At 33.7% G+C, this 72,089-nt stretch overlaps 3 protein-coding genes and 2 pseudogenes across 3 annotated transcripts in view; 1 reads left to right on the forward strand and 4 right to left on the reverse strand.

The window, feature by feature from the left end:
* Nucleotides 1–2,690, forward strand: part of LOC112001819 (PR5-like receptor kinase) — a 2,799-nt gene extending 109 nt beyond the window's left edge. Inside the window, exons 1-3 of the mRNA XM_024033996.2 lie at nucleotides 1–33; nucleotides 926–985; nucleotides 1,564–2,690. The exon at nucleotides 1–33 is cut by the window's left edge and continues 109 nt beyond it. Of these exons, the coding sequence (XP_023889764.2) occupies nucleotides 1–33; nucleotides 926–985; nucleotides 1,564–2,690 (1,220 nt within the window). The remainder of the gene's footprint in view (nucleotides 34–925; nucleotides 986–1,563) is intronic.
* Nucleotides 2,691–10,288: 7,598 nt separating this feature from the next.
* On the reverse strand, nucleotides 10,289–11,920 carry LOC112001821 (LEAF RUST 10 DISEASE-RESISTANCE LOCUS RECEPTOR-LIKE PROTEIN KINASE-like 2.4; annotated as a pseudogene).
* A 3,681-nt stretch (nucleotides 11,921–15,601) lies between these two features.
* LOC112001820 (rust resistance kinase Lr10-like) lies at nucleotides 15,602–17,192 on the reverse strand (annotated as a pseudogene).
* A 27,267-nt stretch (nucleotides 17,193–44,459) lies between these two features.
* LOC136070075 (uncharacterized) lies at nucleotides 44,460–45,149 on the reverse strand. The gene is made up of 2 exons (XM_065779443.1): nucleotides 44,687–45,149; nucleotides 44,460–44,566 (listed from the first exon to the last, which is right to left on the reverse strand). The coding sequence occupies exons 1-2, from the start codon at nucleotides 45,147–45,149 to the stop codon at nucleotides 44,460–44,462; spliced, it is 570 nt and encodes a 189-aa protein (XP_065635515.1).
* Nucleotides 45,150–56,661: 11,512 nt separating this feature from the next.
* On the reverse strand, nucleotides 56,662–60,749 carry LOC136070080 (uncharacterized). Its single transcript, XM_065779448.1, has 8 exons — nucleotides 60,554–60,749; nucleotides 60,230–60,421; nucleotides 59,436–60,118; nucleotides 58,753–59,048; nucleotides 58,602–58,663; nucleotides 58,172–58,544; nucleotides 57,307–57,973; nucleotides 56,662–57,240 (listed from the first exon to the last, which is right to left on the reverse strand). Exons 1-8 carry the CDS (start codon nucleotides 60,747–60,749, stop codon nucleotides 56,662–56,664), a joined length of 3,048 nt encoding a protein of 1,015 aa, XP_065635520.1.
* Between the last annotated feature and the right edge of the window lie 11,340 nt (nucleotides 60,750–72,089).

A 72,089-nucleotide genomic window follows, 5' to 3' on the forward strand; every position in this document is an offset into this window, starting at 1 on the left:
AGTTTGAAAGAGATAAATGGAGAGTTGGGAATGGTAAAATTGGTCAAGGATTCGCAATTTTGGTTAATCAAGTCATTAGAAAGTAAAGGGTCCTTGATACGCGTAGATTGTTTGGTGTTAGTGTAAGAGATATTTATAACTTCATATTGTCCTCTACTCAACCCCAGTTGGATCGTTGGAGGTATTTCGTCACATTTTATAGGCAATAAAAAGGAAAATGGTTGAGAGCTGTTGGTAAATGGAAAGCCAATGATACCGAATTTTCCACATTGAAAGGGGGAACAATTTGGGAGTGTTTTGTTTACTCCTTCAGCTGAGTGAAGCAGAAAGAGGTGTGAGAGAAGAAAGAAAACAAACAGAGAGACACAAGCCATCGCAAAAAAACTAAAACAAAGTGTATTTTTTTTTTTTTTTTTGGCTTATATATTTTGTTTTAGATTTTAGATCTATAAATTTTTTTATGATCACTAAATGAGGAAAATACTAGAGCTACAAGTTTTTTTATTTTATTTTATTTTATTTTATAAATTACTGATGTGATAAGTGGTTACTAATAAGTAAAAAAATAATGTGAGTGGTGTGCTCATATGTGAGCCAATAAGAATTTGCTATCAAAACGATTTGTAAAAATGTTATAAAAAGGTTTGTGAGTATAACATTACTTTTAAAAGAACAAATGATATTGTTTAAGGGAAACAAAATGCAATTTTATAGAACAAAATTGCTAAAATTAGTACACATATATATAACAATATTTTTAAAAAAAAAAAATTTAGGGGGGGCAAAAGGTGGTTCCGTCCCTGATTGTAGACGGATCTTCCTTGTTCATTTTTAAATACTATTGGGATAATAATAATAATAATAGAAACAATTCGGCTCCGTTAATTTAACATTAAATTTATTATTATTATTATTCAACTAACAGTGATGTTCTTTGGTGCTTTAGATACAAGCAGGCGTCAGAGATTGAAAGCTATGGTTATAGGTACGTAACATACTTCTTTAATCAAATTGTATACTAATATACACATGTTTGCTTGGATCGCCTATCCTATATAGAACTCAAATGATTCCGTATGGAAGTGATCTAATTTGTCTTCAACACATAAACTGTGACCCCTTTTTAGCCCCTTCACATGCTATGTCTAATAATAGTAATTATCAAATCTTTAGAGAATTGTATATTCATGCAATGATATAAGGTTCTGCTATCAGTTTTTTATAGTTCAATACGATGTACTTGTATCAGTTATATGGATGGAATCCATTAGTACAATAGCTACATTTTTCATAGTTTATGATTTTCCATCAAGGCTCCCTATCTCCTGTCAATGAAAACCTAACTCCTTTATTATACTTAAGGAACTAGATGCCAAATCATCGTTAGCATTTGCTTCTTCATTGTTAGTCTTTTGTCACCACAAAGAAAATGCATTTTTATTGAGGGGATCAAGACATTGTAAAATGCAATTTTATTGAGGCTCAAGACATTATCAATAAGTAGTTCGAGTTACTCTTATGTCACCACATAACTTCATAATCTCTATTTTTTTTTTATTACAGTTACAATCGCTTTATCTACTGGAATTGGAGCTCTGATGGTTATAGTCTGTTACTTCTGGAGAAAGTTCTCATCAATTAAAAGTATTAATTTTTGGAGGAAGAAAACTCCAACTCATAAGAGCGTCGAGGCCTTTCTAAGGAATCATGAACCTCTTGTTATTAGAAGATACAATTATTCAGATATAAAGTCAATGACCAAGTCCTTTAACAATAAATTAGGCCAAGGGGGCTATGGTTGTGTCTATAAGGGGAAGTTACAAGATGGTTGTTTTGTGGCAGTGAAGGTTTTGGAAGAATCGAAAGCTAATGGAGAGGAATTCATTAACGAGGTTGCAAGTATTAGTAGGACTTCCCATGTTAACATTGTCACTCTTAAGGGCTTTTGCTCTGAGGGATCTAAAAGAGCTCTTATCTATGAGTTTATGCCCAATGGATCTCTTGAGAAGTTCATATATAAAGGAAATCCTTCAAATTCTAATCATCAACTCGGGTGGGAAACATTATACAACATTGCAATTGGCATTGCACGAGGCTTAGAGTACTTGCATAGAGGTTGCAACACACGAATTTTGCATTTTGACATAAAGCCTCACAACATTTTATTAGATGAGAACTTCTGCCCAAAAATTTCTGATTTTGGCCTTGCAAAAATATGTCCTAGAGAAAAGAGTATTATATCAATGGTTGGTGCAAGGGGGACCACAGGATATATAGCTCCGGAAGTTTTCAGTAGAACCTTTGGAGAGATCTCTCACAAATCAGATGTCTATAGCTATGGAATGATGGTCTTAGAAATGGTGGGAGGCCAAAGGAATGTTGATGTTAGTGTTGATTTTTCAAGTGAAATATATTTTCCACATTGGATTTACAAGCATCTTGAACTAAATGAAGAGTTAGGACTGCTAGGACTTTTAAAGGAAGGAGATGAAGACAGTGCAAGGAAGATGATAATAGTGAGTTTGTGGTGCATACAAACTAACCCCTCAAACCGACCATCAATGAGTAAAGTGTTGGAAATGTTGGAAGGGAGTCTAAACTCCTTGCAAATCCCCCCCAAACCTTTCTTGTTTTCTCCACCAAGAAGATCACCGATGGAGTCTTCAACCGTAGTGGTGTCAATACAATAGGACTCTTTGTCCTAGATAGAACACACCTTTTCTTTTAGGGAAACATTGAATCTAAGAGGTATTGAACTTTGTGAAGTGTATTTATTTTTAGCTTGTCAATGAACATCTTTTCATTATTGCTCAAAATATTTGATGAAACCTTTATGGCATTCGCAATGAAATCAGTAATGCTGACAGTCTAGTACTTTAGTCAACGCAAATAGTATCATAGGCAAACTATTAAGTTTTAGATTGGAGGATACATTTTATATCTTTTTTTTCCCTTTTCGTCGTGGAAAGTTGTGGACCTTATTTCTCTTCAGCGTTAGCTATTTCAAATTTTTATTCCTCAAACTGCATAAAATGTGAAAAGTTGTGGACCTTGTCATAAAATATTCTATCCCGCATAGTCTAAATTCCTCAATAGAATTTTGTCCAAAAAAAAAAAAAATCCTCAATAGAATGCATCGGTAACTGACAGGGATGGTTTTTAGACAAGTATCTAACTGTTCAAACCGATGGGTGGAAGTACCTCAACTGATGACCTGTCTGAGAATACCCCATTCGGCAACCGTCCGCCTCATGAGAGATCCGTCAGGCAACCTTCGTGAGTCTAGATATCTTTCGGCCCATTTTGTGCTCCTTTTTACCAAAATTTTTACCAAAACTTTTGAATCTCTCTCTCTCTCTCTCTAGAAACCATGATTGACTCTCACCTAGGCTTAGCACTATTGCCATTGACATCGCTCACTGGCACTGCCACCAGTGGTGGTTACATCCTTTCTCCATCCTCCTTGTGTTTCCGTCTACGGATCTACCTCATTTCTTTGTTTCTCTTACCTCGTTCGAGACTCCATCTTTAAATCAACTTTAAAATTTCAGACAATTAATTTTTAGATCTCCCCTCTATTTAAATTTTAACAAAGTTAGTTAATGCAACATCTAAAAAAAAAAAAGTTAATGCAACAAATACAAAGTTAAAAAGTTATTATAGAAGCTGTAAAAGTTTGAAAATTAAATTAATTTTAACTATTAATTCTGTTAAAATTTGAATAGAGAGTAAATCTGATGATGAAATTATAACTTGATTTTGAAATTAGATCCAGGTTGTCTCAATTTGAGTCATGCTTTTTTTCATGAGTAATGTTAGGGACATATAAATGTCATAACTTTTGTCACAATTTGCCACATGATAAGTTGTGGCAAAAGTTGTCATTTTTCATGGGCAATTAATTATTAAATGTACCCATTGCGCATTATTTCACACATCTTCGCATTTCTTAAATAAGGTTGCGTTTGTTTCGGCTAAAAATGGATTTGAGAAAACAATTTACACCCTACCGTGTGTTTAGTTGCGCATGAAAAATTTAGTCAAACTGAAAACCATTTCATTAACCATAAAATTCAGCCCCCACAACTGGAAAATGAATTATACATGTGTTTTACCTTCAAATCATTTCTAGACTCAAACTCCCAAAGAGAGAGAGAAAGAGCAGGAAGAGAGAGCAGAGCAAGTGAGCTAGAAGCACACACAACCCCAGATCCCACCGCCGCTCCCAACCCCAAATCACACTAGTCTCGTCGCACCCAGCACCGACAAGATCACACCCATGACCCACCCATGCCTGATCTCTCTCTTTCTCGATCTACCTCTCCCTTTCCCTCAATTGTCGATCACTCTCTCTTTCGCCCTCTCTCAGTTTGACCAAAATTTTGAGTTTAAAGAATGTTTTGTTTTGATTTTTGTTTCTTTTAAAATGACTGAGAAAATATGAGAAACTAGTAGAAAAATAGAATTTTTAGAATGCAACCAAACACCTGAAAACATTTTCTAAAACAATTTTCATAATGCAGCTACACATTTAAAAATATTTTCCTTTCTCAAAAATATTTTCACCTGAAAATATTTTACACTTGGAAAATATTTTATATATTGCCAAACGTAGCCTACGCCACAAAAATTTACAAGAGATTTTTGGCATTTAGCTTAATTTTGCAAACAATTTTGTTAGTTGACAGGTTTTGCAAACATATTAGCTAAGTAGCATCTCAAATCTTTGAGACTCGAGATCAATGTAAGACTCGAGTTCCTTCAAAGAAAATCAAAAGAAAAAAAAAAAGCTTACGATCAATACAACTTATTCTTTCTAGATTTGATACTTCTTCCTCTCTTTAGATCAAACCCAAATCCAGATTTGTAGATCTGACCATGTGGTTTTTGTGGAGGCCGAAGCTGCTTCTCTCTTTCTTCTTTTTCTTCTGTGCTTTTGTGCAAGCCGTATGATTTATGTGGAACTTGAGTCTTAAGGACTCAAGTTCCCTCATTAAACTCAAGTCTGTGTTACTCATAATGCTATTTACCAAATATATTTGGTTTTCTTGTCAACTAATGAAATTGTTAATAAAATCAGGCTAAATGCCAAAAATCCCCGAGATTTCCACAACAAACTTTTGAGTGAACTTTGGTTTTGACTCGAGTCAAGGAGTATAGTGAGTCTTCCACTGTGCGTCAATGGAGAAGATAAGTGGGAAATTTCCCATAGTGGGGTCACTGGCTGTGGAACGAAAGGGATTTACTTATGCACAGACTGTGTTTCAAATGGGTACCCTATTAATAAGAGAAACTACATATTATATAGCGAAGGAAGAATAGAGAATAACAGATTCTTGTTTGTGAATTGTGAAACTTGTTTTTGCTAGTGAATCGGGGGAATTTTTGGGATGGCTTATGTCACTCTGTTTGTTTTCTTTCTTCTCACACACCTCTTGCTGCTTCACTCAGCTGAAGGGGTAGATAGAACATACCCAGATTGTTCGCCCTCTAATTGTGGAAAATTCGGTATTATCAGCTTTCGATTCACTAATATCTCACACCGATTGTGCGGTGTACTGCCAGTAAATTGTGATGAAACACCTCCGACGATCCGACTGCCACTGGAGCTGCGGAGTGGGAAATCCAAAGAAGTTTTAAACATCTCAAAAACAAACTCCATACAATCCATACGTGTCAAGGACTTTTCGCTTTTGGAATACTTGAATACCAACAAATGCCAATACCTAACCAATTTTACTCTTCCCAATACTCCATTTCTCTTTTTTGAACTCACCACACCCAATCTGACCCTATTTAAATGCAATCACACTCCTAATACTACTTCACCTAGAAATTATATATATGAGCTGCGGCGACTATAATATCTACTATAGTTCTCCGCGTTTAGCTTCTTAATGTTCAATCATTCAGCTCCCGGTAGCACACAGAAAAGGAAGAAGTTAATTTGACTGCTGAGTACGACCTTGAAGTATATGTATCTGATGCTTGTAGTAGTTGTTATAGTAGAGGAGGTATATGTGAACTTGACAACAAGCGAAAATTTCATTGCGCCATTACAGAGAAAGGTATGAACTTCGGAATAACGCAAAAAATATTTGGTCCTACAGTTACATACATATACTGAAAATGCTTATGGAGTTCTTTCCATATAGATTTCTTTACATTCTTATGTTATGGTAAATTCTAATAAAAGTGCTATATCATACTAGTTCTAACAATTTCAGCCTGTTTTCTTGTCTCAGGTCTTCCTTATCAAATTTCCAAGTCAACTACTAGGGATGGCCTATAACTGCAAGGGTAGTTGATAACTACCCTGTTAATCAGATAAACTACATATTATATTATATATAAGGAAGGAAGAAGAAAATGAGTTATACAAACAGGAATTTTTTTTTTTTTCATTTAGCATTTTTTAGCAACAATTTTGTTAGTTAGCGTGTTTTTGAAACATTTTAGCAAACTAACATCTCTAGTTTTTTGAAATCGATTTCAATTGCCGAAATCGGGTCTTACACACTCAATTTTGATGCTCTGGAAGGCTGATGTGGAAATTTTTATACATGTAGAACTCAAGTCTCACACACTTGATTTAGTTTTACTGATTTAAGGAACAAACTCAAGATGTTAGTTTGCTAAAATGTTTCAAAAACATGCTAACTAACAAAATTGTTGCTAAAATGATGCTAAATGAAATAAGGAAAAGAAGAAGAGGAAGAAGAAGAAGAGACCCACCCCGTGAAGTCACTTGCAAAACCAAACCCACCCACAACAAAACCAAATCCACCCCTCTGTTGTCATCTCTACCTGCAAAACCAAACCCACCTACAAAAAAAATCTTTCTTTATTCTTTTCCATGTTTTTGCATGTTCTCTAAATCCAAAGCCTAAATTAAGTGTATTGGACCTGAGATCCACATGTACAAAAAATCCATATTAGCCTTTGGCAGAACATAAATCGAGTGTATTAGACTCAATTTCCTTAGTTGAAATCAAGTCTAACAAATTCGAGATGTTAGTGTGCTAAAATGTTTCAAAAACATGCTACCTAACGAAATTGTTGCTCAAATAATGCTAAATGGAAAAAAAAAAAAAAAAAATCCCAAAACACGTTGTTTTAGTTTGTTGGTGGATTGGGAATTTTGGGATGACTTCTGTCTCTCTGTTTCTTTCTTTTTGTTCTGTCACTCGTTGTGCTACTTTACTCAGCTGAAGGAAACAGAGAACACCCATATTGTTTCCCCTTTCAATGTGGGAAATTCGGTAACATTGGATTTCCATTCACCAATATCCCACCCCCTTTTGAGGTATATTGCTAGTAAAGTGTGACGAAACACCTCTGACGATCAAATTGCCATTGGGTGTGGGGAGTGGGAAACCATTTGAAGTTATAAACATCTCTTACACTAACACCACACAATCCACACGTATCAGGGACCTTTTGCTTTGGGAATACTTGAACACCAGTAAATGCGAATACTTAATCAATTTTACTGTTCCCAATTCTCCATATTATTGGATGGATGGAGAGTAGAATTGAGTTGGTCAAATGAAAACTTTTGCTTAAAAATTTCTGATTTTTGCTTTGCAAGGACATGTCCTAGAGAAAAGAGTATTATATTTATGGTTGTGTAAGAGGGACTACAAGATATATAGCTCTTGAAGTATTTTGTAGAAGTTTTTGTAGGATCTCTTTCAAATTATTGAAAGTTCAAATTAGTAATTTAGCTTAAAATGTAATACTTGAGGAAAGTTGCTTCCAATTGAGATTAAAAAAAAATGTTGTGGAAACGCTTAAAAGCATGATATTTGCCATGACTATTCTTATAATATTTGGTACATATGGGACATCCAAAAGTTTAGGGGAAAAATTTGTCAATTATCTTTAAACATATAGGAGGAAAGTGTTTTTATTTTTTAAAAGAAATTTTTTTTTGGATCATTATCGTAACTAGCTTGTAACTTATGCATATGCATGGATGCATTTAAAAATAAAAACATTTTTGTTATAAAAATATAAAATAATTAGTTGAATTATTAGAAAAAAAAAAAAAGTAAATGTAATAAGTTGCATGTTAAAATTCTTGTCTAAATTTAATATTACTTATGATAATTTTTCAAAATTTAATATCCACATTCATAATATAAGTGTTAATAATGACCAATTTCAAACTTGTACTACTATAATATAATTTACAAAAGAAAAAAATATCATGGACATATTGTTACGAATTTACACAATTTGTGTGTGTTTTTGCCAAAGCAAATGTAGCAGTATGAACAAAAACAACTTAAGCTCGTCTCACATTTTCCTGTTGCTCCTCGCTACCTCCGGTTACCTATAGTAAAGAAATTGCATACAAAAACAGCTTAGATTTTGTATACAAAACCACTATTATTATAGAAAAAAAAAAAAAAAAAAAAAAAAAAGAACAATAACTAGTAAATAAGACCTTTACTTTAGAGAAACCTTAATTACTTATTATGAAGCAAGAGCATGTGATTTAATATATGGGTAAGCCTAATCTATGGACCATTTATTTTAATAAGCCCATCACCTAAATAACTAGCCCAAAGAAAGTATAACCCAACAATGAGTCCATAGTCTCGAACGTTAGTGCTTAAATATCTGATGGCAATGTTTACTATATTCACTCCATAACCCCAACTTAACACGTCTCCCCAAAAAAAATTACAGCTTATATATGTATACTTTTTTTTTTTTTTTGGAGGGTGTATATATGTATAAAGTTGAATAAATAATTGTGTCTAATTAAGAGTATAGAATTGGGTTAAATGTTATTGGTCATGTTTCATCTCTCTAATAAATAAATAAAGAACGAGCAAGAATATGGATATGTACATATCTAGATGTTTGATTCGTCTATTCAGCACACAAGTTTTAAAAGGATACTGGTTATTTAGAGGCATGATCTTGAATCAGATTTCAATAGTGACAACGAGAATGGATCCAGTAAAGCGAGTCTAGATTTCGGAAATAACTGTAGAAAAGCCATATCCTGTGATGGTCCAATAGAGGAATTGAATGCTTCTTACAGGAAAACAAGGTTCATGCATTTTGGAGCAATATTGTTACTATTAAAATCCCATCAGTTATATTGTATATACGTTGACATTACATCCACTACCCATGTTCCAAATAATAAATTTGGATATCTATTAAAAAACAAAATAATGCACTTGTCACTGAAATATTCTTTTTCAAAATATGGAAAACTACTTATTTTTATAGAACTTTTAAAAAAAAAAAAAAATTGATCCAACCAATATACTCTACTGAAGGATTCAACAAATTCTGATTATGTCCAAACTTTTTTTTTTTTTTTTTGAGAATGGATTATGTCCAAACTTGAAAATTATAATTCCCATCATTTTAAATTTTCTACAAATATTATAGTCAAGAAGTAAGAAAATTTATAAATGACGGGATTTTAAATAATGAGGATGTAAATCCCATCATTTGTGTATTCAAAAAAATTTTCATCCAAACACAGGGTTAATGGTATTTCCAATTTATAGTCAAGAAGTAAGGAAATTTATAAATGACAGGATTTTAAATAATGAGGATGTAAATCCCATCATTTGTGTATTTAACAAAATTTTCATCCAAACACAGGGTTAATGGTATTTCCAATTGAATAGGTATTTCCAATTAATTCAATGGAACCTTTCAAAAAAAAAAAAATCAATGGAAGAATTTAAACTATAAGCAATATTGATTAAATATTTTATGATAAGGTCCAAAATTATGGTTTCTAAAATAAAATTTTTTCCCAATATGTAGCACTTTCATTTTAGTTTTGAATTATAGTATACTCAAGTTTTAGTATGGGTAATTTTGTGCGTTGGGACTAGCTTATAAGCTAATATTTTGCTTTTTGGCTTTTATGCGTTTTTTAAAATCTCACTTTTTCTTACTTTTTTAAAGTACAAGTATAATTTAGCACGTTTATAACAAAAAAATTTCAACAAAAAGCTAAATAAGTTATTTCCAAACAAACAAAAATCAAAATTCTCAAATATACTACTGGACTTTTGGCATTACTAATTCATTGTGAGGCCATAAAATCAGGTTTCATCATATATTTTAATGAACAAAGAAAAGATGTTCATTGCCAAGCTATAAATAAATACAATTCACAAAGTTCATTACCTTTTAGACTCAAAGATTCCCTTGAAAGAAGGGATGTATTTTAGTACATATAGTCATATTGAATTGACACCATTACAATGGAAGAAGCTATTGGTGATCTTAGGGGAGAAGACAACTAAGGTTTGGAGGGGATTTGCAAAGAGTCAAGACTTCCTTCCAACATTTCCACTACACTACTCATTGATGGTCGGTTCGATGTGTCAGTTTGTATGCACCATAAACTCACTATTATCATCTTCCTCGCATTGTCTTCATCTCCTTCATTTAAAAGGCCTAGCAGGCCTAATTCTTCATTTAGTTCAAGACGCTTGTAAATCCAATGTGGAAAATATATCTCCCTAGTAAAATCAACACTAGCATCAATATTCTTTCGGCCTCCTGTCATTTCTAAAACCATCATTCTCTAGCTATAGACATTTGACTTGTGAGAGATTCCTCCAAAATTTCTACAAAATACTTCGGGAGCAATATATCCAGTAGTCCCTCTTGCACCAACCATTGATATCATACTCTTTTCTCTGGGGCATATCTTTGCATGGCCAAAATCAGAAATTTTTGGACAGAATTTCTCATCCAAAAGAATGTTTTGAGGCTTTATGTCAAAATGCAAAATTTGTGTGTTGCAACCTCTATGCAAGTACTCTAAGCCTCGTGCAATGCCAATAGCAATCTTGTATAATGTTTCCCACCCAATTGATGATTAGAACTTGAAGGATTTCCTTTATATATGAACTTCTCAAGAGATCCATTAGGCATAAACTCATAGATAAGAGCTCTTTTAGATCCCTCAAAGCAAAAGCCCTTTAGAGTGACAATGTTAACATGGGAGGTCCTACTAATGCTTGCAACCTCGTTAATGAATTCCTCTCCATTACCTTTTGATGAATTATTCAAAACCTTCACAGCCACAAAACTGCCGTCTTGTAACTTCCCCTTATAAACACTACCATAGCCTCCTTGGCCTAATTTATCATTAAAGGACTTGGTCATTATCTTTATATCTGAATAATTGTATCTTCTAATAGTAAGAGGTCCATGATTCCTTAGAAACGCCTTGACTCTCTGATGAGTTACATTTTCCTTCTTCCAAAAATTAATACTTTTAATTGACGAGAGCTTTCTCCAGGAGCAGTAGATTATAACAATCAAAACTCCAGTTCCAGCAAAAGAAGTGGCTGTAATAAAAGAATAGAGGTTATGAAGTAATATGGTGACACGACAATAACTCAAACTACATGTTGATAATGTCTTGAAGCTCTATTGCATTTTCTTGTGGTGACACAAGAATAATGACTTGGCATCCAGTATTATAAGCAGAATAAAGGATATATGTTTTGATGGATGGGAGATAGGGAGCCTTGGAGGAAAATCATGAACTATGAAAAATTAGCTATTGTACCGATGGATTTGATACAAACAAGTACATGGTATTGAATTATAAAAGATGGAGCAAATGGAGCCATTACCAAAACTGATAACAAAACCTAATACCATTGCATGAATAATACTCTAAAAGATTTGATAATTAAACACACGGTGAGAAGGGGTTAAAAAGGGGTCACAGTTTAAGAGTTGAAGACATACTAGATCACTTCCACATGGAATCATTTCAGTTCTATAGAATAGGCTGTCCAAGAAAGCATGTAAAAATAATAAAAAAATGATTTGATTAAAGAAGTATGTTACCTATCCCCATCACTTTCACCCTCTTACACCCGGTATCAGAATCTGCAAAGAACATTGCCATTGGTTGAATAATTTAAAAAAAAAAGTAATTTATGCAACATATTGACAGAGCAAAAATTGGTATTCTTTGAAATCTCAACAGTATTTAACAAAGAGCAATGAACTTCAGTCTACATTTATCTGATATAGATTTTATAACAAGAAAGTTCAATCTATTTCTAATTTCCTAAAAGAAGGAGCCAATCTGAGTCTACTAAATCTAGGGCTGCAGAAGAGTGGTATGTGGATTGTGGCATGGAACAGAATAGCAGCAAGTCATATACATATATTAAGAATAATTAATGCATAGAAACCAACGAAATTTATAGGAATTTTTGCTAATTTGAAAATTCCCTTGTCAACACCTTTTTCCAAATTGGCACAATGAAAAATCCCTCTACTATAACAATAGGAACATTCATCAAACACATAAACTCTGCTATAAAACTCTCTGTTTTATTGTTTCATAGTAACATGATATTAGGGTGAGAGATCATTTCAAAATTGTACTGTCTCCCACTGCTCTTTAGTTGGATCTTTGGAGGTTTTTTAAAAGTTCTATTTTTTATAACTATGCAAAATGCACAAACTACTTTCTGGGTGTGAGCTATTTCAGAATAGGAAGCCCACCAGTAACAAAGTTAATTGTATTTCTAATACACTAATTCTGAATGTAAAGGATTTACTATAACATAAGAATGTAAAGAAATTTATATGCAAAGAACTCTACATGCATTTTAAATATATGTGTAGATCCAAACCTTTTTGGGTTATTCCGATGTCTATATCTTTCTCTGTAATGTTACAATGAAATTTTCCCTTGTTGCCAATAAGTTTACATAGACCTCCTCTACTATAACAACTGCTACAAGCATTAGATACATGGACTTCAAGCTCGAACTCAGCAGTTATAATTAGTTCATCTTTATGTGAATGCTCTTGTACTGGGAGCTGAATAGTTGAACATCCAGAAGGAAAACTCTGAGAAGCCTTGTTTGAATGAGTATGGTAGATTTTATGATTTCCGCATCTCATTTTTTAAAATTTCTAGGGGAAGTAAAACGAAGAGTGCGATTGCATTTAAATAGGGTCCGAATGGGTGTGATGAGTTTAAAAGACATAAATGGAGAATTGGGAAGAGTAAAATTGGTATATAAGTATTCCATTTGTTGGTATTCAAGTATTCCCAAAGCGAAAGGTCCTTAACAGTATAATTTGTGGTGTTATGTGAGAGATGTAATAACTTCTATGGTTTCTCCCCGCCCCAGTGGCAGTGGATCGTCGGAGTTGTTTCGTCACAATTAACTGCAGTAAACCACACTGGGTGTGAATTTTGGGAATGGAAAGCCAATGTACTAAATTTCCACATTGAAGGGGACAATTTGGGTGTATGCTCTTTTCTCTTCAGCTGAGGAAGCAGAACGAAGTGTGACAGAAGAAAGAAAGCAAAGAGAGAACAGAAGCATCCCAAAACTCCCGATTCGCTAGCAGAAATCGAATATTACAATTCAAAAACAACAATCTAGCTATTACTCAAACAAAGTGTTTGGATAGCTTCTTTTCTTCTTCCTCCACTATATGTAGTTGCCCTAACAAGCCTGTACTTGACTTGGAAACTAAAAAAAAGGAAGACTTGTGAAACCAGGTTGGAACCATTAGAGCAAGGTAGGGTAGGCCAAAATGCCACAATAGCACTTTTTATCGAAATATATATCAATCTACTACTGTTTCGAAAATATATAAAGGTTTATCATTTTTTGAGTACTCGAGTTTCCCAAACTCGAGTTTTTCATGGTATTCGAGTTCCATGAACTAGAGTTCCATCAAAAATTTTCCAACAATTTTTTCAAATATCAACTCGAGTTACACGACAAACTCGAATTTTAAAAATATGGCAGAGAACCTTATATATTTTCAAAACAATAGTAAATTGATATGTATATATTTTGATAAACAGTAGTATTTGGCTATTTTGGCCAAATGGGGTATAGCCGTCTGAAACATAGTATGTGCATTGGGAAATCCCTTCCTTCCACAGCCATAGACCCCACTAGCGAATTTCCCACTCATCTTCTTCATTAACGCGCAGTGAAAAGACTCACTGTACTCATTTTCTTATTTCATTTTCAAAAGTTCAGAGGTGTCAAAAGTTTGTTTCGGTCCCGCATTATTTGAATCGTGTGATTCGGTACAATTAATTGCCCATGAAAAACGGGGGCCTGAACCAAAATGGAGCTTAAGCCGAACCTAAATACGACCGGCTCACATGCTATCCTCCTCCACGGAAACGCCTAGGGACCCAGCAACGTCCTTTAACTTCATATCATACGGGATAACGGGAAGCCCATATTCACATCCCCAATTCTATTGTTATTAACTTATTCCTCTTCTGCTCGTACATTAAACTCCCAAGATCCATATAAATCTCTCATAACAGCTAGTCCTGGTGAGTTGCCTCGTTAACATTCTTTGGAGTTTAAACATTTTAGAACTTGATTTTTCATTAAATAATTTAGAGAATATTTAGAACTTGATTTTTATAAACGTGGTTTTACATTTCTGAAGTCTAACTTATACTAGTCAATCTAAGAAAAATATATATATATATATATTTTAAATAGATGACAAATGCAGTAAGAATCTCTAACTCCTAGCCATGAAATTCACAATTGTTCATTCTTCTTTAGAAAAAAGTATTTATATCTCTAATTCACCGAATGCAGAAAAATAATAATGTAAGTTTTTTTCTTGGAAAATAAAGAAGACTTTGATTTAATTATCTATTTATAGGTCTCTTCTAAAAAAAAATATCTATTTATAGGAACATATCTTTTTTAGATAAAGATAGAAACATATATATATATATATATATAATCATATCTTGAATATGTTATAAGAATAATAAGAGGAGGAAAAAATGTTACACCGATCATTTATTTAAACTTATCCTTTTTTTTTTTTTTTTTGGGAGAAGCAACTTATCCATTTTTAGGAGAATATACCTGAAACATTTTGATTAATTAGCTATTTATGGTATAAAAGTAATAAAAAGATTAAAAAAATTGATGCATTTGTCATTTATATAAATGTAGTACAATTTTTTTAATTATATTATTCAGGAAAAAAAAAAAAAAAGCTTCAATTACGGAGTATGGAATTTGTTGAGTACTATAGTAGTATCATGGTTAAACATTTTCTTCTTTCTTGTGTGTTACACGGGTTAACAGCAAGGTCATTGTGAAAGGCCATAAAGTCGGATCTCATCAAATATTTTAAGCAACAAAGAAAAGATATTCCTTGACAAGCTAAACATAATACAGTTCACAAAGTTCATCACCTCCTAGAGTCAATGTTTTCCTTAAAGGAAGAGGTTTATTTTAGTGCGTAAAGTAATATTGTATTGATATTATTACATTAGAAGAGCCTATTGGTGATCTTTTGGTGGAGAAGACAAGCAAGGTTTGGGAGGGATTTGCAAAGAGACACACTCANTTTTTTTTTTTTTTGCCAGCTTTTGTTGACTTTGTGGGACAAAAATTACTGTGCATGAACAGTGCACACTGTTCACGCACTGTTCATGCACTGTTTACTCATTAAAAAATATTAAAAATGGGTCCCACGGTACTATTTACACATTTAAAAATTATTTTGCTACAGTGTTTTCAGCAACAATCAGTTTTTAGCAACTTTCAGCAACAATAAGTTATATCCAAACAGACTCTAAAACTATCATTTCATAGCTATAAACATCTCACTTGTAAGAGATCTTTCCAAAATTTCTACAAAATACTTTGGGAGCTAATACCCTGTAGTTCCTCTTGCACCCACTATTGATATAATACTCTTTTCTTTGGGGCATATCTTTGCAAAGCCAAAATAAGAAATTTTTGAGCAAAAATTCTCATCCAAATTAAAGAATGTTGTGAGGCTTTATGTCAAAATGCAAAATTTGTGTGTTGCAACCTCTATGCAAGTACTCGAAGCCTCGTGCAATGCCAATTACAATCTTGTATAATTTTTCCCACCCCAATTGGTGATTCGAATTTGAAGGATTTCCTTTATATATGATCTTTTCAAGAGATCCATTAGGCATAAGCTCATAGATAAGAGCTCTTTTAGAACCCTTAATGTAAAAGCTCTTAAGAGTGACAATGATGACATGGAAGGTCCTACTAATACTTGCAACCTCATTAATGAATTCCTCTCCATTACGTTTTGATTCTTTCAAAACCTTCACTGCCACAAAACATCTGTCTTGTAACTTCCCCTTATAAACACTACCATAGGCCCCTTGCCTAATTTATCATTAAAGGACTTGTTCATTGTCTTTATATTTGAATAATTGTATCTTATAATAACAAGAGGTCCACGATTCCTTAGAAAGGCCTCAACAATCTAATGAGTTTGAGTTTCCTTCTTCCAAAATTAGTATTTTTAATTGACAAGAAATTTCTCCTGAAGCAACAGGTTATAAACATTAGAACTCTAATTCCTATAGATAAAGTAGCTGTAATAAAAGAACAAAGATTATGGAATTATGTGGTGACAGTAACTCAAACTACATATTGATAATGTCTTGAACCTCAATAAAATTGCATTTTCTTGTGGTGACTCGAGAGTAACGATGAAGAAGCACATGCTATGGATCAATTGGCATTCAGTACCTTAAAAAGAACGAAGGAGTTAGTTTCTAATTGATAGGAGATAGGGAGCCCTGAAGGAAAATGATGAACCATGAAACTTTTAGTTTTTGTACAAATGTATTCCGTACATACAAGTAGTCAGTATATCGTATTGAATGATACAAAAATGGAGCAAGTGGAGGCTTTATCAAAAATGATAGCCGAACCTTATATATCACTGCAGTTTATGCGTTGAAGACTCTAGATCAATTCCATATGGAATTATTTGAGTTCTATAGGTTATATTGTCCAACAAAACATGTGGATATTAGTATCAACATAAAAAATTTTGATTGGGAGATCTACTTGTTGAAGTTATGTATGGGGTTTGGGAGATCTATTTGTTGAGCTGTATGCCCTTTTAGTTGATGGTTTTTTGTATTTGAGGTTAGGTGGGTTGGGGTTTATGTGTGTCTAGGGTTTCTTTGGGGTTGCTTTATCAACCTAGTGTTTGCAACTTGGCTGCTTGTTTCTTTGAGTTGTTTTGAGCTGTATTTGTTCCACTTTTGCTTATTCATAAAAATAAATAAATAAAAATGATTAGATAAGCATGTTACCTTTCACCATCACTTTCAATCTCTGACTCCATGTATCAAAAGCTGTAAAGGACATTACTATTAGTTGAATAAGAAGAAAAAAAATTGAATGTCCAAAATGGTAGTATTTTTCTTTTATAGAAATATCAACAGTATATCGATTATAACAAGAAAGTTAAAGGATTACTGCATGAGAAGTGCTACTATATTTACAAAATTTTTACAACAAATTATAAGTAGTAAGTTGTTATAATTAGTTTTAATTTAAACCCACAGTTTTTTTTACCTACCAATAATAGTCAATAACAACATGCAACTTATGATTCCTTGTAAGAATATTGTAGAAATTAACATTTCTCTTATAGCATATATAAATCAGAATCGCAGCAAGTCATAAACATGCATTATGGATAATTAATGCATTGAAACAACTAAATTTATAAGCATTTTTGCAAATGCACATGTGTGTTCCCTTGTCAATACCTTTCTCCATATTGGCAAAATGAAAATTCCTCTATTATGACAACTGTAACAATCATCAAACACATAATTTCAATTACACTGCAATTTATTGTTTCTCCCATTTGCATGTAACAATCATCAAACACATAATTTCAATTACACTGCAATTTATTGTTTCTCCCATTTGCATTTAAGGGGAAGCTGAATGATTGAACATTGGGGTGTAAGATAGTAAATTTTCAGGTGGATAAGACGGATGGTTTCAAATCTGTACTGCCTTCCACTCCTCTCCAGTTGGATCTTTGGATATATGTTGAAATTTCTTTTTTCAAAAACTATGCAAGATGCACAAACAACTTTGAGGGTGTGAACTAAGAATGGGAAGCATACCAGTAACAAAGTTATTTCTATTCCTCAATGTGAAAAACAAAACAAACGTTTTTGTGCAACTTATTTTCTTCTTCCTTCCTTATATATAATATAATATGTAGTTTCTCAGATTAACAGGGTACTTGACTTGGAAATTTGATAAGGAAGACCTGGAAAACAGGCTGAAATTGTTAGAGAAAAGTGAAACATATTGTCGGTGCATTGGAAAATCCCTTTGGTTCCACAGCCAGAGACCCCACAGAGGTGAATTTGCCACTCATCTTCACCATTGACTCCAAGTGGAAAGACTCTTTAAAACCTCAGAGCACTCAAAAAACGTTGTGGGCTTCTTTAGGAATCGTGAAGGTGTGTGGAGCCGTGTGCAACGGGTACAACATTACTTGCCCATGAAAAAAAAGGGCCGAAAGGACATGCCTGAATCAAATTGAGGCAACCCGGACTTGATTTTGATCAGCCCAGCCCGCATGACATCGTCCTTGTCCACGGACAGATGTATCAAATTCTATCTATATATATAATTTAAGACCAAAACTAAGAGAAAATTCTATAAAATTTCAAATTAGATTTTAATTATGGGCTAATTTTGTGTCATGTGTCTACTTAAGTTTTTTAATTTTTGTGTCAAGTGAGTTAATGAGTACAAACTAGTGAAAATACTAATTAAGAGTATAATATTAACGAACTATAAAAAAAAATAATAAAAAAACCAATTATATATCTACTCAATAAAAATTACTACACATTCTATCTTATTAAAAATTAATAAAATCAATGTGAAATAGCACATCCAAATTTTTTTTTTTTTAATGATAAATAATTATTTCAATAGTTACAAATTGTTGAAACTTATCTCAAAATGCCCTTTATCAACAGTTAAGTGCCTGGTGATAAAAGAGTAAAACTTTTTTCAACGGTTGTATAGGCCGTAGAAAAATATTCTCAACACGGTTTTTAATAACGGTTCTCTACATTCACTCCAACTGTTGAAAATACATTTTTCGTCGGTTTTAGTACTTTTTTCAATGGTTTCAACCGTTGAAAATAACAAAATTTCTTGTAGTTTAGACACAAGTATTTATTCAACTTTATACATAGATAAGCTATAATTTTTTTTTTTGAGATAATTTATAACCTATGGCGTCAAAACTCTTTACCAGTTGAGCTAATTAAAACTCATTTTTTGTGAGATAATTTATAACCTATGGTGTCAAAACTCTTTACCAGTTGAGCTAACTAAAACTTCATTTTTTTGTGAGAAATAAGTTATAGTTTTAATTGGATTGGATTTCTATTAGCCCAATATTTTAGGGCCATTATTGGGGGTGGAGAAAAGAATTAAAACCCATCTATATTTTTTTTCTTTTAAAATCATCAATTACCATTCTATAATTTAATCACCTTTTTGTTGGAGGATGACATAAGTACCGGGTGCTTAATAATATTAATGTTGGTGCAAACACAATAATAATGGAAATAAGATAATACTATTTTTGACTGAGGCGTGACACTCGCTTTCTTTAAGGAGATTTAAGCTCTTGGTTAGCTAATTTTTGTAACCAATACATATCAGCCCATTAATCACCACAATTAAAAATAAAATAAAAGAGTCTCTCTCATTTTCAATGTGGGATTAAACATTTCACTAACTTCTTATCTTCCATATTAACTCACATATCTTTATATTTATATTGTCATATTAATCCATTTTAATTATATAATATTAAAATGCTCTAACAATAATAATCTCAAAATTACACTAATTTCCAGGTCAATTGTAAACTTTTGGTGATCAAGATTCAAACTTAACCTGACACGCTAAAAATATGGACGGGATGACAATTTGTCAACCATTAAGATCTTAGGATATGATGACTATCCGGCGTGCAACACAAAAATCCATTACCGTAGAAAGTAAGTAGTATTATTTAATGGATCATGTTAATAGGTACCCTTAGAACATTTTATTATTATTATTATTATTATTTTAGAATACTAAGTATTTTAACACACACACACGAGAAGAGGAGAGAAAGTCTTAAAAAAACTAACAATGATATATATCCAAAAGGGCTTTAGAACATTTATTAATGGATCATTTTAGAAATTTTTTAATACAACTTTCATGGAAAATATAAAAAATTGTAAAAAAAATAATTTGTTATATACTTAAGTCTTTTGTCGGTGCGAGCCACACTAAAGGAGGAAAAGACTATCGTGCAAAAAAATCTGAAACACAATGATTTAACCACATTTCCAAAGATTATGAGAAGCAAACAGCCTCTCTTTTTAACCCATACACCCAATAATTAAGAACACGAAAAAGAAAAAAAAAGTCTTTGGTTAAGACTAATTAACCAGCCTCAATTGTAGACTTAATTTTCCTAGGAAAGACCTTCTTTTCATTGAGAGATTCCTAGGAAAGACTTCTAAGTACCCATTTGAATACTGATTATAGCGTCTACATCTGCGTTTTTTCTTTTTTTTTTAGAAGCGTGTTTTTGTCTTTTCGGTGGGTCCCGTGCACTGTTTACAAGACCCACAAACCTCTTTTTTTACCAAAACTTTTATTAAAAATGGATTTCACAACACTATTCACACATTTAAAAATTATTTTGATATAATATTTTTAGTTTTCAGTAAAATAAGCGATATCTAAACACACCATAAATGTCCAGAAAGTGCATCCACACTTATCATTGATTCACATTCAATATTAGTCCACACAAAAGTGCTCTAGCAATGCTGTTACTCCTACAGTGTCAATGTTTTCCACTTTGTGTAAATGACAAATGCATTAAATATTTTTCTTCTTATTACTTTTATACCATATACATAGTTTTCATTAAACAAAGTGGTTAAGGTATATTTTCCTAAAAGTTGATAAGTTTACATAAATAATCAACGCAACAATTTTTTTTCTCTGATTATTCTTAATTTTCTTATAAATAGATCAATATGTATTTTTTAATAAAAGCCTTCTTTATTTTTTAAGAACAAAACTTTTTTTTAATCATTATTTTGCATTAGGAGAATTACATATATAAATACCATTTTTTTAAGACAAACGAACAATTGTGGATTTTACGGATACGAGTTAGAGATTCTTATTGTATTTTTCATTTTTGAAACTAATATATATTTTAAATATTTTTCTAATATTGACTTGTATATATATATATATATTAACTTATAAAGTGACATTTATTATTATTTAAATTTAATTAATTTTTTTTATAAGTTTCATAACATTCTTGTTACCATTAACATTATTTGAAGCTACTTTCTTGTTAATTTTCAAATTGCTTTATCCATTTATAAATTAGATTCTCAAAATAAAACACAAATTTTTGTTTTGCTACAAAATAAGACCACTAAAATAAATAAATAAATGCCTCATCTCACACACGAAGCACGTGTGATGAGGCTAGTTATTATTATTAGTTTGGCCCTCTCTCTCTCTGAGTACCAGAGTTCTTCAGCAGAATTTAAATGGCAGTCAAGCTTAAAGCTTGTGGACTTCTCATTTCATCCAACAAAGTAGTTCTTCTTCATTTTCCTTTTCTCACCCCCAAATCTGAGTCTTTTCCAGTCTCATTTGACCCAAATATATGAAATTTTCCTCAAATCTCATTTCATTTTACTACAAATATAAGATTTTTATCTCATTGGTTTCCAGTTTTGTTTCTTCTTCTTCAATTACAAGAACCAGTTTAGCTACTCCGGTTTTCAATTTTGCTAATTGAACCGGAGGTTTCCAATTTTTCTTTCATTTTCTTTAATTTTTGATTTTTGAAGCAATCAAGCCGAATTAATGTCTAGTTCCTGGTTGAACCAACTGGTTCGATTCGATTTTTAAAACCATAGGTATATACATGTATGGGCAAGACTATAGGTTCCAGTCTCATTTCACCCAAATATATGAAATTTTTCTCAAATCTCTTTTCATTTTACTACAAATATAAAATTTTTATCTCATTGGCTTCCAGTTTTGTTTCTTCTTTTTCAATTACAAGAACCAATTTAGCTATTCTGGTTTTCAATTTTGCTAATTGAACCGGAGGTTTCTGATTTTTCTTTCATTTTCTTTAATTTTTATTTTTTATTTTTGAAGCAATTAGGCCAAATTAATGTCTAGTTCCCAGTTGAACCGGCCGTTTCGATTCGATTTTTAAACCATAGGTGTACACATGTATGGACAAGATTTAAATACAGTACTTAGGTGTTATTCCTTAGGTTCCCCTCTGAAAATTCAGTCATGTGGATTTTTTCTCATAGGATGGAAGTGTATTTTTCACTTAAATACCCACATGACTGAATTCTATATTTATTTGGATTTTTTATGCAATTTTTACTAATTTAATATATTTATTTATATTTTAAATAATTATTAAATTAATTATGATACCATCACAGTTCAATCTCGGTTTGACCTCAGTCCGATCTCAAAATCGTTAAACATTTCTCTTTTACGGTTTATTGAATAATCCAAGTCTAAAAATCTTAATAGTGTATACAAATTGACTCCTTAAACTGACCATCAATGATAAAAGGAAAGAAGGTTTAACAATAATACTATTATAATCGATAAATTCCATACTACTTTAGTTAAGTCCTTTTCTTTTTGCTGGACGTTGTAATTAAAAATACAACTTCTCCGGTCTATCTTTTGATTACTTTTTTCAAAAAATTTTAAAAAGCATCTTCTTCAATATATATATATATATATATGCATAAAAAAATCATTTAATAATTTTAAAAAGCATCTTCTTCAATATATATATATATATATGCATAAAAAAATCATTTAAATATAACAAAATGAGTAATTAAAAAAAAAAAAAGAGTTTTATGAAAAGTGGATCGTTTTCTAAAAACGTTTTCCGTCAAAATAAATGGAGGATTAGTTTACTTATATCCATCAAAAGTTATCATATGCTCATCTTCATGAACATTTGTATTTGATAATAGTATGTAATAAATTTTCATGCAACATGTTTTTTTGCATGATTGATTTTGCAAACTTTCAATTACGAAGTACTAGTAAAACAGATAATGCTGAAAAAGATTGGAAAAAAAAAAAAAAAAGCATTGTTGTATTTTCTAAATGATATTTAAGAATCCCAAAGTTATATTGTCATCTTAGAGCTATAAGTATATATAAGAATTTTTTTTTATATTTTTATTTTAAGGATGGGGTGGTAAATTATCAATTCTCTAAAAAACCTAAATTATTGAGATATGGTAAATTTAATAATTTAACCACGTAATTTTAATATTCTCCCTTATATGTGGGCTCTAACTACCTTTTAATAGGAGAGCCCAACAAATAAGATTTTTAAAAATGGGAGGTAGAGTGGAGAAAATAAAAATTGAATTCAGAACTTCTTGCTCTAATATCATATTAAACTAGTATGTAACTCCGTGCTACCACACAGGACTAGTTAATTATAATGATGCTATTGGCTAATTTTTTTTTTCTTTTTTTGAGTTTATCACATGGATGATAGAATTAAATCAAACAATGAAAAATATATATTGCATTTTATTATTTAAGTAATGTTATTGGTTTTTTTTTTTTTTGGGGTTTATCATACATAGGATAGCATTAGATAAAACAATGAATAAAAAAAAGAGAATATTGCATTTTATTATTTAAGTGATGCTACAGTGAAGAAAAAATAGAATATTGCATTTTATTATTTAAAATATATAAAGGGACATTAAAAAATAAAAATTGATCATTGAGCTTGGAATCTTCTTGGAGGCGCCAATGAAGCGCTAATGTGTGAGAGTGTGAAGTAAGGAAGAGTGGGATTGAACATTGTGTTTGAACCCGGCCTTGCTCTGAGAAATCCATAAGGAGGAGGAGAGGGTAGTGTGTTGATCTAGTTGGTAGAGGTTGAGAGAGGAGGAGACATGGGATGACGATATGGAATTAGGAGGAGATGATGTTTTACTTTTATAGTCTTTCTCGTTGAACTCCTTGGTTCTGGTTGTGGAATTAGAAGAGCTTCAGACTCTATTGAGATCACCCATAAAAGTGTGCAGGCCGGTGAGATGTTCTTGTTTAGGCCAATGAGTATTATCATTGTGGTTTTCTTGGCTTCCGTGTTAAATGTTAATGTATCATTTATTTGGGTACAAAAATTAGAAAATTTAGATAAGATACATGACACAAAATTGGAGTCCAATTTATAATCTCCATAAAAGTGTTCAGGTAAGATGTTCTTACTTAGGTTAGTGAGCATTATCATTGTGGTTTTCTTGGCTTCCATGTTAAATGTTAATGCATCATTTACTTGAGCACAAAAATTAGAAAATTTAGATAAGATACATGACACAAAATTGAAGTCAAATTTATAATCTAATTAGATTTTTTTTTTTTTTTTTGAGTTTTGGTTAGGATAAGTGGCGCAAAATTGAGAATCCAATTGAAATCTAATTGGATTTTTTCTCTACTTCACCTACTATTATATATATAGATATAGATTATCGATTTTCTTAAAAGCTTGTTAAATTACTAATTCACCTAAAAGTTTAAACTATTGAGATATCGTAAATTTAATTATTTAACCACATAATTCTAACATGGGAAAGTGTTGTAATGGGATATTAGTCTTGTATTTTTGCTGAAGCCAAACAATCCAACAAAAAAATTAAAATTTTTCCAAAACTTACCGAAATCAACATTTGGTAGACATGCTTGTGTTTGAAATTTAATATAGATTGAGAGTTTAATTTGTTACATGCTTAAAATGAAATTTACCACAAAAAAAACATTTGCTAATTGGTCTAGTAGTTATATAGACAAGATATTTTTTCTCTCAATTTCAATTTTTATTGTAAAGTTTTGCTCTTGTATCTACCAAAGTTTTTTTTGTCATTCATGTCTTTAAAGATTTCATTTCCATTGAAATTTTTTTAAATTCACTTTGGAAAAAACTTTAGTAATTTATATTGAAAGTGAAAATTTTCAAGATTTCATTAGGAGATGGTATAATATGAAATTTTTTAATGACTAAAATATTAATTTCATATTATGAAAGATTAACCATTGAGCATAAATTGATAGGATCCTAAAGTTTTTTTTTTTTTTTTTTTTTTTTGGGGGTATATATCTAACATTATTGTACAATACAACTTTTTATACTCATTTGAGTTAGAAAATTAGAAGTTTTCCTACAAAATTATTAATAAGTAAACATTTTTTTTAAAAGTAAAATTTGATAATTTTGTCTGCAGTATGATATAAGGATAGGCGTGTTCGTGGACAAGGATGACATAGTATTTGGGCTGGTTAATATTGGGTTCAGGTTAGTTAGCTCCATTTTGCTTCAGGGGCGGCAGGGGCAAATAATTGTGCCAAATGAAAACGATTTGGTCAAGATTTAAAGCAGCAGCAAAGATTTCCATAACAAAGTATTGAGTGTTCTGAGGTTTGGCTCAAGAGTCAAGAAGTCAAGTGAGTTTTTCCACTGCGCGTCAATGGAGAAGATAAGTGGCAAATTCCCCTTCATGGTCTCTGGCTGTGGAACGAAGGGATTTTCCAATGCACATACTAAGAGCATTCACAGCAGTGGAGCTATAATGCTATAATGCTAAAATTTAGCTTCAAAATCACAAAAAAGAGCTTACAGCAGTGGAGCCATACTTATAAATTATAGATGAATTGCTACAGTGCACATCTATAAATAGATGTGCACTGTAGCACACAGCTAAAAAAAATTATTTTTTTATTATCTTCTCTCTCTTCTCACATTAATAAAACATTTCCTTCTCTCTCTCTCTGTCTCTCCGGCTTCTCCTTTCTTCTTTCTTCCTCAAAATTTTTTTTTTCCCTCTGGTATGCTCAGGCCAAAATCCAGTCGGTGGAGCTTGAAGAGCTCATCGCCGGCTTCTCCTTTCTTCTTTCTTCCCCTGCCCAGCGCCGAAAACGCCGACCCAAGCCCCCCACCCAGCGCCGGCCAAGCCCCTGCCCAGCGCCGACCCAACGCCAACCCAAGCCTCTACCCAGCGCCGACCCAACGCCGCCCCAAGCCTCTACCCAGCGCTGACAACGCCGACCCAAGCCCCTACCAACGCCAGCCCAAGCCCATTCCCAATGCCGACCCAACGCCAGCCCAAGCCCCTGCCCACGCCGTCGATCCAACGGCTATGGAAGTGGAATGATGTTTGATTTTTTTTTTCTATAGGTTTGATGGCTGTAGTGGTGGGATGATGTTTGATTTTTTTTTTCTTTTGTGGGTTTGATGGCTGTGGTGGTGGAATGATGTTTGATTTTTTTTTTCTTCTGCGAGTTTGATGGCTGTGGTGGTGGCGATGGTGGTTGTTGTGGCTATGGTTTGGTGGTACGGTGTTTGATTTTTTTTTTCCTGTGGGCTTGGTGGCTGTGGTGGTGGATTGGTGACTATGATGGTTGATTGGTTTTTTATTTTGTTTGTGGGTTTGGTTGTGTCTGTGGTGGTGGTGGTGGTGGTGGTGGTGGCTGTGGCTGATTGTAGAGGTGGCCGGTTGTGGTCGGTGCTGGGAAGTTTATTGGGTTGTAGGATATATTACTTTATTGTAGGGTATATTATTTTATTGTGATGTTTATATTATTTTATTGTGTTGGTAGTTAAAATAGATCCACTGCTGCAGCAAGTGTATAGTTATAATAGATAAAGTAACTTTTGGTGGAGCTAAAAAGCTAAATTTTTAGCTTCACTGCTGTGAATGCTCTAATATACTATGTTTCATAATAATTTTAACCTGTTTTCACAGGTCTTCCTTATCCAATATCCAAGTTAACTACCTATTAATATATTTTTCTTTATTATGAAAATAAGTGAGAAAAGAAAGTTATACTATTAAAATTATGGTTCTCAAACCCAAACCAGATCCAATTAACCATGAACTCCTCGTACTTCCAGTTCTTTTAATCCTAAGAACCTCTCTATGTGAAAAAAGCATGGAACCGCTTGAACCATAACAGACCATATGATTCTGAGAACTGTGGCCGGTTTTAGTGGTTCGCACGATTCCATTTTTTTTACCATATTTTGGCCAGAAAACAGATCTCAGCCCATAAAGAATTTCAATATAAAAAATGAAATAAAAAATTTGCGAGAGAGAGAAAAAGAAAACATAGAGCCAAGTTACCAACATCTCTGTTACTTTTCCAGTAGTATATTTTTCTGATCATCTCCACCTCCCATTTTCTTCTTCTTCTTCTTGGCAACACTTCGCCTAGAAGGCAGTAGCTAGAAACTCATCTCCTCATAACTTGTATAGCTATTGATGAAGTGCAAATTCGTTAGTCTAATTGAGTGCGTCCAGATGGAGCCAAGGTGTCGTCACTGTGATAGGAATAGTAGAACAACTTCCTTAGAATGGTCACCGGTGTGGTGCCTGCCACAACGTCTCTGATGCCAAAGTCAGTATAAAGAAACTCTTTTGAAAAGTATAATGCAATGTAACAGAGCAAGAAATATTTCTAAGCGTGTCTATATACCTTGTGTTGGCAATGTGAGGGCTTTATATATGTTGCCTTGGATTCTAGCCATTGTGGTTGATATTGTGGTGTTAATGCATTTCTTGGTAACGCCTCCTGCTTAGTAATGGGGCTTTAATACGCTCCCAACGGTTTGTACAACTAGTTTTGTAACTGTCTAAGGCATTATTGGTAGTATTGAATGGTCCTGCTACCCTCGTCGATGACGTGGGCACTTGTTTGGGCTCGTCTGTCTTATTGAGTTCGTCTGTAGTTGATTTCGTCAGTCTCATCAGCTGCCCCAGGATTTTGTGGTCGTCGTGACATGTCATGACGACCATAGAAGATGAAAGGTTTTTGGATTGCAAGCAACTCTTGGGTTTTCGCACCATATTAAATGTGTAGTGGCAGCACTCCATAGGTTGTGGCCACGTGGCACATTCCGGTTTGGTGGAGCTAATGCTCCAATTTGTGGGACTATTGGGTTTCCTACTGGTTTCCAGTTGTTTTGAGCCTGGATTTAAAACTTCTCCCCTTCTCATTTTTTCCTTTCACTTTTCTCAAAAAACTTCCAATCATTGTTTTCTTTGCTAACTCTTGCTCTGCAACTCTTCTCTGAGCTGGTGTGCTGTGCGATGGTGCTATTCATCTCCTTTTTTTTTAGGTAAGTTTTTCTTCTTCCTTTCTGCTTCTTTTTTCATTTTCGGTGTAGGCATAAACTATGGTAAATCTCTGATTTTTTTTTTTTTTTTGGGATTTTTTGGGCGTTTAGCTTGTATCTCTTCCTTTTGTGCTTTGTCTGGTTTTCCATGGTTAGTAGCTCTGAAGTTAGGATAGCTTGCCCCTCAATTTCCTTCCTTTTCGTGCGTTTGGGGGGGGTCTTTAGGTGTTTTTCCAAACCTAAAGGACTTTGTTTTTTAGGGCAATAGTTTGGGTGTGGCATTAGCTGAGTTGTTGCCTCTACTACATCAATCAATTGATTGGTTTGAGGGTCTGGTGAGAGAGAGAGAGAGAGAGAGGCGATGTCTGAAGTTAGGTCTAGTGAACTCGAGACTGGGTTATCGTCTAACGGCGGCCCAGTGGAGGGAGATACAGCCGTCTTTACCCCTCAAGTGGTTAGGGCTTTTTACGCCCTCGAGGAGGTGTGTGGGCTAGATGCTGACACCGTGGGTAGATTTAAAGATAAGTTTCAATTTCTGGAGTGGGTTTGTGTTCATCAGCCCAATGACGAGGATAGGGCTTGCCACTTCTTCCCTAGTGCGGTATGCTTCTATGAGGCTGCCTTCACTTGTGGACTTAGGTTCCCTGTCCATCTGTTCATGATGGAGCTTTTAGATCACTTTGGCATTGCTCCTAGGCAACTTATGCCCAATTCATGGAGGATAGTGGTCAATTGTATGGAAATATGGTTGGCCGCTAACGGGGACATGATTAAGGTAGGTGAACTTATCTATTTATATCGTTTGAAAGAGTCTAAAGAGTACGGATATTATAAGTTAGTACCTTGGGAGAGGAGAACTAGGATTGTCACGGGTTTACCTTTATCCTTCAGGTACTGGAAATCAAGATTTTTCTTTGTGTCCAAGGACAATTTTGAGACTCCCTTCAGTAGGGATTGGGGTGATGTCTCGAGGTTGCTTCGTCGATGGGGAACCCTGAACTTAGGTGCGTCAGTATTTCTCCCCGTCATTTTTAGTTTTGTTGTATTTGTTGTTATCGTCACTGACTGCTTTACTTCTTGTTTCTCGCAGTTAAGAGATGGCCTGAGCTCAAAAGCAAGCATAAGGAGCGTGTTGAGTAGGCGATAGAATACACCAAGATGATTGAAAGTTGGGACAATCTGGTAGACCCGCGAACCCTTGCCTTCTGCAATCTCGGTCCTGACCCGTCTTCCTACATCTTGTGCAACATCGACATTGAAGGAAAAAAGAGTAAGTGTTTGGTTCGTCAGTAGTGACTTTCTTGCATACACTTGGATTTTTTTTTTTTAATATAAGTGTTTCCTTTTTGCAAAAATGATGACAAAATTTAACAAAGATATGTATGCGAAGATGAGGTCCAAGAAAAACGAGCCGTTGTCAAACATTGGGAAGAAGGCGGTGCGTGTCATAAGGAAGGGTCCTTTCATCACTCCTGCTGCCTCCATCAACCCCATCGTTTCTATTGTTGAGACGATGAGGACGGCCTTTCCTACAACCTCAGTTAAAGAGATTGATACTCCCGCCTCTAAAAGGCCGCGGTTGTCTGATAAAGAAAAGGAGAAGGTTGATTCTCGCTCATCTACCATCTGGGATGACGAGAGATTTGCGGTGGACAGGGCTCATGGGGTCGTGACTGTCGAGGATTTGAAGGTCTTTTCTGGTGTGCCCTTCAGCAACGTTGCGACTTGCCATGTCCATAAACTTGTTCAGGTAAAATGTTTGTGCAACTTTTAGTCTCTTTTTCTTTCTCCTTCTACTGACGATTTGAATTTCATTTCAGGTGTTGGGGGAGAGTCTCCATATTACCTCTGAGTACCTCACTCAAGAGGCCAAGGTGGCGTCTCTCACATCTAGAATGATGGCTTTGGAGGTAGAGAATTCTACGCTGAAGAAGAATCTTATTGACTCAATGGGAGAGGCCACCACCCCGAAGGAAAAAGTGAAGACCTTGAGTGATGACCTCAAAGTTGAGCGACAATTGACATTGGAGAAGGACGAGCAACTTCTGGGTGCCGAGGAGAAGCTCAAAACTATTGCTGCTAGGTCTGTTGAAGCTTTCTAAACGATTAATGAGTATAACACAGTCCTATTTAGCTGGTACTTCAAGGGCTTTGAGCTTCTGAGGAGGTACCTCGTCAAGCATCCTTCTGGAGTGGACTAGGAGAAACTGGACTTGGAAGAGGTTGACCACGAGATGGCTGCTGACGAGGCTGCCCAATCTGATGGAAATAAGTATGTACGCAGCGAAAAATTAACGGATCTACTTCATTCTCAATCTATAACATGCACTATGTAAATTTCAGAATTCAAGTATAAGAGAGCGTACCTTGAAGCGGTGAATTTCAAAACAAAAATCGAAGCACTTAGGAATACTTTTAATCTTCACTCTAATTCCACTTGATGCCCAAGATGTATGGTCTCTCAATCAGTTTTCAAGGAGAGAATAAAGGGTGTTCAACACTCACATAAAGACCATTTCATTCCTTATGAGAACTCTCATGAAAAGACTTAATGAAAAGTCTCATGAAAAAGCCTTAATGAAATTCTGTATGTTTCTCTCCATATATACAACTGATTATTTAATTGGGCTAGCCTTTTGGGCCATTCCAATTGGGCTCTAGTATGTGGCTTGGAGTGGAACCAAAAGGGACTAATAAGACACTAGCTCCAATGGGTCTTGAGCTTTTCTGTCAACTCTTGACAAGTCCAAAGTTACCATTAACTATATTTAATATCATTATATAAATATAGTTGCACTCTAGGCCTTATTTATAAATTATATCCCAAGGCTTTATTATATATGCAACTCCTTCATTAAAATATTCGTAGTAATACAAAGTCATGAATGTTGACTGTCACTTTGTAGATTACTATATCTTAATCCTTGAGTACCCGGTTTAATCATTTATGTTATTCAATATATATTTATGAAATCCAATTCCATAAACATATACTTTAGTAATTCCTTACTAAAGTGGTTAGACCCAACACTCTGAATAACCAAACCCATTAAACTTATCTCAAGGGAATATTTTGTATCTCCGTTAAGAGACTATGAATTCCGTCTTGAGAATATATGTTCCATCAATATTAAATGCGGTTGCCCAACATACTAAGATTTTGACCATTACTTATAGATCTCACTCCTGATATATCAAAGCAACCTACATCTCATGATTAGATCTATTATTCTCTCAAGATTTAGAGTTGATGTAAATAGAAGTCGTGAGATTTAATATTCATTTGACAGTCATTAGGAGAATAATAAATCTCATAGCGATCCAGTTCAATATGTTTTAACTCTTAAAACATATCAACATATCAACTAGAAGTTTTCACTTCCATGATCAAGACAAATCATCTTAGTTGATATGTTATAGTCTTCGTAGATGAAATGCCTAATTTCATCACCAACTACGAACTAAAATTTTGAGTTTACAAAGAACTTGTGACTTACATCTTCTATGACTTTTCACATAAATCATATACTATGCATCTTATGGACTAAGATAATGTCTCATTAGTTCATAAATAGATAGTCTCATATAATTAAACAACTTAATTATTCACGACATACAAACCAATTGGATTTTAGGGCATAAACCCCAACAATCTCCCACTTGCCCTCAAAGACAATTTACCATGTATCCGACACTTATCTCCCTTTAGAGTAACTCATAGTCACTCTAAGGCAAGATTTGGAAACAAGTTTCAGTCAGATTTATTACATAAATTATCTTTTTCTACTACTACTTCTCACGTACTCATATCTCTCTAATGAGATGATACTTACGCTTAATGTGTATCTTCACCACCTAGGATGAACACATATTTTGAAGTCCAACTTCATGAATCACAATCAAAATACAAGTCAGTATTTGTACATCCAGTAACTATCAAATCCTCACTTTGGTGGATAGCATATAATCCCTCATTCTCCTAAGATATTTGAGTATATGCTTTACTCCCACTAAATTAAGTAATCTTTGATTCAATTGATATTTGCTTACCATGCCCACCGCAAAATAGATATTTAGCCTAGTATATAGCGTAGCATAAAGACTTCCTATAAATTTGATCTAAGGAACTGTCTTAGTATGCTCTTCCTTTTATATGTCTTAGGACTATAGTCCTATGTAAAGGAACTTCAAACTTAAAAGGAAAGAATCCTTTCTTAAAGTATTTCATGCTATGCTTGGCTAGAATCTAATCTATTTAAACAGTTTGAGATAGACCCAACATCCTAATTTCTGAATTTTAACAAAGTTATAATTCTTTGGATGTAGCTAGTCTTTCCCAAGTACTTTATATCAAACTGGACTAGACAACCAAAAATTCTATTGATGACAACAATTCTACATTATTCTAAATTATTAGAATGTCATCAACATACATTGAGAGATTTATTATTCTATATAGCTCTACACACTTAAGGCTTTTAAATACTTGATCAAAATCAAATAATTTGATTGCTTGATCAAAGATGATATTTATGACCTAGATGCTTGCATTAGTCCATAAATGGACTTTAAACAACTTGCATGCTAATCACCACTGGTTCTTTGCTATGAACAAGTCTAGGCGTTGACACCCCATTTTGCAACCCGCATTTAACCTCACATGGAGGACAAAATGGTACTTTCACTTTAAAAATATGCATCTTGATTCTAGCCATTAGACTCATTTTACCAAAATGATCTTGATGTTGTAACGATCAAATTGACTGGTCATAAGCCCTAATCGGACCATTAGATTGAAAGTTATCATCAAATCAAGTTTTAATGGCTAAGATGTACTATCACAAATTGAGTTCGACTATATGTGATTATGAACAATTGATTTCAATTGGTTATAGGTGTAATCAATTTGAGATCAATGATATGTCATAATTTAATTGGTTAGGACTACATTTTATGGTGAGGTTGCCTACACCTAATTAATTAGATAGTTAAACATTAATTATTCAATGAGTAATTTGTGTAATTATCTTTTAATTAGAGTAAATTGGGAACCAATTAATTCTGAAATGGGAGTGATTGGAGCCATTTAATGTTAATTGGGAGCTAATTTGGGACCTATTAATGTTAATTGTGTTGAAACCATTTTCTAACAAATGACCTCTGCTCACCATTTTATCAATATCTCTCAAAATATTTTGAATCTGTCCAGAAACTAGACATCCGGGGCTTCAATTTGAGCACAAGAACGAGACAATTCCGATCAGAATTGGGTCAGATATGATTTTTCGAAGTTAGCTCTACAAGCTGTTACAGCAACTACGGGAAAACCGAATTTTGGCTTGCTCCCCACTCCCACCAATCTCTCCATTTAATGCACCAGATTTTCCCCAAGGCTAAAATGAGGTCTAGGTTCATAATCCTTGTCAACCCTCATTAAATGGCCTTCCATTCATATTCCCTCCACTACCACTATATAAACCCTCCCCCTCCTTCATTCCAAGACACCAATAAAAAACCCCCTCTCTTCTCCTCTCTTGAGTTCTAGTGAAGTTGAGTAGTCTTGTCATATCTTGGTCTTTCTAAGACTCAAGCTATTGAGTGAGACTCACTCTCCCTCTCCTAGCTCTTCTTTTCCTCCACCCTTAGGATCTCCCTCAAAAGTCTCCTCCTCCACCATATGGATCTTGCATGAAGGTATAACCTCTTTCCCTAATTGTTTTTTGTGTTACCATGATAAGGGTTTAAGATTAAAGCATGATAGTAATCATTTGAATATGTTTGAATGTTCTTAATTGTTCTTATATGTTCTTCACATGTTCTTGGTTGTTCATCACATGTTCATGCATAAACACTAGTTTTAATCTTAAATCTACATCAAAAATATGAAAAACATGTTTCTTTCATAATTCTTTCAAGTCCTTGAATCTAGGATATCACCATACACACACATTCACTAGAATTTATTTGTCAATCCAAATGAAGTGCTTAATAAATTGAATTAGGGTTTATCACATGCACACACTTTAAATTCAACATGCAAATTGATTGATAACATATTGGATGATGTGATATGAATGTTGGCCACCATAGTCTAGAAGACCGGTTTCACCGGGCAAGGTGGGTGCCTAACACCTTCCCACCTTGTAACATAGCCTCCGAACTTAGATCAAGGGTTAGTAGATCAAGTGCTTATCCTTGTAATTTTCAATTTCTAGATTGTAACTAGGAAACAAAGCCATGTACTTTATCTTAGATTGTATCTAGGACCAAAGCCGTGTAATTTCCTATGTTCAATGTAAATTCAATTTCAAATTAATAAAATGACGAATTTTTCAATTATGGTTTTCTTATTTATTCCAAAAATTAAATAAGTGGCGACTCCATTGTAAAACCCTTAATCTAAAGGGGAAAATATAACTGGTCGAACCTCCATTTTGAAAGGCAATAACACGACTCCACCCATTCACGTGGGTTTGGCCCCCAACATTCAATTAAAACGGGCCGGGGGCGCGGTCTCTCACAATTGGACATACATATCTTATTGCTCTATGTCTACTTGTTTGCATGTCTGAATAAACATTTAGTAGTTAAATGTTCATTGTAGTCATTTCTTAATGACTATTCTTTGTTTGATCCAGTTGCTCATGTAGATTATATCTTGTTTACTTGATCGGAATGTACTTGGTCCTTTATACTTGCCTTGAATTCCATTTTCTTAATCTTAATAAGTTTACTTGTTTTTGTGCAAGTGTTTCAGATTTTAGGTATATATGTTTCAAGTTCTTCACAGTTTTTAGATTTAGGTGTGAGTGAGTTTTGTCTTTATTCCCAAACTCACGTTTAAATCTAAAGCCTGTCCTAGAGGTTTTATTACGGAATAGCCAAATGAGGAGATTGTAAAGTTATGATTTTCAATTTTATGTATGGGCAATTACTACTGTGTCAAATTTGATTGTATTTTATTCAATCATTTACCTAGTTTGTTTGTAGGATTAAATGTAATAGGTATAGAGTTCTATTTGGTGAAGAATTGTGAAGAACAGGGGATTTCCAACTTGCTTGTGATTGTTGCAACCCACGAAAGGCCACATGAGGAGCACATGATGAAAGTTCAAATGATTACTGTGTCAGAGGTACTTCATGACTGGCTTGCGAAATTCACTAACAATTGGAAATCATGTGTGTTACCTTTATTTCTTTACTCTCAATATAAAAACCCATATTACCCACATAATTGTAAGGGGAGTTTCAGATAGAAACTTTAGAAATCCGTTAGAGAATTAGAGATTTTCATTCATCAATCATGTACACATTTGTCTTTGTTTTCTTCACTCTCTTCCCTCTCAATTTCCATATCCTATGAGAGGAACTTAGCCCATATACAATCCACACCCATTCTAAGTGTAGAGAGTTGATTTGGAGCATTTGGAAAGCATTGGTATCATGCCAATCTTTGATAGGAGCAATTGATGTTAATTGTGGGAATTGGGAAGCTAGCAAAGACAAAATTCAGAGAAGTCCGTTGGTAGCTGTAGCTTGAAGGGCTTAAGTACAGTGGGTAGCTTAGGCTTGGAGGGTCTATTTGTATTCATGTTCTCCAACTAATTTGCTAGTGGATCATTTCGGCTTGTCAGGCTGCAGAGAGGTTTTTCCACTAGGTTCTCTAGTTTTCCTCTTCAATAACACTCCGAGTGTTCTCTTGTGTTTGCTCCCTTCTTCCCTTACAATTTGCGTTTTTACTTAATTGTTAAATTATGTTTATCAGTGCATTAGTTGGTAGTCTTGATTGATTACATGTTTATCTCTCTTATTCCGCGTTGTTTAGAGTAGATTAAAACTAATCAAGCTATAATTTAAAATTTGGAGTTCTTAACTCATTCTAGTATTTATATTAGTGAGCTTTCAGATCCCTTTGTCTTTACCATTGTTAAAGCTTTGTGTGCTTTGCATGTTTCGTGTTTCTTTTGTGCATCAAATATTTCTTGTCTTTTTGCATTGTGGTTCTACTTCTTTTGTGTGTCTTTAATGCTTAAAATCACAAAAATGAAAAGTCTAAAACCTTATCCAAGATATGGTTAATCACATATAGCTTGTATTTAGCTTAGTACCTTTGTACTTATGGCATAGTGCATTGTCAAGTTATGACTAGCTTTGCACATTTGTGAGTTGTTTGAAATTATATGTTGCGTAGCTTTTGATAATTTTACACCACTTAATAATTATCTATTGGATGTGTAGTTTGACAAATCTACTATTAGATTACATTGGCTCTTTTTATGTGTGGATAATTTGACAATTATAACAATGGATGAGCAAAAATTTGAACAGTGGACGTCTTCATTGGAAATACCAGGAGGTGCAAGTTAAGCCAAAAGGCTCTTGCCTATATTATCTCCTTAGACCCTCCAAGATTCAAAATTTCAAGATAATTAAAGATCAATAATTATTTCATTTATGCCAAAAGTCTTGTAGCTTAATTGTCACTTCTCGATCTTTTTCAAGAACACATCTAGAGCTCAAATCACCTCACCCCTAATTTTCAAATTATTAAAAAAAAAAAAAAAAAAAAAACTATCTTATTTATAAATGTTGAAATTTTAAAATTATAAATGAAATATGAATTTATGGATCGAATTGTAAATAACCAGTGTACTTGTCCTANCCCCCCCCCCCCCCCCCCCCACCAACAAAAACCTCCAAGATGATGATGTTATGATGATTTTATATATCCTTAAAATCTTCAAAATGATTGTATACCCTTTTAACCTTCAAAATGATCAAAAACCCTAAAACCTTTAAATAATCCAAATATCCCCTTAAAATACCCAAAATGACATAATACCCTCAAAACCTTCAAAATGCTCCTGAAACCTTCAAGATAAATACCCTTAAAACCACAAAATTGATAAAATGTCCATTGTAATCCTCTAAAATAAGACCTAGTAAACCTATAAAATCATTAAAAAAAAAAAAAAAAAGAAGTAAAACCCCTATAAAGTCTTCCAAATAACCAAAATAATTTTAAACCAAACACAATAACTAAAGTAACCTACAAAATGATCAAAATAATCTTGAAGTCTCGAAATGACTAAAATACCATCAAAATCTCTAAAATTACTTAAATGCCCTACAACCTCCCAAAATTATTCCAAAAAAGTAAAAACCCTTGAAGACCATTGAACAACGAAAATTCCTCATGAACTTTCAAAATAATCATGTTATTCCTCAAAACTTTAAGAGTCGCCTTCAAACTTTTAAAAGTAGCACAAAATCAAATTTTAAGCGCCCTTTTATAAGTTTCAAGCGTTTGTAATTTTGCATGTGAATGCGTGAGTTTATTTGATAGTTTTTACTAATTCTTTTAGCATTTCTTTGTTGTTGCACTCTTATTTTGGTTGTTAATATTAGTTTAATTCTCAATCATTTTATTTTGATTGTGTTTTTTTAGATTGATTTTAGATTTCTGTATTATTATTTTGAAGTAATGAATTAAAACTTATTATCTAGTATTTACATAAAAATATAGAAAATTTTTGTAAATTTCAGTACCAGCAAAAGTACCACACCCAAAAATATTCAAAAGGGCCACAGTAACATTTTGTAGCCTACTGTTACTGCTTGATTAAAGACTCTAATAGTTGGTTAAGTGAACATATAGCCAATATTTAGAAGACCGTGAAATTAAATGTGAGAGAGATAACCTTAAACCATTGTAGTTCTCTTTGCATCTGCAAAGCTGCACCTGCGATGTCATTAAGTGAAGTAGAAGGTGCTAACATCCCGGCCATATGTAATAAGTTATTGTCGTAGAAGTCATCTCTAGTATCTGCCGAAGCGATTTTAATGTCAAGACCATAGATATGGCTAAAGATTTTGGCATCACGATATTGGACAGCAACCGAGAAAATGTTTTTTGATTTTTCATCATTGCTCCACACAAGTTGTGGATCCGCTTTCACCATTTCAAAACAAACTCAAAATTGCCTTCCTTGGTTGCACGGACGATGGCATCACCAACGCGACCATCCTTCCTTTGTTGAGTATCTGAAATCGATATCGTGTCTCTCATGCGACACAGGAGTTCGTGGGACAGGAAGTGGGCTAACTTCATTTCATATAGATGCTTGATACCTTGGATTAATAATCAAAACATTGACAACTTAACTATATTATATATTATAAGACAAAACCAAAAAAAGAAAAAAAAAAAGAAAAAGAGAATCTCTTTTTGCTCGTAATTATCTAAGCTAAAGATTAAAGTACTCCAATTTAAGGTGAGCTTGGGATTAATATCTACAAGTCTCATTTACTTCGTCTCCTTCATTTACTTAGCAAAAAGAAAAGAATTTCAGATCCCATCGACTTAGTTTAATAGTGTTAAGAAGTGAGTAAGCACCTGTGCATATAATAAGTAACAAAATTACCTAATAAGTTAAAGAGTATTATTTTGAGGTGAACTTTAAGACTAACACCTATTAATCCTATCCACTTGTATTCTTCATTTTCATTAGGTGAAAATAAGCCAGTGAAAATATATATATATATATATATTTTAATTGGAGGGAATGTAATATTAAAGAACCAATTGGGGAGTGAATTTGATGTTAATATTTTATTTTTATTTTTTATTTTTTTGATACAGATGTTAATATTTTTAAAGTGGAAGGAAATGTAAATTTAAAGGAACCAATTGGAGGGAATGCAATGTGAGATTTTCAAATATAAAATTAAATTCAGGTAGAAATATGGAATTTGAAACAATTTTTAATTTTTTTTTTAATTTTTTGAGAAACCAATTTGAAACAAATTTTAAGTTTCGATTATGACGGGAATGTAACTTTGAAAAAAAAAAGTTATTTAAGCTAATATGTTTGTTCCCACTATAAAACAATTTTTTAATATAAAAAAAAAAAAAAAATCCAAGCCAGAAACAATTAAAAATTAGTTATATTATTTTTAGTTGATGTCAGTCTATGAATTTTGAATTGTCAAACACACAGAAGAAATTAAATTAATGTGCAAAACTTAGATATAATTTTTTAGGTTTAGTGCATTAGGGTGATCTAATTAAATTTAATCACATAGTTATTAACAAATAAATTTAAGTACATTAGGGTGTTACTATTTTCAATATATATATATATATAACTCAATACAATTATATGTTTGAATTTAATTATGTAATCTAATTATTGTACTTAAGGATTTATAAAAATATTGAGTTCTAAAGTAGAATACCCATGAGAGTTTGGAGATTTGAAACAAGTCGGCTCAACGAAGATAGCCCTGCAATGTAAACACCTTGTTAAATTGTGAATTTGGAAATTATTGTCATAAAAAGAACAAATGAGGTAAGCATTATATATGTAAAACCCTAAATTTTAATTCTAATTTAAAATTAAATACTAAAATTTAAATTTTATTATTTTCCATTCTATAATTTCACATTGTTATGAAATGCTTTCATTACAGCTTTCTATGACGAAAGAGAATCATGGAGTAGTAATTATTGAAAAAAAAAAAAAAAACATTACCACAAAATTTGTTTGTCAATGTTAGCATTCACATTGGTCTCCCTAAAATAGGATAAGAGATCAATTTAGAGAATGAACCCCCCACCTCCCCCCAAAAAAACTCTGGCATTGGCTTCCCTACACATCACCTAAATAAATATTTTGTTAGCATTTACACCAGCTTATGGAAAAATTACTGGTTATTTTAGAATAAAAAATTATTTTTACTATTTTGGCTAACTATTTTTCAAAGCACCCACATCTGATTTTCTATTATACACTTTATTTCATTGAAATATCATTTTTCTTAATTTTTTAAATTCTCCCTCTTTACACACGAAATCCACCATCCACTTTGTCTCTCTTCACCCTTGGAAAACACCCAAAAAAAAAAAAAAATTCATTTTGCATAAGCTACAGTTACTTTTATATTTGCCCAAACACACTATAGCAAAATCATATTTTGCATAACTATTTCATTATATGATGAGGTTGATTTTTGGACTTTATTGACTATATGTTGAACTTTATGTTATTTTACATGAACTCGTACGAAGGCAATGCTTCTCTAGATTTAGGAAAGCATTGTTTATTCTCAAACTCTTATATTATTATTTATTTGTGTCTTATAACTAGAAGAAAAAAATTTTGTGTTTTGCACGATTTTAAAAACGGGAATGATCAAAGAACCAAAAAAAAGTACCAATTCTCGGTTTTTGACTAGTTTTGGAGGTTTTGATTGGACTGAAATAGTTTGATTCTCAGTTGAACTTGCTGGTTCGGTCAGTCTAGTCTTGTTTTTAAAACTATAGTATGGTATTTTGAAACGTGGGTTGAATTAAAAAAAAAATAAAAAATTATATTTTAAGAAAATAAAGTATAAAATAAGGATTATGACGTGGATGTTTTGAAAATTTGTTAGCAAAAACAAGAAAATAAATTCTTATCTAAAACTTGGAGAAAAATTGAGAGACACAAGATAAATGCTCTTTTACAACCCAAATCTTGAGAATAGGAGCTTTGGACAGTGACATACCTGATGTACTAATTTCTTCATCATTGCTTCGGTTTCCCGCTAGTTTTTCAATGTTCAAATGAATTTCATCGACGAGACCAACCGATTGAATATTAATACCTTCAAAGGAAGAAAAAAAAAAAAAAAACAAAAAACAAACAAACGCACAAAATTATATAATTCAAGCTTCACTATATCCTATGATAAATTGATATTTTCAAAAAAAGAAATAATTACAATTTGGCTTTATTTTAGGAGTAGTGTTTAAATGTTTATTATATACAAGCTAGTTTATACATTTTTACACATCCAAAAACCGCACACCCTTGGTGCGATGGTCACTCTACAAGTATAAGTGCTTGTGGGGTGTGAGGGACAAGGGCCGAGGTATAAGTCTCCAAAAAGGAGCTTTACATACATATACACTTAGATTAGGCTAAAGTAGAAATTCTATCGTGTATCAAAGAAAAGAAAAAAAGAAAAAAAAGTAGGATATAAAATCACAACTTCCAAATTATGAGATGTGTTTAAAACTATAAAATAGTTTGTGTACAACAAATTAACTATTATTCTTCTAAAAGAAAAAAAAAAAAAAAAAAACTTAACTCTTATCCTAAATTACTAAACTGCAACGTTCAAAAGGCAACACATATAGAATCAAGATAGCTACGAATTATATTAGTATGATTTCTTCAAAAAATTGATTGGCATAGTTTAAATATTGGAAATTTGGAATCCAAAGTAATACAGTAAAAAATATTAAAATCTATAAGCAAGGGACAAGTTATAGTTGTGTGGTTTTTCAAAAAAAGAAAAAAGAAAGAAAAGAAGTTATAGCTGTGGTAGGAACGTCCCGTTAGCAATTCTGGGGTGCTACCCAATTTATGTTTTATGTTTTATTTGTTTTTTTGATAATTGAATAGTTTGAAGGAAAGTTTAAATCTGGAATGTCTTTTTGGAAATATAAAATGGTATAGAAATCTTTTAAATTCAGTTAAAATTATTAGTCCAAAGACTCCCCCTCCCTCCATTTATATTCAAAGTAGTCATGCATATATCTAGCTTTTCGCTGAAAGTTTTATACTGAAAATACGGTAGATAAAAGCTAAAATTTAAATAAAGTAAATTGATTCATTTTTTTGCTAAAAGTATTATAGCAAAAAGTACAATGGGACATTAGGACCCACAATAAACAATAAGAAAAGAAAAGAGACTTGGTTTTTTGAGCAAAACTCATAAAATGAGACCTACAAAAAGTTAATTGGAGCTGACTTTTTGACCAAAACTTTGTAATAGAATGTGTAAAATGTGAAAAGCTTGGGATTTTGTGGGACTCACTTGGAGCCAATAAATAGTAAATAAGTTTTAGCAAAAAGCCAGTAAAAGTGGGTGCCAACATATCCTTATCCTTTTGTAGCACATTTCATATATAAGTTACCAAAACTATATTTTTTGATAAACACAATATGAATAAGCTATTGAAATAAGTAAATCTCTTCTTATAAAAAATAATAATAATAAGTAAATCTCAAACGGACATATTAACATAACTTTTTTTATTTTATTTTTTAAATAATCAACTTTTTAAGCAATATACGTATCCAAAAAAAAAAAAAAAAAACTTTTTTAAGTAATATAATTAGGTGGTTAAGATATAAACAAGTGAATTAATAATAAATCTTAGTTATATTTTGTATGTACTGACTCACATTTTCTGTCACTTTCTTTTTCATGTATAAACATGTTCTTTTTTTTCTTTTTTTTACATTGATTTAAGTTGGGTCTTACTCGTTATGCTTATGCAATTTGATTTTGAATTAATGTTAGTGTTACATGTCATAAAATATAAAATACTATTTTGGACACACTATAAGCACATTAAAAGTATGAAATTCGTTCATAAATTTAAAAAAAAAAAAAAAAAAAAAAAAAAGAGGTATAGAAACTCTTTTACCAACATTATAGAGATTTTCCCCTAAAAAAAAAGTTATAAGAGGTTTAAAAATTCCTTTTTTAATTAAAATTCTACTATAAAAATTTTCTATATATCTAAAGAAAACATATTTTAAATATTTTGATCATTTATCATAATTTTTTGTATTAATAATAAAAATTAGGTATTGTTCTTGTGCTATGTGACTTGACCTAAGTATTATCTATTGTAAGACATTCTTTTTCAATGTATTGCACTATAAACATTAAAATTATTAAGTTAGTTTGTTATTTATTAAATTCTGCTTAAATTTTTCAAGAAATGTAATATACAATTCTAAATAAAATTCAATTACTAAAACTATCAAGAATTTTAAAGAAGTTCACTATTTATTATAAATTATAATCTACACTAATTATTGGTTATGATAAAAGCATAATTTACGCAATTTATTATTTAAATAATTTAGATAAATTATATTTTAAACTCTATAATTCTATTATCTATTTAATGTTTTAATTTTAAATATTTTATTAAAATATTTTCTTTTAGTTTTCATATAAGTTTGGATTAACCAGTACATTGTATATAGATACTATGATAATGAAAATGAAGTCATTTCACTTGTCTTTTTTAATTGCAACGATTTTCTAAGAATTCTAACAAATATAAAATAAGATTCACATGCCAAAAGCATTTTAGCTCATTTGGTTAGTATTTTGGTATTTTCAAAACATCTAAGATTCAAATTTCCTCTCCTTGTTGTAACTATCGAACTATCCCCAAAAATTTCACATTACATATTAATTAAATAAATTAATATCATTCCTAAAAATTTAAATTAGGATTTCTATTTCAAAATAGATACACACAATTATTGACTATAGAAATAATTTCTTAAAAAAATCCTCTTAATTTTTCTAATTCTTGCATGTTTTTCCATAAGCATGTCAAAATTCATTCTTTGAAATGCTTATTTTCACTTATAATGCTATCAAAGAGATCAACAATTTATTAACGTAAAATCTTACTTTTTTTTATTTCGAATAATGTTTAAGACTGTTAATACTACTTGATTTTTTGGAATTTTTACTTGGTATTTCGGCTTATGAATGACATGGATAATCTAAAATATATTCATGTTTCAATTGATAAAACCATTTTCATTTCATCAAAATGGTAGTGTAGTACCACTACATGTGTTACCTAATGCAGAATTAATAATGTTGGGTGTTACAACCTATTAGATATGTTGTTTAACATTCAAGAGTTTTGTAGCTCAATTGGCATCTCTTTATATATATATATATATATTTTCCTTCTTATTTGATAGTTACAACTTATAACAAAGATGGGGGTTTGAACTCCTAGTGTATTTTGGTGCCAAGAAACCCACTAATTAAGCTATAAGACTCTTGAAAGCACATTTTTAATTTTAAAAAAATAGATGCATCTAAAGTTCAAATCACCATTTCCCCTAGTGTAACTATCGCATTATAAAAAGGGGAAAATATTTGGGATTTGTAAAGTTAGATATAAAGAATGAAAAGATATGATATTCCAAGTTTCAATCAATTATTAGATGATTCAAAGTTCAAACACTTTTACCAAAAAAAAAATTCAAACACACCCCCTCTCTCCCCTTCCCTCTCAAATGGGCCTCTTGTAATGCCCAGAGCATTGCACCATCTCTCCTCTTCTCCTCTATTTTAGGCTAGACTGGATGTACAGACGGAAGAGATGTGCTTGGCCCTCAAGGGACCCCTTTATTTTATATTTAAATAAGGGGAAATCATCACATAATTCATCCATTTATATAACTGAAAAGCAAGAGTGATGAAGAGTAAAGGGTACTAACTGGAGTAGATCCATCGTTTCCAAAATACAAGCCGATATCTACTTAGGAACAATCTGGCATACAAGCCAATCCGAAGGAAGGAGATTCACCATTTTGGGCTTTAGCAACAGCCAAACATGGACAACGCTGGACTAAATCCAAAGCAATATCTATTGTGTTGTACCATGTGGACAGAGAAATAAACCAATAAAACAGAATTATATTGCGAAAATTTCAAATCATATGAAATAACACCCAATGGATATTCAAGGTGAAGAGTTAATTCTTACCCAAAGCATTGTTATATATAGCCACGCAAAGAAGTGAGGCCCCGGTCTTGCCATTATCTGCCTCTAGAGTTTCCAACGGAGTTTGCGAATAGAGATAACGACCCAATTTTAAATGACAATTGTAAAGAGCCATAAAAACTGGAATAGTTCCCCTTATATTTGTAATACTGATAAAGTCCTTGTTCTTTCTAAGCAAAAATTCTGCTATACTGTAGTTTCCAATATAAGCTGCCCGAGCTAGAGCCGTGAATCCTTCAGAATCTTTTATTTTTAAATTTTCTTCAGACATTAAGTTCACCAACTCCTCCACTATATGCACATGTCCAGCTACAACAGCAACGTGAAGAGCCGTCCTGTCATCTGCGAATTTTGCACTTATTGCATGCGGGTGGAAATTAAGCAACTCCTTTACGGCATTCCAATCACCACTTTGCAAAGCTTTGTATAACTTCTCCTTGTACATCTCAACGCCATCATTAATGTTTCCGTTATTGTTACTTTCTCTTGCCAAGCTTTATTTTATTATTTATTTATTATTTCAGAAAATTTTATTTTATTTTTATTTTCAGAGAATGAAATCAAACGAAACCATTCTGACATCTACATGTCAAAAATCAGTTAATATTTTTTATTGATTCTGAATTTCAATATTAATTAAATACCTAGAAAGAGACATTGGATTTAGTACAGACAAGAGCCATAACATGTCAAAGCAAGTGCAATATGAGCCTAAACTTGAGGGAAAAATCTATAAGGGATTAACACAATAACTCAAATTAAGTTCCTTTGAAACAAAAAGTAAAAGTTCATACTTGCTTAGAAAATATAGATCGCCAATTTATTTCTGATGTCTATTATATATTTATATGCTTAGTTTGAAAACTATTATTTAAGACTAGGCCAAATGTCAAGAATGAACTGATTGGTCAATGCTTAGCAAGCTCAGTAGCAAGCTCAGTCAAGCAGCAAATAGACAGTACAGCAATCATTGATTGATGTAGTTGTTTTGTGCAAAGTTCTTCATGGTAACATGCTCTAATAGAAATGGTAGTAGCTCAGTACAAAACCTTGGATAGGTCATTGATTGATGTAGCTCAGTACAAAAAGAGTTGTCCAACTAGGTTGGATCAATCCAACCTTTGATCCAATCAGTGGGTTCTACTATAGGTAGGTAGGTACTTCAGGATCAGGTAATATTTCTTATACTCGTAAACTCAATATTTGTTAGTGGATTATTTAAAGAATGGTGACCTAAATATCACTCATTGGGATTTTTCCTGTGAAGGTTTTCCTCATCGTAACCATATTGCCTATGTCAAATTTATTTTCCACTGAACTTAACTCTAGACTAGCAATGTAGTTGTACCTTCAATTGGGCATTGCATGTAATTGGACTAATTAATCAACATGAAATAGGAACACCCAAGAAGACTGGAAATATCTTGTTTGTTTGTTGTTGTTTTTTTTTTTTTTTCCTTACCTAGAGAAGAACACGTTAATTAAGTTTGGAAGAACTTTCCCATCCACATCCCTTACCAACATATCTTATTCATACAAATATTTTCATTATCATCACTAGTAAGAAGTTCTAGTGAAATACTATAGTAAATGGGAAGTCTACAAGATCTCAATGATTCAACGGAGAATATCAATAATCAAACTTTTTTTTTCCTGTTTTAGGACCTATGAACTTAAAGAAATGTTATCAACAAAGAGATCAAGGTAATAAAAAAGAATGATAAATGGAGGTAACAACTTCACTGTATAGAAGAAAGGCTATTTATGTATAAGATGAAGAAGAGTGAAAAAAGAGAGGTAGAGAGATACAAACCAAGAACGGTACACCCAGCGTTGGGTATTAATTAGGATGAGATATTTGCCTTAATTTCTTGTTTGGAAATTATACCACCAATAATTACTAGAATAGCATAGAATAAATATATAGATATCAAATATATGATAAATTTGCCTTTTGAATGCTTATCCGGCTGAAGAAGTGTTTTTTCACTTTGTTGCCACAGGTTGTACTCTCAAAAGGAATTAAGAGTTCACATATATTTACAACTAGAAAGAGAAGGGCATTGTTCTAACCAAACAAAGGCCTTACCATTCTCTTTTCCAACATTAACAAGAGTTAGAGCAGTAAAATTACATTCTAAAGGAACACTAACAACAGAAATAGTATAAAAGATTTAACAAATAATAGAAATATCCTCTAAAATCCAAGCAATTATAGAGGACAGTTTAGGTTAAGAATTTTCATGGAGGGTAGTAAGGTTGAAGAACAGCCTTAGTAGTGGAAACTAGTGTTTTTACAAACATTCATGGCACTATTTTTTAAAGTCACCAAATCATCTTTGTCAATACTAGTTTGGGTAGATGGAGGACATTTTTTAAATTCAGATAAAAGTGCACTTTTAGTTGTGTTTTGAGCAAACACTCCAAACTCCTGAAAATACGTTTCCATGTAACATACTTTTTATTGTAAGTCACATGATTTTATTTTAACATTCAATACAATAAAATAATACTAGCATCATCACACGTGTTTCGCGCGTGCGACAAGGCTTTTAATTTTTTTTTTTTATAGTGTTATAATTTTCATTCATTCCAATTTGAGGTTTATACATTTTCTCATTAATATTACGCATTTAGAATTACAAAATATTACACGTTTATTTTGTAGCATAAAAAAAAAAAAAAACCTATATTTTTATTATATATATATAATTTTTATTTTGAGAATCTAATTTATAAGTGAATAAAGCAATTTGAAAATTTACAAGAGAGTTGCCCTATTTTTTAGACATTGTTTTAGTGGGAGTTTGAATTGTATTTTTACCAGATTATTCTTTAGTTTTGTCTCTACTTCAATATTGGGGTATAGGGGTATTTTTAAACTAAAAAAATGAGGATCCCAAACAGAGAAAGCCCCTTAAATAATACTCTTTCCGTCCCAATTTGTTTGTCCTATTTGAAAAGCCAAAATTTTTAAAGGAACATCATTTATTGTCTTATATGCCTTATAAAAATGTATAAATTTACAAAACTACCCTTAAATAAATTTATCAACTTTTTTTTTAAAGAGTTATTCTTAATGAGGCAACTAAAAAGGTGCCCCAATTAGATTGATTTTATAAATATTTGTTAGTTTTCTTTCCAAATAGTTTTGAAAATAAAGTAGGGGTATAATAGGAACATTAGTAAATTAATAACTTTTATTTTTAAAAACAAGACAATATTTTGGGACATCACAAAATAAAATAAAGGACAAACAAATTGGGACATAGTAAAATAATATATCTATTACAATAAACAACATTAACCACCAACACAATAAAATAATATATCTTTTGATAATTTTTTTTTTTAAGCATCTGAGCTATAGTGCACATGCAAAGATAGCTATGCCCTGTAGCTCAACAACCAAAAAATTTGGTTTTCCCTCCACTGATACAAGAGCATTTTGTTATATTTGGTTGGTAAATTTAGCATTTTAGCAATTCGTCTCTACCAATACTAATGTTCTTATTCACTTTCTAAAGAATTTAAACTTTTGGGATATAGCGATAATGAATGCAATTATGGATGATAGAAAGAGCATTGTTGGGTTTGTCTTTTAAACGGGAGATACAACTTTCACTATAATGTCGACTATTAAATCTCCAAATATTTAATACACATTCTAGAAATTTTATCAAATTTTAGTGGAGAAAAATGCCCTAAACTTTTAAAAAGAAATGCGCGCTGACATTCTTCCTTTCAAGATAATCTCGTGTTTATTAAATTATAGTGCAAGTCAGCTAGGAGTAAAAGTGGGCAGTTAAACTTAGCCACCCGTTGGTTTTCTATCCAATGCATGCTGTCTAGCTAGACAGTGTGATGCATTTTGATTTTTTGCCTCTATATGTAGGGCATCGAAGTTACACCTCCTAAACTGAATGAGTTCACTCAACTATTTTATCTTCAAATGTTCCATATATATATATATATATATAAGCTCATCCACTGTAAGGTTCGCAATAAGTTAAAATTGAAAAATAAATAGGGTTTTGAAGAGGAAAAATTATACACGACGGGTCGGCCGATGTGAAGGTGTTTTCAAACCTGGACCGGACCGTACGGTCCGACTGGGAAAACCTCGAACCGCTCACTTTTGCAGTTCTTTTAGCCTCAAGAACCGTTCTATGTGAAAAAAGTACGGACTCGTACGAACTGCGATCGGACCTCACGGTTCTGAGAACCGTGAACGGTTCTTACGGTTCTCATAAGTGCCTTTAAAAAAAAAATTAAAGCCTTAAATGGCACCATACCGAAATATTAACTATTTTTGGTCGGAAAAAAAATCCACCAGTAAAGAATTTGAATAAAAGTAAAAAGAAATCAAAAAAGAAAAATAAAATAAAATAGAGCTACGTTACCACCCGCTATTTTATTATCTCATCAACCAAACAGTAACTTAGTTCCACTTCAATCATTAAAACAAAATCCAAAAGTAAAATCAGAACACAAAATTTTCTGAGCAAGCAAACAAAGACTATAAGAGAGAGATAGAGACCGTGGAGAAGGTCGTAAACGCGATCGGAGATTTGGAGGAAGGAAGGGGTGGAAGCGACGGTGTTGGAGTGATACCATTGCAGCGTGGAGACAAAGTGGAGATGAGAGAGAGATTAGCTGGTCTGACCAAGGTGGAGACTGGAGACTTCTAGAGCTGTTTCTGACTTCTTCTGCTTTCTTCCTTTAGTTTCATCTGCTTTTATGTGTATTGCTTTTTTTTTTTATCTCTTCCTTTAATTTCATTTACTTTTGTTTTTAGTGCTTTTTTGGGTTTGTGAATGTGAGCTGGTTACGTGGCATTGGAAAGTGGAGTTGGAAAGACAGTATGAGCTTTGTTTCTTACAAAACCTTGAGCCCCACAGGACATGATTATCATCTTCTTTTGTCCACTTGCTAGTACAAATGATGCTTTTAATTTTTTTTTAAATAAAAAAATGGTTATTATTATTATTGGATAGATATTTTATATTTGGGCTTGAGGTGGATATATTAGACATAGTTAAAATATGGATTTATAGTTTTAATTGGACTATTTTAGTTAATTTTTTTTTTTTACTAATTTAATATTTTTATATATATTTAAAATAATTATTAAATTAATTATGACGTTATCACGGTTCAACCCCGATTCGACCTCGGTTCGACCTTAAAAACCTTAAACCTCTCCCTTTTACAGTTCAATAAACGGTTCAGGTTTCAAAACCATGATGTTAACTGGATGGGCTTGGGCAAGTAAGACTGATGTGGACGGATCAGATATGGATGGACCCGACACAGACGGGTCAAACGCCTGTATGGCGACCAACTTATCATCTTGTGGTCTCCAAAGAAACCCTAGATGGAAAACCCTTGCAGCGCACGCTTGGCCATTACAGAATCCTAATATAAATATAATTCCGACAGAAGGAGGATTCTGGAAGATACACGCGTTAAGGAAGATCTTCCCCATAAGGAAATATCTTGCTCACCACGTTTATACTACTCAAGAGGATTCTTATAAGGAAAAGACTTCTACATCAAGGTAGAGAGTTTAACCTTCTACTACTATAAAAGTTCCAATACCCTCACAAATCAAGGTACACATAATTTACCCATTCTCTAACACTCTAGAATTGTGAGAATAGTTCTAACTTAACCTTCGGAGGGTATTTGGCCGGCACCATACCGGTGCTCTCTGTTAGGTTTTCGTTTTGTATTGTGCAGGTATTATTTTCGAGTGTGCGATTACCGTGTGGCTCACTGATGAATTTCTTGGTATCATCAGGTTTTTTTAAATATATATGAAAAATTAATAAGGTTATTTTAATCTTTCAATTACTTGAATTTTTACGTCAATAAATTTATTTGTGTAAATCACATAAATTACATCATTTAAAATGGATCAATTTCAGTGTTCATACATTAAATATTACAAATTTTAGAGTATATCTAATACCACATTGTTTAAAATTTTAAATGATGAAGCAGTTTATATAAATATATAAGAATCTAATTATTTCTAATAAAATGGAGAGGACTTCCTAAGTTTTAACCGTAAACTGCAAAGTGTAATTTGTAAGATTTGTACCAAACAAAAACAACAAATGAACAAAACAATGAAGAAGATGGTTGCAGTGGGAACTATTTGGACCTTAATTCCATTGTGGCGCGTCACTGTCTTTTCCAATTCTTTGGATCGGACCGTCTTCCTAAAACGTGAACTCAAGGCTCTAACGCAATCACAACCTATTTCATATTTTCCCCATACTTTTTAGGGAATGCTTTCAAGTTTTTTTTTTTTTTTTGGTAAGTTTGTTGTCGTCTTGGTTATCTTTCAGCCTATTATACAGAGAAAATAAAAGAGAGAGAGAGAGAGAGGTACCTGGCTTAGTACTTGAGTTAAGCTTGTCTTCCTTTAAAGGAACTGAAGCCATACTGTCCGAAGTAAAACCCGTTTTTAAAATCACGTGACGATGAGAGAGAGAGATACTTGACTTTTAACGAATTGAATTATCAAAATTACCTGCTACTTGGGTCAGGAACTTTAGGTTTGTGCTTCTCTGCTGAAGTAATATCCATAATATCAAAAAATGTGTCCGGTCCGCGTGGCGAGAAACAAACCAAAGATACGGAAAAAATCAACTGTATGGGCAAAATCACAAATTCAATGACCAACAAACAAGCCCTTACAATATGAACAAAATCAAAAGAGAAAAATGACGAGTTACTAACGTACTTACCCCAAGATCCAAACACGCAGTTGTATAGATACTAAAAAGGAACTGGTGGCAATAAGATAAAAGATGAACTCTTGAAGATTGAGAGAGAATTAGTGTGGAAAAAAAAAAAAAAGAGTGAGTCAACGAGAGAGTATCAATGGGGTATGGGAGATAACATAAAGGGGAAAGAGCTAGTTGAGAGAGAACCAATGAAGACAGGTTTAAAAAGAGGATTGGCATGCATGATGGGAAAGAAAGTGGGAAAAACATCTGGGCAGTAAAAATAAAATTGAAAAAAAAAAAAAAAAAAAAGACTAAGGGCCCGTTTGGATTAGCCAATTCTCATTTATTATTATTGGATAGATATTTCATATTTGGGTTTGAGATGGATATATTAGACATAGTTAAAATATGGATTTATAGTTTTAATTGGACTATTTTAGTTAATTTTTTTAATACTAATTTAATATTTTTATATATATTTAAAATAATTATTAAATTAATTATGACGTCATCACGGTTCGACATTGGTTCAACCTCAAAAACCTTGAACCTCTTTCTTTTACGGTTCAATAAACGGTCTGAGTTTCAAAACCATGCTTTTAGATGATTCATTTTTGTCTTTATCATATATGGAAGGAATAACAATCTTATCAAATTATTTCCTATCAATTTAATAAAACAAGTTTTAAAATCTAAACTAAACAAACAATAGAAAAAATGAGAAAAAATCCCACATAAAAAGAGTGCTATATAGTTTGAGACTTGTTTAATATCCATCTGTTGTTAAATTTGAGACTTGTTTAAGAAAGGCGTACAAAAAGTCCCACATAAAAAGAGTGCTATATAGTTTTTGCTATTGTTACAACAATGGGAAGGGGAATTGGAATTTGGGTTCTCCTTATAAAGAAGAGCAAATAATACCACTGAGATACAAGATACTCTTAGTCACTTGATCAAGAATTTCAAGTATTAAATGGTAGCTTTTTTGGTAATTAAGAAAAGGTAAAAATTGGTCAAAACTAGTCATGATTTGGTTCAGCTATTTGATTTTTAAAACAATAATTATGCTTCATAAAACACAAAAAATAATATAAAAAGGAACATTAAACTTGATTGGCCTAATCATTGAATCCCTTCTTTGACACCTATATATTGATTAAAACAGCATATATGACTTTAGATCATTTCATTTTCTTTTTCCTTTTAACTAAAATGCAAATTACAACCTTTTAAGTTTGGGTGAATTTAATATTAATTTTTTATATTAAAATTTTATTTTATTATTTTAATTCTAAACGTTTGTGTTGGCTAATTATTGTAACAAAACAAGTGTTAACGTGGGTTGTATTTAAATAATTTGCTTTTGTATTGAGTAAAGAAGAAACATCGAAGAAATCAAGCTTTGACTATTATGATTATACAATATAGGATTGGAATTTGGAAGCGATGATGATACAGATTACAAATTCTGCAAGTGTATACGATTTCATGTAGACCATAAAAATTTTGCTTCCACCACGTGAACATGGTGAGCATACAATATTCCTTGTTATTACCACTTGGATATTACATGGCTGAAGAAAATACAAGCATGATCAGAAAGGAAAGGAAAAAGTGATCAGCAAACCAAGACAACCGCCTTGCCTCCTCATATAAATTTTTATAGGAAACATTACGGAAGGTCTAGTCATATAGAAGAAGCTGTAAATTAAGCTTGCAAGCACAAAGCACACATATTATTAGCTAGTACATGATATCTGACAAGTTATTGATAAGTACGTAGTTAAGGATTTCTATGCCTTAACGCTGAATCCAGCTCGCACAGCATATTTGACGAGTTCATCCATCTCCCTTTCGTTGACAAATCCGTCTTTATTGGCATCAGAATGGTGGAGGCCGCGGTTGGCACGAATGCCAGGGATAATTGAGCCGAGGTAGTTAAAGGCTTTCTTTAGCTCTTCCCTGGAGAGCAGATTGTCATTGTTGGTGTCGTATTTCTTGAAAATTTGCCTTAGCTGATCCTCCGTTGGGGGCAGAGTCTTATGATCAAGACTATCAAGTACTATTGCACGGCCCATGTTATGGAGAGACTTGGAGGATGGAGAGCCTTAGGCAAGTTTTTTAAGAACCTTAATTCCTATGTGGTTTGAGTTTGGGGTATTGAAGCCTTGGGGTATATATATTGAACCTCGTCTCTATTTCTCTACACAAGAGATCCATTCCAAGTTTTCTTGATTGGGAAATGTCGCTGTCGAATATATTTGACTGTAATAAACTATATCAAGTTTTGATAAATTAATTTCACAATCAAACACAAAAGAATCAAATTGCCGAAAGTATCTCATGGTATCAAATTGTAGCGTCTGCAAAGTGGTCCAACCATTTAGCACATATATATATATATATATATGAGGTATAAAAGCAACTTGATAAGAAAGACTAAGCCTTTAAGATGGGAATAAGATTAAGGCCTTTTTCTTAACCTTCTATGAAACCTTGTCGACAACAATAGAATACTTGAATCTATGGTTCCAAATAAGTTGGCGGAGAATTCTCACGTGAATTATGGCAAATTGTTGGAGTAGTTCACGTGGGAGTCAAAAGTCGATGGCTTTTAACTGTACCTTTTGTGCTAAACTGTTTTTGGATTAAGATGCTCATCAGATAACATTCATGGCCGGTCCAAGAAATTGTGGGAATGAAATTTGGAAGCCAAGTGGGTTAATTTGAGTTCTGTCGGACTCAAATGTCACCTCAAAAGCATCAATGTCGTTCCAAGTATGATATTATCAGACTTGTCACCCAGCACTAACTAGCGTGGTTCCCCTTAGGGCCCCTACAACTTCAGACTTCCTCAAAATAGAATCCTCAGCCGAAAGTGGAAAGCGAAAACTATCCACTCTCACATAATAGAATCACCAGTCCAAAGTAAAAACTATTCCCCAATGCTTGTCATGAATAAGTGCAGAAGTTCTCATCATCATCATCTTTATTATGTTTTGGGCAAAGAAATTCCATACAAAAGAGGGAAAATTGTACCGAGTAAACATTTATTAGCTTTATAGCAATATTATTGAATTATAAAACTCCTCTGATAATTTTTTTTTTTAGTTTAAACTTTACATTTCGATCTAACTGCAATTAGATTAGGATGCTCATTGGATAACGTTTAAGGTACACGTGTTGTCCCCTTAGTATCATAACTCGTGCATGCTACTCTTTTCTTAGGATAGAATCCTTAGTTAAAAGCAAAATGCGAATACTATCATTTCTAGATTAATTAGGAACATAATTCGAAAGTAAAAAACCATTACCTGATACTTGGTATATCTGGTATAAAAATATTTTGCCTCACTTGGTGTTATTTTATACTCTACCAACTATAATATGTTGTGCCTCTATAAATTTTTATTTTAAAATTTAGTTATTTTATAAAATAAAAAAGATGTTTAGCAAACTATGATTGGTGAAATATAAAATGAAAATGATACAATATTTTTAGTCATATAATTATATAAATGTGATGATATGTTGTTTGTAGTCCCAATGGAAAAGTAGATAGAAATCCTCCTTCCAACAGTTAAATATTCACCATTTTGATGCTTTCCATGTCAGCAAGTTAGTGTTTTGGTACATCTTTAAGATATTTTATTCTTGTCATATCATATATACATGGTCATTATGTGGAAGGAATAACAATATTATCAATTTTCCTGTAATTAATGGATGATGCTCCGGGGTTTTTTATTTTACGAATGATGCTCCGAATTTAAAATCCTAAACTAAACAAAGAATCGAGAAAAGAGTTGGTTTCTAAACTTGTGATTGAATAGGGTTCAATTAGGTTTGAAGTTGTGGAGTTAGCACCATATTATTTTTGTGGGGGCCTGAGGACTGAGGAAGGGATTGTTGAGCTGTTAGTTTTGTTATTGAGGCATCACATGCCTGAAGAGGGAATTCACCCGAGAAGAGAAGGAGAAGAGACAAAAGTCTCTTGGGAGCTCCTAGTGGAAAGGATAGGTTGAGGAGAGAGAGTCACAGAGGATAGGGAAAGTTTCCAGTGAGAAGTAGCCTGTTGCCTCCGCATTAAATGGTGGGCAACAACTTTATCAACTACATTGATAAGGAAGTGACCTAAACAATGTAATTCACAGTTAAGCTGCTCCTTCTACCATCTTCAGCAGATGTTTAAGGGGATATGTGTCATGATGACAATTTGGTTAGGTAAAGATGGAGGGTCAAGATGTGAAGAAAAAGGGAATATATAAAGGAAAGGAAATAGCCAGAAAAGGGGAACCAAGCACAATTCTTAGAAGGACAAGAGTTAGAGCAAGAACATTGAGAGAAGAGCGTGAACAGTGTTTCATTTTGAGTATTATTTGCCTCCTCGAGCAAGCTTGTAAGAAGCCTATTACATGTATTAATCCATGATCTTTAGTTTTTCTTCCTTGTTTTTGTCCTCAGGCTAAACCCTCCCTTTTTGTTTGATCCACTTTCTTACAAATATATTGATTTAAGCCTAGTTGAACTGTGCAAACCTCACTGTTTTAAGTGAGCTTGGGCTGTTTGAAATTTGAGTCCGTACAATTACGATCTCAAAAAAATAAATAAATAAAAATAAAAAAAGTTACTAAACTTATTTACTAGCTAGCCAAAATATTTTGGGAAATACTTCTTCATATTGAATTTAAGAGAGAGATTTTCAAATATTTATTGTCAAGTATTATATGAATTTTGGATTTGAAAATTTTGCGCCCCTGAAGAATGAAAGACAAATGGGAAGAAATAATAATTATAAGTAAAAATGTTAAATTTGAGATTTGTCGTATTGTGATAAAGACGTACAGAAAGTTCCACATTGAAAAAAAAAATGAAATACTATGCCATGTTGCTTTTGCTATAATTATTACACTTATCGAGAATTTTTATTTTGATAATCTAATAGTTATAATAATATGAGATGGGAGACTTCAATTTTTGTTCTCATTGTAAATAAGGGCAGATAATACCATTGAGATAAAAGGTGCTCTTGACCGCTCGTTGAAGAATTTTAAGTATTAAATGATAGCTTTTTATGTGAGACTAAACTTCTCTAGTTCAATTTACTTACTCGTTTTATTAATCGACGTAATAAGTTTTTTTTTTTTTTTTTTTTTTTTTTTTTTTTTTTTTTTTTTTTTTTTTTTTTTTTGAGAAGGAAACCTGAAATTCATCTTATTAAGAAAAACCGGCTAAATCAGCCTGATAAATATCGTTAAAGTGAGACGGAACAGACTCCATCCACACAAGAAAACTGGAAATATTAACTGCAAACCTAGCTAAATTATGAGCTAACTTATTAACATCCCTCCTAGTATGAGAGTAAAGTAATTTAGAAAAAGATCCAGCAAGTAATTGAACATCCTCCACCAAGAGACCTGAGACTGAAAGATCATGATCCTCCCTTCGAAGAGCAGACATGAGAATGCTAGAGTCACCTTCCAAGACAACATTGTCAACCCCTATCTCCCTTGCAAAAACAAAAGCTCTAGCAGCAACAAGAGTCTCCACCTCCTCAGGACTATAAGCTCTAGGAAGCTTCTCAGAAAGTGATGCTAAAACCATCCCTTGACCGTTGCGAATCACAACCCCAATACCTGACTTATTCACCGCTCTAAAGCTGGCACCATCAAAATTGATTTTAAGCAAACCATTCGAGGGGGGCACCGATCTAGCTCTAGAGTGTGGAACATCTGGGACACGGGGAATCTGTACCGCTAGAAATTCAGCATGCCTATCCTTAGCGAGCTGAGCAAGCTGCAAAAGAGAGACGCTGGATTGGGCTAGGCGAACTTGATTTTGATGATGTCAAATCGTCCAAACAGTAGTAGCAAACAACTCCGGCTCCTGATGGTTAGCAAGAATCCAAGACAGTAGCTCCTTAAAGTCCACAAAAGACTGGGTATGACGCACACCCCATGACTGCAAGTCAGACCACACAGCATCTAAACTAGAACAAGACCACACAGCGTGGACGATTGACTCCTCTACTTGGTTGCAGCGTTCGCAGATTGCTTCCTGCAAAATTGTACGTTGCATTAAGTTAACTTTTGAAGGAACTGAATTACGACAGGCACGCCACATGAAATTATTAATCTTATTTGGGCAATTCAGAGCCCAAATTCCTTTCCACAGTTTTGTGTCCACTGGCTCTTGAACCGGACTTAGCTCATTCTCTTCTTTGAGGAAACGATAGCCAGTCTTGCATGAATACCGGCCATTAGAAGAGTGGGGCCAAAATAGGATGTCTTCAGCTGAACCACGTGCTAGAGGAATGCTCTTAATCAGATCAGCTTCCTCAGGGGCAAACAGACCATCCACGAGCTCTTCATTCCAAGTCCAATTCTCATCATCAATCAGTAAGTCCACAGTGGCATTCTCAAACCCTTCGACCACTGGAGAACAGAGAAGTGGAGGGTGCTTCCTCGGCAACCAGTGGTGCTGCCATACCCGAACCTTCCTACCAGACCCTATACGCCACCTAGCACCTCTTTGAATAACATCCCGCCCATATAAAATGCTTCACCATGCAAACGAACCCGATCTTGACTCCTTAGCTTCCATTATAGAGCAATTGGGGAAAAAACGAGCTTTGAAAACCTTGTAAAACAAAGAATCTGTATTATGCAAAAGGCGTCAAGCTTGCTTTGCCAAAAGAGAGTCATTAAATAAAGATAAGTCCCGAAACCCCATGCCTCCCACCATTTTTGACTTTGTCATCTCCTCCCATTTAAGCCAGTGAACTTTCCTCCGGTCACCACGTTGACCCCACCAGAATTTTTTTACTAGAACCTCAATGTCATTACAAAGCCCCAAAGGTAGTTTAAAGCACCCCATTGCATAGGTAGGGATTGCTTGAATAACTGATTTAACAAGAACTTCACGCCCTGCTTGAGAGAGCAGCTTCCCTTCCCAACCTTGGAGCTTCTTCCAAACCCTCTCTTTAATATAATTAAAACTCTCCCTCTTACCTCTACCAACCAGAGAGGGGAGACCTAAATACTTTTCATACTGATGCACCTCTTGAACCCCCAGAATACCCTTGATAGTAACCTTTAAATCTTCAGAAGTAGATTTACTGAAGAAAATAGATGTTTTGCTCCTATTCACTTTCTAACCTGAAGCCTCTTCATATAGAGATAAAAGTGCCATGACACTTCTACACTCATCCGGAGTTGCCCTGCAAAAGAGAAGGCTGTCGTCTGCAAAGAGTAAGTGGGTTAGTTTTGGGCCACGCTTGCACAAAGAAAAACTAGTGATATCGCCCACATTTGTCGCATGCCCAATAAGCCCATGTAATCCTTCGGTGCATAAAAGGAAAAGGAATGGGGAAGGGGGTCCCCTTGTCTAAGACCCCTTGATGGGTGAATCAAACCCTTCGGTTCACCATTAACAAGGATGGAATAGGTAGCAGTCCTTACACACACCATAACAAGTCCAATCCATTGCTCATTGAAACCCATCTGCCTTATAATAACCTCAAGGAATGACCACTCCATCCTATCATAAGCCTTGCTCATGTCTAACTTCAGCGCCATATAACTTGTTTTCTTGGAATTATGGTGCTTCATGCAATATAATGTCTCAAAAGCCATAAGAACATTGTCAGAAATAAGTCGATCTTTTACAAAGGCCGACTGATGCTCAGTGATTATGGTGGGTAAAAAAATTTTCAATCTGTTTGCAATCACTTTTGAAAAAATTTTATATAAAACATTACATAAGCTAATAGGGCGATACTGATGCACATACTCAAGATTATCAACCTTAGGGATAAGGGTAATAAAAGTATGATTGACAGGATGAGGGAGAGTACCTGAATTCAACCAAGATAAGATAGATCTAATCACATCATCGTCCACCATGCCCCAAAAGTGTTGATAAAACAAGGGCGGCATTCCATCTGGACCCGGTGCCTTCAGAGGAGCCATTTGGCTCAAAGCAATCTATACCTCACATGCCAAGAACTCCTTAGATAACTCCAGATTCATGTCTATTGTGATAAGATGAGGAATTCGGTCCAAAACCCCATTGGCAAGTGACGGGTTAGAAGATAAAAACAGCTCTTGGTAAAAATTAATTAACACCGAAGCAATAGATTCAGGATCCTCCTTCCACTGATTCTGAGTGTCTCTGATACCCCGAATAGAATTCCTTCTGTGCCGCTTCGTCGCTTTACTATGAAAGTACTTAGTATTGCGATCTCCCTGGCTCATCCATAACACCCTTAAGCGCTGATTCCACATGCGTTCCTCTTTATCTAGCAAGGAGGAGATTTCAACTTTCAATTCTCTTACTTGGTCATTACAGCCACTTCTAATTGACTCCTTTTTAGCCTGAACCAATAAGTGCCTAGATTTAAGCAACTCCCTTCTGACATTGCCAAAACAATTTTTGTCCCACCAAGCTAGGTCTCGACCACATCTCTCTACCCTTGTCAAAATTGCATCATCTGAGTCATTGTCAAGCATTGATCTCCACGTTGCTTCCACAATATCACCACATTGGCTATCAGAGAGCCACATTTCTTCAAACCTAAAGGGTTTATTTCGCGGAGGAGGACCCAAGCCTGAGAGAGATAGAAGTATGGGAACATGATCAGAGGAATCACACCGAAGATGGTTAATCTGTAAACCTGGAAAAAATAGAAAAAAACCATTATTAGCCAACCCTCGATCTAATCTCTCCCAAATAGAGTGACCATCCCTAAAGTGTCTACTCCAAGTGAACCTTTGCCCAAAGAAACCCAAGTCCATAAAACCACATTCATCTATCACATCTCGAAACAGTTGCATTTGATAATTAGGGCGTTGAGCCCCTCCTAATTTCCCCTCTTGACTGACAAGTTCATTAAAGTCACCCATACAAATCCATGGAACAGTGGGGTGGTGGTTAAGGCGGCGAAGTTCACTCCAGGCTTCATGTCTCCTTGCCGTATCTGGCTCCCCGTAGAAACCAATAAACCTCCATTGTTAATCCGAGTTTTTATCAATCCAAGCATCAATAAAATACTTCTTTGAGTCTTCCACGACCAGATTGACAGAGTCTTTCTAAAATAGAACAAGACCACCTCCCCTATTATCACTAGGTACCACCCATCTATTTTGAAGCTCTAAACTACTTTGAACCCTATCTAGCCTTGCTTCATCCGTCCATGTCTCAGCTATAAACACGACGGCGGGATCTTTTGCCCGTATAATTTCTACAAGCTCCTTCCTTGTTCGAAGGTTCCGAAGCCCCCGACAGTTCCATGCTAAGCAATTCATTGATTCTGGCGGGGCTGCTTAACAGCCTCCACCAATACAGTAGGTATTTCTTCATCACTCCTCAAAACCTGTAGACGTTTGCAAGGTAATAGGGAGCAATCTTCCGTAGGAGCAAAACTACGCTTTCCACCTGTCATTTTAGCTGAAACTGAAGGAGTTAAGCTATCAACTATAGACCTAACTAACCGGGTCCAAGTAGACAATTTGGTAGGCTAAACAGATGTAGAGGAGAGCTCCCCATTGTTCATAGGACCACGGGGTAAGGGTGAAGGAGCCTCCATTCTATCCAAAGCTGAGGAAGTATCTACCTGAGGAGTTGAGGGAGTATCAAACTTGGTGAGCTCTCTGTCAATATCCTGCAGCTGAGATTCAAAGTTATCACCTTTAGAAGCTTGGCCATCTATATCTATACATCCCTCATTGAGAATAGGCTGAGAGGCTTCATGAGGGACACTTTCAACCTGCTCACTTTGCATGGACGTAGGAGTTACCAACACTGGCTCTACATTCCTCATTGGTTGAATATCACATGGCTGCCCCTCTTCAGCGTCTAATGGAACACTATATGGATTAAAGTTCATTGCACTCTCCATTGGTCCTTGCCCACCTCTAGGTTCATTAGTTGGACTCCTAACCTGCCTCTCAAGCTTCGATTTATAATATCCAGACACAACCACAACAGACTTTTGAGATTGAACAAATGCCGGTGCATGTAAATTAGGTCCAAATTGTTGCTGTTCAGTCTTAAGGGTGCCCTCACTTGCAATCCACACCCCACAGTCTTTATCATCATGGTCAAGGCAACCACACCAGTAACATATGTTCGGGAGACGTTCGTACTTAAAACTGACCCACACTTGTCTGCCATTATCGATGGAGATGAGACGACCTCTGCATAAAGGCAAAGAGACGTCAATGGTAACCCTAATCCGAATAAAACTCCCACCATCATGCACTAGCGTATCCGGGGTGTGAACAACTTCACCTAGGGCATCACATATTTTTTCTGCCACCACTTTATTCCTATATCTGATTGGTATAGCATGTACCTGCACCCAAAAGGTAGTTTTGTTAAATTGCAAGTCTTGAATCGGAGCATTATTATCGTAGCGGTTCATCACTATCAAACGCTTATCGAAACTCCATGGCTCATTGGCTAAAACCCGCTCCATATCTGGCTTATTATCAAAGATAAACAAAACCTTATGGTCTCCTTGATTCTGAATTTTGAATCCAGTTCAACAGCGCCAAAGGGGGTTGAAAGTGTTGGCAATAGCATCTACGTTCAAGGCTCGTTTAGTCAGGAACTTTGCCGCTATAATGAACTCTTGGGTACGTTGTGCTTCAGTAATACTGCATCCTGGCCCCCCACGATCAGACAGAGAGAGACGACTCCAGTGACTAGACAAGTCTTCCATAAGAGCACAGAAAGTATCAACGACAGGAAGGGAGATGTTGCTTAAGGAAAAGAAAAAGAACAGAAAAAGATGCAAACAAACTGTTTCCCAGTCCCCAAAGGAAGAGAAGAAACCACCAATGCAAGGATTAACCAGGTTAACCTAGACAAAAACCTTCACAAGGAAGGACACCCGTTCTACCGCCTACGAGAGACAGAGAAACCCTAGCCGCCCCAGTTTGGCAGTTAGTGGGGTCTATTTAGTTGTTCACTTAGTTGTACTATATTTGTTAGTAGGCCAATTAATCTGTTCTTTGTATAAAAAGAGAATAGGACTCTTCATGCATGTTCATTTTTCCTTAATTTTAACACTATTATTAGTATCCTTAATTAATTAAGATATATTGTAAAAAACAATGAAGGACAAAAATATAGTTTTAAAATGTCTAACCCACTATTAACGCGTTTCAAAAAAAAATTAGGTATAACTCTTGCACATGATCTAATTTTCTTCAAATTATATACCACTCCAACTTCCTTCAACTTCTATTCTCACATCTCTACGTTTCTTTTTTCATTTATTTTCACATGTATTATTTATTTATATATTATTTCACAAAAATATGACAGGTTTTCATTTCAAGTTTTTCTATCATTTATTTTAATTTAAAAAAAAAAGTTATAACTTTTTTTTTCTTTCTTTTAATTATTTTACAAAATTAATAAAATCAAAAGCCCTAGATAGAAATAAGTATCATTCAACGCCTATGTTGATTTTTTTTTTTTTGGAGACTCTATCCTTTGTAAAAAAAATAAAAATAAAAAATACATTCACCAGTTGAATGCTGTAGATACCGTATTTTGTTCGACCTCAAATTTGGTTGGGAACCTGAGTTTTGAATCAAGGATCTCGGGGGCTTCTATTTACATGACATTAAACATATTAGAATTCTCTTCATTTTCATATCCAAAGACAAAAAAATAAATCAAGCTTGAGGTGATCAAATTGTTGTGAAAGTGAGAAATTTACCAGTTGCTAGATTGCCATTAAAATGTGCTTTATTTATTAAATTGACAATTGTTTCCCCTTTGAGATGCTTTAAAGATCTTATCTGACATATTACTAGAGTTAGCAAGATTGCTCTGGTGAGCTGCATTTGGAATAGAAATTAATCTTCGCACCTGCTCAGAATTACCTACATCAAATGTAGGATTTTAGCTGGATTTATCAAGAAATGCTTGTCCCTAGTTTTCGTTGGTCCAACGGTTTCACATTTATTCTATTTTGGTCCCATGATGTTTACCCCTTGATAAATTTATCTAATATCCTAACATTTTAATGAGTGTGTTTAAGGTCTGTTGATTATTGAAGAGTGTCAAAGTATGAATGGTGGATTGATGAGAAATGGCTTGGTTCTAGAGTATTCCCCAAGTAGCCAATTTTGGACATATCTGCTACCAGCTCATGCTTGGCCAGCAAGCAATTACAACTCATACCTCTAGCTTCACTCCCACGCATCACTCAATGCTCTATACCTACACACATTCCTCATTTCAAAGGAGGACCACAAAAAGACAGAGTTCACTAATTGCAAAAATCCCTTGGAGACCCATGGGTAGAGAGAGAAAATCTCTCTAGCCCTCCCTCATTCTCTCCCCTTTTTCCTCCAAAAATCCCAGAGAAAGACTTAAAAAAAAAAAAAAAAAAAAAAAGGGAAGCAGCAAACAAAGGACTTCCATGGCATCTATAGAGAACCCATTCACACAACCATGAGATTTCTCTTTTTGTATTCCTTTACTCAATTATTTGTTTTGTTTTGATTTGAATCTTAACTCATCTCTGTGTTTTCTCTTCAGCCAAACATCAACAAGGGTAAGCAGATTCAAGGTTATCACAGACACAAAATCAAGCTAGAATCAACAACAAAAAGAACAGTATCTAGCAAGTGTCAAAGCAATGAGAAAAGAAGATGCAAGCCCACAAAGGGCAATATTCAGTAGATTAGAGGCCTAGCCTCCTAGAGTGGTTGTCAGTCTATCTCCCTCTCTAAGCCTCTTCCCTAGAGCATGTATTAGGTTTCCCCCTCTCCTTGTACCCTTTACTTTTCCTGCTCTTTGCTTAGGCTGCATTCCCTGGGTATGGCAATGTCTATTTTACATTTCTTGTACCTTGCTGGGCTATACCCTTGGAATGTTGGCAATGTCTAATTTACTTTCCCACTTTGTGCGATAGCATCATGCATGATGTATGTATATCTATATCAGCTTATGGGTGATTGTGCACTTTGTATGATGGCCTCTCGTGGCTATGTGAGTGACCCTATCTAGTCATAAGAGCTCTTAACCTTGTAGTATGGATATGACCTCATGGTGATTGCCATAGGTGCATATTCATACTATATTGTGTGCACATTCATCGCGATGTGATTGTTATGATCCATGTCACCAAGTGACGTTGGTTTCCCTGTGTATGCGACACGCATCAACATACTTGATGCTTTGAAGGGCTTTGGCTCGTCACAGTACAAGCATGTCGATACGTGTCGTATACACAAACACAAAACCCTACCGGTGCGCCATAATGAACCAAACACGAAACTCTGCCGAATTTTCGCCGTGAATATGGGGCATCCCCATTGCCATATTTTCATGTCGAAAGCTTGGTGAGAATAGCATATTGCGTGCTATGAAACATCTGAGGCGAAGCTCTGCCAGATTTCTGTCACGAAAATAAGACAAAATGCTACCGGATTTTCATTGTGGAAATTTGGCAATGACTGCAAACACACTAAGAAAGTATCGATTGGGACCACTCCCATTCCGAAACCAAACCTCAAAACCCAACACATTTAAAGCCCTAAAAGCTAATGCCAATAGCTTGTTTTCAATTGCCAATTTCTAAAAATTATGATTTTACCAAAACAAAGGACTGTCCCCAGATAGGCCTTGTGGGGTGCCTAACACCTTCCCTAGTTTTCTCAATTCAGATTTTATAACTTCGTTAAACTTGCAAACCCATTCAGTGAGTGTCTAGAGCCTGGTTCATAAGGGGGGCCCTCCTTTGATGTGTATGAGGCCTTTTCTCTAGCGCAACTTGGGGAAGAACAAAACCTTGAGGGACTAAGAGAGCCTTCAAGCCACCCAAAGAGGATAATATCATGCACATGGGGATGGGGTGTGATAAACAGCCCATACCAACACCTTCACCATCCATGGGGGCTAAACATATATGTATGTAACCTAAATCCACACAATACTTGACCTCCTTTAAGTGTACGAAGATTATTTTAGCCAATAAGACTTGCAAGCTGTAATCCATAGTATTTCATCATTAAATGAATAAGTCATAACATTTCACACTTTTCTTTCTCAAATTCTTTCCCCAATTTTCCCTTTTTTTTCTTTTTATTGGAAGGTGTGTCAAATTTAGTCCATTCATTTCTATTTCCCCAAGAAACCAGATTGAATGATTACATTAACCAACTACTTCAGCAATCTACAAAGGGCATCTTGATTGCAAGCTCAGTTGCTAGACAAAACAAGTTCAACAAAGAAAACAATAAAGAGGATACAATCTCCAACTTAAAGAATTGTGACTCTCTTAACCAAATTGGGTTTTTGTAACCCCAACCCCCCCCCCGAGGGGGGGAGAAGGGGGAACCCCCTTCCCATACAAGCTATCCACCTACATCAAGTTGGTTGGGTGTGGGTCCATCATTTTTATTTTTTATTTTTTACTTTTATTGTGCATTTTCTTTTTCAACATTGAGTGTCTATTGGCTCTGCAACTATTCTGAACTAGTGCATATATGTTTATAAATAGGACTTTTCATTTTAGTCAACTTTTTCATTCTCATTTTCTTGCATAAGAGTTCTCCAAAGAGAGGAAACACATTTTTGTACATGGATTGCTATGATTCTTTTGTGTGTAGTAGAGGAAATACATTCTTGAATTTTACCCTTGTAAGTGGTTAGTTTCTTAGGCAACCAAATTGAACCTATCAAGGTGATGGGTAGAGTAAACAATGCTGACAAATAGCCCATTGCCAACATCGACCGGTGGCTTTTGGGGCAATTGGTGGGCCCAACGTGGGGTGTAAGGAGACTACCTTAGAGTAGAATAATGGCACTAAGTATTATGAAATGTTTGGGGAATAGGATTTATGATGGAATTAGAATTGGCAAAGTTTCAAGATAGGTAAGAAGCCACATTATCCTTTCTACCTTTCAAGGATAGAGCAAATATGCCATTTAATCATTATTTTAGAAACTACTTCGTTAGTTGGCATATTTCGAAACATTTTGCAAACTAGTATCTCGAGCCTTTGAGACTCGAGTTCAATGATGAAACTCGAGCCTTTGAGACTCGAGTTCCAAGCTAATGTAGATAAATAATCCATGTGTAGAGACTCGAGTTCCATAGAGCATGTACAGAGAAAGAGAAACCTAGTACGCACAAACCTAGATCTTTCTTTAGCAGGAACTCAAGTTCCATGCAGATTTTGTCATCCACAACTTTGAACTCAAGGCTTATAGACTCAAGTTCCTTCACTGAACTCGAGATGTCTGTTTGCAAACTTGGCAACCAATTAAATAGTTGTTAGAATAATGCTAAATGCCAAATTTCCTCTAAAAGGATATCTCCTTAAATCTTCTCAAAAAATAAAAACAAAAGCTTCTCAGTGTACGGTTTGAGGTGGTAAGTGGCTCCCTTATTCATTTCTGGGATGACATTGTTAGAATTAGTGCCCTAAAATCCTATTGTATGCTATGTATGACATTATGTGTGACGTTATGTTATAAGTAATAAAGTTGTTTTATTATTGTCTAAAATAATGGTCACATGAATATTTGGATATTATCTTACAGTCCTTGAGATGTGTAGTATGTGATTTATGTGATTTAGTTATAGAAGATATAAATCACAAGTTCTTTATAAACTCAGAATCTTAGTTTGTAGTCGATGATGAAATTGGGCATTTCATTTGCGAAGACTATAACATGTCAATTAAGATGATTTATCTTGATCATGAAAGTGGAGACTTCTAATTAATATGTTAATATGTGTTGAGGACCAAAATTTCACAAGAAAGCTCATTCTATGAAAAGTAAGGAAAGACCATGAGCCTTAACAAAAGAAGGCCCAATTTATGAAGTTAAGAAGGACCATGAAGGCCCAAAGTCCCAAAAAGAAGGAAAAAGAAATAATAATAATAATAATAATAATAATAATAATAATAATAATAATAATAATAATAGAAGAGGACCCAAACTTGGTCAGGCCAGAGGACATGCAGCAAGGATCTCAGTCAGGCCAAAGGTTATGCAACAAGAAGAACATCAAGGCCCTAGGACCTTGATGTGTCCTTTTGAAGCCTTGAGAAGAGGACCTTGGCTAACACATGGCAAAACCATGATGTATGTTCAGATTTCCAGCAAAAAGCCATTAAAATCCAGCAAGACTAGGTATTATCTTTGCCTTTAGTAGCTTTATGTGACTTGCGCACAAACTGGTTCATATAACGATCCCAATAGGCCGTGGAGAACCGGACCTAGTCCAACCATCCATCCTTAGAGGCCCAAGAGCCCTTGTTATCATTGGACTTGGGTACTTTCCAAAAAAGGAACCCACACAATATGTTTTAGGTGTATAAGACATATTGAACTAGACTGCTGTAAGATTTATTATTCTATTAACGACTGTTAAATGAATAATGAATCTCACGACTTTCATTTACATAAACTCTCAATCCTGAGAGAATAGTAAACTCGATCATGAAATGTAGGTTGCTTTGATATATCAAGAATGAGATCTAATCTAACGGTCAAAATCTCAGTATGTTGGGCAGCCACACGTAGTGTTGAAAGAATACATATTCTCAAGATGGAATTCATAGTCTCTTTATAGAGATATAGAAAATTCCCTTGAGATAAGTTTAATAGGTTTGGTTATTCAGAGTGTTAAGCCTAACCACTTTAGTAAAGAGTTATTAAAATTTATATTTTATGAAATTAGATTTCATAAAATATATATATGAATAACTTTAAAAATTAAACCAGGTACTCAAGGATCAAGAGGTAATAATTTTCAAAGTGATAGTTACACATTATGACTTTGTATTACTATGAATATTTTCATGAAGGGGTTATATGTTTAGATAATAAAGTCTTGGGATTTAATTTATTAATAAGACCTAGAGTGCAATTATATTTATATAGTAGTATTAAATATAATTAATGGTAACTTTGGGTTTATCAAGAGTTGACAGATAAGTCCAAAGCCCATTGGAGTTAGAGCTTTATTTGTCCCTATTGGTCCCACTCCAAGCCACACACTAAAGCCCAATTGGGCTGGCCCAAAAGGTTAACCCAATTAGATAATCAGTTATTTATTTAATAAGAGTTATTATATAAAGTAACTGCCATGTGCAGAAAAATATATACGTATGATTAAAAAGAGAAAGATTTAGATTTTCTCAAGATACTCTCTTATTCTCTTGAACAAGTATGTATAGAACTGATTGAGAGACCACACATCTTGGACATATTGTGGAATTGGAGTGAAGATTGAAAGTCTTCCCAAGTTCAATCTTTGTTTGTTTTGAATTTCACTACATCAAGGTACGCCTTCTTGTTCTTTATTTCTAATATCTAGATGTTCCATGTTATCTCACATGAATAAGTAGATCTATTTATTTTAGCTGCGTGTTTTTTTACGAGATGCAAAACTGTATTTTCCAACAGACATGTGGTGTTGTGACGTTCCTTTTCAAGCGTCTTTTCACATGTTGTATAGGATTGCTCAGAGGAAGGATGCATTTGTAGCTGATGTTTTGGGTGGACAAAATGGGTTTATTCATTGGGATATTCATTTTACTCATTCTATCTACGATTGGAAGTTGGAGAGTTTACAATCTTTCTTTGCTTTATTGTATTCCACTAATATAGATCGGAATGGGGTTGATAAAATGGTGTGGAAGCCTGCAAAGAATAGATCTTTTGAAGTCAAAACCTTATTATAAAGCCCTAATGACCGGAGGAAGTCATGCCTTCCCTTGGAAAAGTATTGGGAGGGTGAAAGTTCCTTCTGAAGTGACTTTTTTTACTTGGATAAGCTAGGGGAAAGATTCTCACTTTGGATAATTTGAGGAGGAATATTTATATTGTCAACAGATGTTGCATGTGCAAGAATAGTTAGGAATCAGTGGGTCACTTGCTCCTTTGCTACTCTTATGCATATAATTTGTGGATGTTTGTGTTTAGCTTCTCTGGGGTTTCTTGAGTGATGCCTAAACAAGTGGTGGATCTACTAGCTTGTTGGAATAGAAGGGTGGGTGGTAGGTGTTGCGTAGCAGTTATTTGGGAGCAATTCCACAGTGCATCATGTGGACTATTTTGTGAGAACAGAATCTTAGAACTTTCAATGGGGAGGAACATTCCATCATTTAACTGAAACAATTTTTCTTGCTTACTTTGTGTGATTGGATGAGTGCAATCAGTGGTCCATATATCCCCTCTTTTTGAGAATTTTTGGATTTGTGTTCTTTTACTTAATGTTTTGTTTCCTTTGGTACATATCTTATGTACCATCAGAACAGTTTGTGTGCTTCTCTTCTATTAATAAAGTTCTTTTACCTATCCGAGGAAAAAAAAAAAAAAAAAAAAGCTTCTCGGTGTTTATATCTTTACAACTCTAGGCTGTCAGGTGTCACCAGTATTTAGGTTGTATGGTTTAGCTGAAGTTTGTAAATTTTTTTTCCCTGGATCATTGCTGCTTAGCTTTGAGTGCCCAAATACTGATACTTTTAGATGTGGAATAGTTTCATTATTTTTTAAAAAAAATGGAAATTTTTATTTTGAAAAAGGGTAAGGTAAGGAAAAAGGTATAGTACTTTGGTTCCACAAGCCAATGCAATGCAAAACATTTTGGCAATATTAGGTGTAGACCACCTTGAACTTCGAATACCAAATTCCCTATCTCTGTGATGGTTGACCCATCAAATTTCAAATTCCAACAGTGGAAGGGCTCTCAGTTGCTTTGGCATAGGGTGACAAATCCATCTGACTGATTTCTCTTGATTTTTCTTAATCCAAAAAATAAATAAATAAATAAAAGAAACAAAAGGGTTCTGGGTTGATTTGGTACAACCAGCAAATCAAATTTTTTCGGCAAGGAATTATGAAGGAAAGGAGGATAATGATATAAAGGCCTACACAAATCACATCTAGTTTATTTTAGCAATCATAATTTGGTAAAAACCAATCACACTTAGAGGAATTTTAAAAAACAAAACAAAACAAAACAAAAAACTGGTCGAAATTCTTTGCAATGTTTTCTAAAAAGTTGATTTCTTACCTATCTTTGATCAGACTAGGAATTATGGTTTATAAACTAAAGAAAATTTGGAAGTTAACTACTAATCTAAGCTTTAAACTACTAAAGGCCATCCAGGTTATGGATTCATTCTTTCATGGAAGCATGACTTATGTTTATCTTTAAAATTAAGTATAGAGTTTCATAAGAATTATAAAAAAGAAGTAGAACAATGAGGAGAGAAGATAGAGCAAGGAAACCATCTTCTTACTCAAAATTCCATTAACCTTACTTGAGAAATTACCTAATAGGATTCTTCCAGGTTACTAGGACTCAGAATTTAGAGTATCTAATAAAATTATATGTAGGCCAGAAAGAGGGAAAAACAACTAGGACTCCGTGATAACAATTTGAGAATTGTAGACCATGCTTAGCTAAGTTCGTATTTGGAAAATCTAAGTTTGTTTAGCAGTAGAAGGTTGTGTATATATTAGGATTATTAAAATTGATCCACTTTGCAATTCCCATGTTGTTTGCTTGGTCCTTCATTGGCATTGTAATTATATCATTATTATTAAAGCTTGCTAGTGAACTGCTTTACCTAATATTTACAATTTTCTTCTAATGGATTTGGATTATTCATAGAGATGATTTGTAGATAATTGACATATGTATGCATTGTTATTTTCCTTCATTGATCTAATCCCATATGAAATATGCATTATAATATATATGGTGTAGAATTGGATGTACACATAACATTGGAGAAAGTAATAATATAAGGACATGTTAGTTAAGGAAGTGATAAAGAAATATGATTTTGGATAGCATAGAATGATGGAGATGAAGATCCCTAGTGGACTCCATAATTTTGAGAATGATGGGATGCGATTGCCAAGAGAAAAAGATCACCAGAGAAGTTATTTGTACTTTTGGACATGAATGAGATAATGCAGGAGCTTCACTGAATCTCCCCTAGGATACAACAGCCTAACAAATGTCGTATATTTTGACACCTCCCCCTATGCACATATCTAGCCCAATATTTGAATCAATACATATTAGCCTATTAATCACCACAATTAAAAGGAATAAAATAATCTCTCTCATTTTCAATGTGGGATTAAACATTTTCACAATTCCTCATCTTCCATATTAACTCCCACATCTTTTCATTTATATACTCATATAAGTCCATTTTAATTAATTAATATTAAAATTGCTGCTTATGACTCATCGGGACCAGGGTAGATAACAAGGCTACTGGGACAATTCATAATTATTTCATTTTAGACGGAGCTCAAAATTTTGTTTCTGAGATTGTTGTTTGAAAAGTCTAGGATCCTTGGAGCTAGTGGTATCCATTCAATCGTATACTTCATAAAATCCCTCTCATTTTGATTGTAATCCATTCATAGTTTTCAAAGAATCCTTCTTTAAAGAAATTTCTTGTACAAACCTTGTGCACCTTGTATAACCTTATATATCTAACTTTTCAAAGATCATATTTTAGGACATCTTAAAGTGGGATTGAGAACCAATTAAGAAAAGGATCTAGGGAGTGATATTTTGATAAAATTTCTCCCCTAATCTGTTGTTCAATATGAGGTGGATAAATTTTGCTTAAAAT

Source organism: Quercus suber, unplaced genomic scaffold (assembly GCF_002906115.3).
Source record: "Quercus suber isolate HL8 unplaced genomic scaffold, Cork oak 2.0 scaffold_11, whole genome shotgun sequence".
NCBI classification, from domain to species: domain Eukaryota; kingdom Viridiplantae; phylum Streptophyta; class Magnoliopsida; order Fagales; family Fagaceae; genus Quercus; species Quercus suber.

Excerpts from the sequence above, each read along its gene's own strand:
- LOC136070075 (XM_065779443.1), bottom strand. The coding sequence starts at position 45,149 with ATGTACAAGGAGAAGTTATACAAAGCTTTGCAAAGTGGTGATTGGAAT. Across the intron at positions 44,567-44,686 it reads TATATATAACAATGCTTTGG|ATATTGCTTTGGATTTAGTC; the intron begins GTAAGAATTAAC and ends ACAACACAATAG.
- LOC136070080 (XM_065779448.1), bottom strand. The coding sequence starts at position 60,749 with ATGAATTGCTTAGCATGGAACTGTCGGGGGCTTCGGAACCTTCGAACA. Across the intron at positions 60,119-60,229 it reads ATGTGGTTTTATGGACTTGG|GTTTACAGATTAACCATCTT; the intron begins GTTTCTTTGGGC and ends TATTTTTTCCAG. Across the intron at positions 58,545-58,601 it reads TCTATATGAAGAGGCTTCAG|ATTTAAAGGTTACTATCAAG; the intron begins GTTAGAAAGTGA and ends CTACTTCTGAAG.